Consider the following 52,174-nt stretch of genomic DNA (forward strand, 5'->3'; position numbering starts at 1 on the left):
GCGCTCTAACCAACTGAGCCACGGAGGTCCCCCAGAACAACCGATCGATAGAGCTGCAGTCATCGTCGAAGGAAAAAAAACAAAAAAACAAAAACGAAAAGATTCCATGCCATAGCCATCAGTAAACTTGCGTGTACAACGATCGGCCTAAATCAGCTTGCTTTGGGTACAATAATGTACATATACAGCTTCACGTATGCATTCTCTTTGTTCTTGGAGACCGGTACGATTAATTTTATGATCTTTTTCTATGCGACGAATTAATTTTATGATCTTTTTCTATGCGACGAAGTCTACCCTTCTCCCCAGACATGTATATGCAACAAGCATAGGAGCCGAGGTTACCACAGTCCACATACACATTGAAATAGTAATGATGCAGCGCCCGTTTTCTGTCCTCTAGCGCGTTAGTCTTTATACATCGGGTGTTGGTTCAGTCCCGGCCTTGGGCAGGGAGTTTCCGTACTTCACCCAACTCTCTTAAATCATTATTCCGTCCTATTTCCGTATTTAATATGTTTCCTTAGTTCTTTGATGGTTTGTGTTATACGTCGTTTTGGGAATTGGCCTTGCGATTATAGACCTGGATACGTGGGAAGGTCTGCCAGCAACCTGCGGATGGTCGTGGGTTTCCTCCGGGCTCTGCCTTGTTTCCTCCCACCATAATGCTGGCTGCCGTCGTATAAGTGAAATATTCTTGAGTACGGCGTAAAACACCAATCAAATAAATAAATATATACCTGGAACTTCTTTATTGGTTGACGGCTGGTATATGAATGTCTGTTTTGACGCATAAATGAGGAATTGCTGCACTGTAATGAGCTTTCAACGCTACTGGTGTGGAGGTTTGTGCCGTCTTACAGTATGCTGAATTAAGACGTCAGTTTTCTATACCAGTATGCTGAGGACGTCTGACAGTCACACGAGGAAAAGTTTGTCAGTAACTTGCCAAGTTACGTCAGCTTTATTCCCGGCGCAGACAATCCAGAAAACTGACATCCAACGGCTATATGTAAGACAAGAAATCATGAGTATGGCGTTAACCATCAAATCACACGAGGAAAAGTTTGCCAGTAACTTGCCAAGTTACGTCAGCTTTATTCCCGGCGCAGACAATCCAGAAAAAAGACATCCAACGGCTATATGTAAGTCAAGAAATCTTGAGTATGGCGTTAAGCATCAAATCACACGAGGAAAAGTTTGCCAGTAACTTGCCAAGTTACGTCAGCCTTTTTCCCGGCGCTGACAATCCAGAAAACGGACATCCACCGGCTATATGTAAGTCAAGAAATCTTGAGTATGGCGTTAATCCATCAAATCACACGAGGAAAAGTTTGCCAGTAGCTTGCCAAGTTACGTCAGCCTTTTCCCGGCGCTGACAATCCAGAAAACGGATATCTATCGGCTATATGTGAAGACAAGGAATCTTGAGTATGACGTTAAACCATGAAATAAATATACAAACAAACCATTATGCTAATAAATCAGTAATAAAAGCGACTACAGAGCATAGAGAATAAAACCAGACAACAGTGCATACATGGAATAGTTGGCACGTGGTGACACGTAACCGATGAAACACGGCCTCCAGTCAATTTATTTCCGTGTTTTATTATAACTGTTCACGTAATACCTGTCATACATAATAGGTAAACGCTATATTATATCAAGTCGGGCGACACAGCCTTTCAAAATACTTGTATATTTAACATGTATGGTGTTCAAATAAAACACCAATCAATAATAAAAGTAAATTAACCAAGGAATAATAGTTTCAACCAGGACATGAATGAATAGAGCTAAAACAGACAACCACAAGACAACACTCTTTACATCAAACTTTATTTACAAATTTTTTTTACATGAAATGGTCATGCAAATTTTCGTATGCCATATGTTTTACAACAATGATGCTAGCGTCGAGAAATGATCCTGGTATTATTTTACGGTGAGCTGATACTTCTGCCTGCGAGTTTTTCCCTTTTGAGGCACACATAATGTAGTTTTATTTAAAACTCCTCGTCTTGTGTTTTCATTTAGATTTACACCGCACATATTTAAGGGGGCAATAAATTGATCCGGCAAGAAAGTATATTTCACACAAAGATGAACCCGAACAAACAAGAATTTTAGTTTCAAACGAATTAAGACTCTTTTTACGGAAGAGCAGACGACTGTTGTCGCAGCTCCAAGGGATGTAACAGAGGCTTTGATTAATAACATTAATTTCGCAACGATCTTTTCTTTCTCCTTTATTTGCTTATCACAACACGCCTTCTGTTCAGAAAAAGTCTTTTGCATTTTATCCTGTCTATTCTATAATTAAAATATTAATATTTATTTGTCAGTGTAAACCACATCATATGACTATCATTTTGCAACATGATATTTTCAGGCCTGGTAGTTCTATAGCTGTAAATTACGTAGAAACTGTAAACGCCAAAACCGTAGAATCTTCCAGATGTATGTAGAAGCTGGGTGATGCCTAAATCTCGCATTTCTGATCATTTACAAATTTAGACATTTTCTGAACTTTTACATATAACAAGTTCCATATTCACAGCTCATATTTAGTTCAGATATTTGGGCGAGCGATCACAATAAGTTACATGTTTGGGGCATTACCCTAAAAAAGCGTCCTTTTTGAGGCATGTTTTATATGTCCTAATAACCCTTGTTTCCGTCAATGGTCGTAAATGACGTCATTGATGAGCATAACGGGAAAGCAGGATCAGCTCAGTGCCCCCAGTTCGGGCTATGCCCCCAACAAAGTTGTTTTGACAGGTATCACCGTTGACTTCACCACAGTATTTATTTATTTATTTGATTGGTGTTTTACGCCATACTCAAGAATATTTCACTTATACGACGGCGGCCAGCATTATGATGGGAGGAAATCGGGCATAGCCCGGGGGAAACCCACGACCATCCGCAGGTTACTGTAAGACCTTCCCACGTACAGACGGAGAGGAAACCAGCATGAGCTGGACTTGAACTCACAGCGACCGTATTGGTGAGAAGCTCCCAGGTCATTACGCCGCGCTAGCGCGCTAACCAACTGAGCCACGGAGGCCCCACTTCACCACTGTAAGCAGGCTGCTTAATTTCCGGGCTTGCGTTTGCAATTCTATAATTTAAAGCCAGTTTTTCTCTGTTAAAATCAGACCGAGAATCTTATTACATGTCACGCCACACCGTACATACGCATACTCTGTATTTAAAAAATTTAATTTTTTGATTGGTGTTTTACGCAAGAATATTCCACTTATTATGCCAACATTATGGTGGTAGGAAACCGGGCGGGGCCCGGGGGAAACCCACGACCATCCGCTGGTTGCTGGCAGACCTTCCCACGTACGGCTGGTGAAGAAGCCAGCATGAGATGGACATGAACTCACAGCGACCGCATTGGTGAGAGGCTCCTGGGTCATTACGCTGCGCTAGATGAGCCACTGAGCCCCCTCCCCGCTCAAGCATTTCATGTATGCTTTATGTACACACGGATCCAGGCGCAGACTATTGGATAGTATTCAATGCTTCATCATCGGTTCTTTCATAACGTCATGAAATCTGATATTTAACACTGAAAAAGTATTTTCAAGGACTATCGGATGTGTAAATTGAAGTATTGCAAGGCCTTGGAAATCTTTCAACAGAATTCCAGCTCTTTCAAGAACCATTGGGAATGGCCGACATCTTCAACTTTGAAAACCCTAGTTATATTTTACACGGCTTCTCCCATGAAATCTACAGGAATGGACGTTGTTCCCGTTATATTCAACTTCCCTGTAACTCAAGACCATGTTAGATTTCACTTTCCTAAACGTCCTCTGTAATCTTATCTCAGAAAAGGCATTCACCATTACGATCGTTGGTTTGAGGTTCTTGGGCGATTGAGCCAACGAGGCCATTAGTTTCCTTCCACCATAACGCTGGTCGCCGTCGTTTAAGTGAAATATTCTTGAGTATGGCGTAAAACACCAATCAAATAAACATTAAATCAATCACACATTTTGAAAAAAAAAAATAATAATAAAATGCTTAAATTTGTTCCATGTTTTTCCCCTCAGAGTATGTCCACACAATATGACCACAATTATATGATGGTGTAAGGTACGACACAAACCACACAATTTAGTTTCACACAGTTATGCACATTTTTAATTTCTCCAACTTTTTTTACAGGATTGGAACATGAAATTATGTAGTATATACAAGTATACATCTGGTGGCAGAAATATAACAGAATCCAGTTCTTTGTCCCTAAAAAAAAGGCTATGAACAAAGATTTGACAGACAGCCTTGAACAATGTGCTTACTGTCCATAACCAACATGTTTATCGCAGGCAGCTGTTTTTCACTTCTTTTTCAAATCAATTTAGGGTGACTTTCAGAAAATTAAATTTCCGATTAGGACATTTATGTATTTATAATAAATGCACATTTAATTTGAGAACAGATGATTGAATAAGGCAAATCAGACATCCCCCCCTCCCCCCAACACATCTTCAACTTTTCTTTACTGTTTCAAATGAAAACAGTCAAAAGAACAGATGTACAAACAAAGAGAAAATATACTCTCCCAAATGCATGTACCACCATGTGAAACAAGAGACTTGCACAAAAGTAATAGAAAGCATGAAGCTATCAAGAATATCAAGCCTTCATCATGTGATAAAGAGTATCAAGCGATAAAGCCTAAGATGTGATAAAGCCTATCAAGAAATGAGCCTAACCCCTTACGTTGCACCATCTTGTGGTGGAAAAAGCACTGTCTTATGGGACAAATATCACTATCTTGAGGGAAACCTAAACAGGTATGTTTCATGACAGTACATTACCTGCAATTTTTCACTAACTTCCAGTCAAAAAAGTGGATAAAAGAATCGCTTTTGAGCCCATCACATAAAATTTTATTCTGATTACCTAGTAACAGCCAATCACATCATACTTCGGCTGATTCTTCATCAACTAATCACTTGTACTGTAGTACAGACAGGAAGGAAAATAAGTTGTGTGACAAATTTCATGCAATTATGGTTGATTTTACAGACTGTTTTATTTGATGGCCTCTGGCTACACATCTGTACGGTTTGAATGTCACATGTACAGCTCACAAGAAGCTTTTAAGACATTATATGCCTAATACTTCAGACAATGGTCACAGATCTCAATTACAGTTTCTGAAGACATCATGGCCAGCATTTACTTAAGCACAATCACTTACTTGTACAGACAACTTTTTTTTCTTCTCATCGACAGCATTTGTAAAAAAACAAAACCGTTACACTTCATTTTCATAACATTATTTTTTCAAAACTGCACGGCCTGACTTGGAATGTCACATGACAACCAGAGAAGGTTTTATACCAAAACAATTCAAGCCGATTTACATAAGTACATGTGCTGTAAAAGTACAGAAGTCTTGATACAGGACAGGCTTTTCAAGCAGTAACAATGCACATGTGACTGATAGGGTGTTTTGTTTAAGATGGCCAGAAGCCAGGACACTTAACATGATGAATACAAAGCCAAGTTTTTCACTCTCTGTGCTTTTTTTTATGTTTGTGCTTGTGGCGGAGTGGTGACCTTGACAGGTCTCGGAAATACGGTGACCTTGACCTAGACCTTGACCTCCTTCCACGCTTTGGACTGTAAATGAAAAGGGGGAAAAAGAACTGTAACAGGTGTTTTATTCAAGAAAAAACAAAAGGTGTACAAAAATTAAAAAAAAAAAAGAGTTATATCATTCTGCTTTTGATAATAATACAGTACAATCCATTGATAGGGTAATATACAGTATAAAAAGGATAATAATACAGTACAATCCATAAGGTACATTGATAGGGTGATTAATATACAGTATAAAAAGTGTTTTAATTCTAAAACAGACGTAAACAAACAAAAAAGATGAATTACAATAATAGATTTCGAGTATTAATGCCCCTCAATACTGATTTTCATGTATTTATTTGATTGGTGTTTTATGCCGTACTCAAGAATATTTCACTTATATGATGGTGGCCACACCATTATGGTGGGAGTAAACCTGGCAGATCCTGGAAGAAACCCACAAACATCCGCAGGTTGCGAGCAGACCTTCAAACGTATGGCCGGAGAGGAAGCCAGCATGAGACTGACTTGAACTCACAGCAACTGCATTGGTGAGAGGCTCAAGGATACCGATTTTGATAATCAAACAGTAAATCAATCATGTACATTCAGAGGGTAATATACAGAATCTTAAATACTCCCAGCAATCTGTTGAGCACGACGTTAAAACCCAAGCACTCACTCACTCACTCACTCCCAGCAATCTCACACACTCAATATAAGATATGAGTTCCATTATTCTACTCTGGTTAGTTTTCAAAAGATGAGCAAACATGACCCACTGAACCACATATAAAGCAATTGCTATGTAACCATCTGTCTTCCAGAGGGCTCAAACAAGGAAGGGAAAAGAAATTCACAAGTTTTGAAAATCTTATACACACGTAGTCAGTCCAAATCTAAAAAGGCAGCTTTCAATTAAGAAAAAAAATATTGGGGAACATCCTAATTCTTCTAATTTTTGGGACTGATAACAGTAGTGATGAATGTAAAATATTACATTTCTTCTAATTTTTGGGACTGATAACAGTAGTGATGAATGTAAAATATTACATTTGATAACAGTAGTGATGAATGTAAAATATTACATTTGATAACAGTAGTGATGAATGTAAAATATTACATTTCTTCTAATTTTTGGGACTGATAACAGTAGTGATGAATGTAAAATATTACATTTCTTCTAATTTTTGAGACTGATAACAGTAGTGATGAATGTAAAATATTATATTTCTTCTAATTTTTGGGACTGATAACAGTAGTGATGAATGTAAAATATTACATTTCTTCTAATTTTTAGTAGTGATGAATGTAAAATATTACATTTCTTCTAATTTTGAGACTGATAACAGTAGTGATGAATGTAAAATATTACATTTCTTCTAATTTTTGGGACTGATAACAGTAGTGATGAATGTAAAATATTACATTTCTTCTAATTTTTGAGACTGATAACAGTAGTGATGAATGTAAAATATTACATTTCTTCTAATTTTTGGGACTGATAACAGTAGTGATGAATGTAAAATATTACATTTCTTCTAATTTTTGAGACTGATAACAATAGTGATGAATGTAAAATATTACATTTCTTTCCCAGCCCTTTGGAAAAGTAAAGCTATGAGTACGTTGTTCATTAGATGGTCTAACCATGTGGGAAAATATTCCATATTTCTGCTACAATTGCATATATATTGGCTGAAACAAGCGGATAAAGTGTCCCAAAAATAAGCACAAACAGGCACCTTGTTTCTAACATGGACACCTTACCTTTTGGACCTCTTCGAGCGTTTAGGACTTAATGACCTGTGTGAACTGTAGGACAGTGATGGGGAGGGGGAACGTCGTAACCGGCGACTACGCGGACTACTTTCGCTGTCCTGAAACATCAGAAAATAACACTAGAGTTACACACATACACGTAGATGTATCTAGAGTCATTCACAAGATATCACTGGTATTCCGATTCCCTAATCTTATACCATGTATAAATAGGGATCAGTGCACAAGTATACTACGCATAAACTACCAGGGTAACTGCCACAGAGTTGACGAACTAACATCCTCACCTTCAGACCTGGGCCTACATGTACATGGGAGAGCTTTAGGTTACTTGCCTTTCATGTCAAGCTTGTCTCAATGACTGAGGTCCTATTCTTTTCACCCCAGAGACCCCATAGAGGTGCAGCAATAAAATTTCAAGACTTGCTATCAGAGGCTTATCAGAGTTGCTACCAGAGGCCTACAGAGTTGCCATCAGAGACTTACACAGTAGCTACCACAGACTTACAGAGTAGCTATCAGAGATTCATAGAGTTGCAATCACAGATTTATAAGCTTGCCATCAGAGACTTACAGAGTTGCAATCAGACTTACAGAGGTGCCACCAGAGACTTACAAAGTTGCTATCACAGACTTACAAAGTTGCTATTACAGAACTACAGAGTTAATATCAGAGACTTTCAGAGTTGCTATCAGAGACTTACAGAGTTGATATCAGAGACTTACAGAGTTGCTATCACAAGCTTACGGAGTTGCTCTCAGAGACTTACAGAGTTGCCACCGGAGACTTACAGAGTTGCTATCACAAGCTTACAGAGTTGCTATGAGAGATTTACAGAGTTGCTATCAGAGACTTACAGAGTTGCCACCCGAGATTTACAGAGTTGTCACCCGAGACTTACAGAGTTGCCACCCAAGATTTACAGAGTTGCCACCCGAGACTTACAGAGTTGCTATCAGAGACTTACAGAGTTACTATCAGAGACTTACAGAGTTGCCACCGGAGACTTACAGAGTTGCTATCACAAGCTTACAGAGTTGCTATGAGAGATTTACAGAGTTGCTATCAGAGACTTACAGAGTTGCCACCTGAGACTTACAGAGTTGCTATCAGAGACTTACAGAGTTGCCACCCAAGATTTACAGAGTTGCCACCCGAGACTTACAGAGTTGCTATCAGAGACTTACAGAGTTACTATCAGAGACTTACAGAGTTGCCACCGGAGACTTACAGAGTTGCTATCACAAGCTTACAGAGTTGCTATCACAAGCTTACAGAGTTGCTATCACAAGCTTACAGAGTTGCTATGAGAGATTTACAGAGTTGCTATCAGAGACTTACAGAGTTGCTATCACTTGACTCTGAACGCCCTCTCCGTTCACGGTCCCTTTCTCTTTCCCGTTCACGTTTTCTATCATCTTTATCTCTTCCTTTACTCCTTCCCGAAGATTTCCGGCTTTCCTGTGGTTGAAAGATGACAGAATATTTACTTATTTATTTCACTGGTGTCAAACCCCGATGTATGCCCTTATTTTTTTACCTTGCTAAAGAACATGCTACAGCGACGCCACACAGTATTTATTCAACTACTATCGTGCGTTTCACTGAATAATCAGAAAATAATAGAGACGCAAACACGTAAATGGCTCATTCACAAAGCTATACAAATGTACCATAAAAAAGCATACAGAATATGAAAGACCACAGCATAGAGAGTAAAACCTGGGCAGCGACGACAGTGTGATAGTCGACAAATGGTCACATGTAACCCGTGAAATCTACCCTCTTGTCAGATTTACTTTAGTTAGGGATTCATTCTAACTGTTCATGTAAATGCTTAAATAATAGCAACTTAAATTCCACTTAGCCCCATGGCTTTAATTAGGTCAAAGAGTTGTTAATATCACTTTATTACATGTCACCATTTCTCAAAACGCTATGTCGTTACATTTATTACACACAGATATATAGAAAAAACATAGGTTTCATTTCCATTTTTGTGCAGCTTGCCAATTCACACTTTAATCAATTCTCCATCTTTATCCAATTGTGCCCTTTATAAAGGGAGGTAAATCTTGTATTAAGCTCAACCAGCAGTTCCCTGAGCCTACTTGTACAATACCAGCTATAATTATTCATGATTGCTGGCTGTGCTATTGTAATTGCTTGTATGCTGGGCACTGCAGTTGATAGAGTTTGTTTCCTTTCCTAGAGGGCTGGTGAGCCCCATCACCTGATTACAATGTAATATGACTACAATACATTTTCAGCGGGTGGGAGGAAACCACACAGAACCCAGGGGAAACCCACAACCATCTGCAGGTTTCTGGCAGACCTTCCAATTCACCTTGCAGTTCTGCAAAGCTTTGGGGCTCCAGTGCTGGCACAGTAACTTCACAACAACAACAGCAACATGCTACGAATGTATACTGTTTTCCATTGGTCATCCTGGATTATGTCACTTGGCCATCTGTATTAGATTTGCGTCCTCTTTCTGCAAAGGTAGTTGGCAGAAGGCTAGGGGCCTCTGCTTGAAGAGTACAGCACATAAAATAACATACCTTCTGTAGGAGTTTCCGTCTATAATGCTGAACTTGTTCCGCAATGGTCATCCCGGACTTACGACTTCGCTTCCCATTCTCCAACTCATCCTGGTACTTCACCACTTTTAACTGAGGTAATGAAAAGCAAACAAAGAGTAAAGCATCTCTAAAATGCCTCATTATATATACATGGACTGCTGAAATAAGATTTCCAGCATAAATAATATACTGTAACAGTGCTCAATCCAGCCAGCAAGACCCACAAGTTGAATTACTATAATAACATAATGTAGAGAGTCTTACAACAGCGTGACTGAACCGTGTTTGGAAATACTGAAATGCGTTATGTCTTATTCAAGAATGAACTAAGAATATTTTTAAATAATATGCCTCATTCCAAGGGACTGGAACTACGTGCTGAAATACTGCAATGTACTCAGCTTTCTTCCCCGGTACATTAATGGTGCACGAGTTCAAACCCAGCCTTGGACAGGCTTGTGGGCATTTGGTACAGTCTAGCATTTACCGAAGACCACTTGTGTTCCACCAAACCAGTATGTAATAACTGTGTGTCACATGTAAAAAAGTTTGTCAACCTGGCAAAGGTAGGTTGTTTACTGGACACTGGTGTCCCCCACCTACAAAACTGACCTCACCCTTGTTCTTGAGTATAAGCAGCAAATCAATTAAATAAATAAATAATCACCACAACTGCATTCTTCATTCTTAGGAAATAATTTGAGAAGCATCCACAGTACAACCTAACAATCAGCTGCCAACGTGCCCATTCTTAGCGGCATCTCTCAGCATGTCACTGCATGTACATGTAGGTGCCTATGTACCTCTATTTCCCGTAGCTTGGCTCTCCTCTCTTCTGACAAATACTGTTTGTGAGCAGCCTCCAGCAGACTGTCGTCCCTCAGGGGTGAGCCGTACTGACCCAGGGACTGTAGGGCACCTTCTTGCTCCTCCATGGGTCTGCAAACACACACGGTTACAAGTTATAGCCTAAGCCAATGGAAGACAGGTTAGAGAATGCACGATGGGTTCAACAAAAATACAGATTAGAGTGTAAAAAAGGTTCCACAAAAGTACACATTTATAGAGTGTAGAAAAGGTTCACATGACTGACAGATCAGAGTGTAGAAAAGGTTCAACAAAAATACATATATGAGTGTAACAAAGGCTGAAAAGAAAGAATGAAAGACAGACAGGTAGAGTGTAAAAATTTTTGAAAAGAAAAACAGATTAGAGTGTAAAAAAGGTTGAAAAGACAGATAAGAGTGTTAAAAACGTTGAAATGACAGATAAGAGTGTAAAAAAATGTTGAAAAGAAAGAACGATCAGAGTGTAAATCAAAGAGCTCTCTTGTATGAGACACATGAATGCAAAACTTCACGTAAAAAGAACTGCAATTTGGTAATTTACGCTAATTAATATGCACACAGAGCAGCAGCGATGGCGCATCCCCCTTGCACCACTGTGCTTGATATGCACGTCAAACTTCAGGTCAATACATACAATACTTTTTAAGATACCAACCCTAACATTTTGTTTAACACTGATTCTTATACGCCGCGTCAGGAATTCAGTAATTTACGGTACTTAAAACATACACACTGAAACAACAATGGAATATCACCCTCGTTTGCAAGTGTGCAAATCCTTAGCTCAATACCTGCAGTACTTTCTAAGATACCAACCCTAACATTTTGTTTAACACTGATTCTTATACGCCATGTCAGGAATTCAGTAATTTAGGGTACTTAAAATGTACACACTGAAACAACAATGGAATATCACCCTCGTTTGCAAGTGTGCAAATCCTTAGCTCAATACCTGCAGTACTTTCTAAGATACCATCCCTAACATTTTGTTTAACACTGATTCTTATACGCCATGTCAGGAATTCAGTAATTTAGGGTACTTAAAATGTACACACTGAAACAACAATGGAATATCAACCTCGTCTGCAAGTGTGCAAATCCTTAGCTCAATACCTGCAGTACTTTCTAAGATACCAACCCTAACATTTTGTTTAACACTGATTCTTATACGCCATGTCAGGAATTCAGTAATTTAGGGTACTTAAAATGTACACACTGAAACAACAATGGAATATCACCCTCGTTTGCAAGTGTGCAAATCCTTAGCTCAATACCTGCAGTACTTTCTAAGATACCATCCCTAACATTTTGTTTAACACTGATTCTTATACGCCATGTCAGGAATTCAGTAATTTAGGGTACTTAAAATGTACACACTGAAACAACAATGGAATATCAACCTCGTCTGCAAGTGTGCAAATCCTTAGCTCAATACCTGCAGTACTTTCTAAGACACCATCCCTAACATTTTGTTTAATATTGCTATCTCCGTAACTGGACACCGATGTGGACACTCAGGGTGCGACACTAGCGATGCTACTTTATACAGGCCAGCTACAAAGGTTAAAACCAAAACAAATTAGAGTGTACTAAAGACTGAAAAACAGACAGATTTGAGTGTCGAAGAGTTCAGTAGAAAGAAGTAGGACAGATATGACATATTTAGTGATATGAGAAATAGGGAATAAAGTTATGGACAGAGGTGATCTTCTGTTTTTTTTTTTAAGCCCACTGCTAAAACAGCTCATAAAAAGCAGATAAACTCAGATAGGCTGTTAATCATGTCGACACATGCACATGTTTTTAAAAACATTTCATTGTTTTAACAAACGACAACATGAAACAATCAGACAAGAAATACTTGTTATTAAATGCTACACCCTCGTTCACTTACTGTCCATCCATATCTTCATCTTCTTCCTCCACTCTGTCATCATTGTCAGCTTCTGGGTCCAGCAGGTCCCATTTGGAGGTTGTCACGGCTACAGGAGCATAAAGTACACACAGTCAATCAATAAGTTCTCTTCACATTCAAAACATTCTCAATTAACATTTAGACATCAGGAGTCTCAAACAAAAGCTCAACCCAGCGATTTAATTTAAAACTTCCATATGTTCCGTAGTTTATGGACAAAGAAGTTTGAATTGTTTGCGTGCGTGATTGGGGTTTAACGTTGTACTTAACAATTTTTCAGTCATATGACGATGAAGGAACCCTTGGAGTACATGAAATGTGCCTCCTTGTTGTAGGATGGATTTCCACCGCTCTTTTACCTAGAGCTGTTTCACTAAGTAAGCCGTCCCACCCGGGATATTATAATGATTCGGGTCAACCAGTCGTTGCACTATCCCTTTCATGCTGAACGCCGAGCTACGAAGTTACAACTTCCTAAGGTCTTAGGTGTGACTCAATCCAGGACTGATCTCGAAGTGGACGCTCTACCAACTGTGCTATCGGGGCGGGTCAGTTTGAATCGCAATACATTTATCTTCTCATAACACTTCTTGAGTATCTGTATTCACTAACTCCCTAGATCCCAAAACTTGCACGGTAATCAAATGGTATCTGCCCTGGTGCAGACTCTGACACAATCTAATAATGAGAATACCACCACTGGTTTCTCATAGCTTCTGATTTCATTACAGTCCCATAGAGAACATATGACATTGTTGTAGGGGGCCACCAGAGCTGGGGAGCTTTGCCAGTTAAATGTAGACTCTTTGTATCTGCCCTGGTGCAGACTCTGACACAATCTAATAATGAGAATACCACCACTGGTTTCTCATAGCTTCTGATTTCATTACAGTCCCCCAGAGAACATTTGACAGTGTTGTAGGGGGCTACCAGAGCTGGGGAGCTTTGCCAGTTAAATGCAGACTCTTTGTATCTGCCTTGGTGCACACTCTGACACAATCTAATGATGAGAATACTACCATTGGCTTCTCATAGCTTCTGATTTCATTACAGTCCCACAGAGAACATATGACAGTGTTGTAGGGGGCTACCAGAGCTGGGGAGCCTTGCCAGTTAAATGTAGACTCTTTGTATCTGCCTTGGTGCAGACTCTGACACAATCTAATAATGAGAATACCACCACTGGCTTCTCATAGCTTCTGATTTCATTACAGTCCCACAGAGAACATATGACATTGTTGTAGGGGGCTACCAGAGCTGGGAGCTTTGCCAGTTAAATGTAGACTCTTTGTATCTGCCCTGGTGCATACTCTGACACAATCTAATAATGAGAATACCACCACTGGTTTCTCATAGCTTCTGATTTCATTACAGTCCCATAGAGAACATATGACATTGTTGTAGGGGGCTACCCGAGCTGGGAGCTTTGCCAGTTAAATGCAGACTTTGCACCCATTATGAGGGGTCCAATTTGCCATGTTTGCCCCTAAATCATAAAGATGTTTCCTTGCACCTTTAGCCATGAGATGGACTCTGCACCAGAACCGTAAAGTCACCTCTTTGTTTGATTGATTATGACGCGTGCTCTCTGCACCTTAATCATAAAAAGTTGTTTCCTTGCGCCCTCGGCCATGAGATGGACTGACTGCACCAGAACTGTAGAGTCATCTCTTTGTTTGTTTCATTGATTATGACACGTGCTCTCTGCACCTTAATCATAACGTTGCCTCACTGTGCCTTTGATTATTAGATAGACTTTCCACCTTGATCATGAGGTGGTTTAATAATTGTATCTTCATTTATGGGATGGGACTGCAGATTTAAAACACTGTGTAGTTTCAAGTGACTGCGCTCTACTTTCAGTGATATCACTGGAATCAAACAAAAAGGTTACAACATCACACACCAAATTATTTCGTTATTTTGGGCTTTTGTCTTTAAGGCCAACTCCAGAACAGATTACCTTGAGCCTCGAGCTCTGATTGGTCCACGGTCTCCCACTTGGATTTGGTGAATTTGGTGAGAATGGTCAAAGCTTCATCGTCCATGGGTTTCCCGTCCACATCCTTGTCCACTACAATCAACATCAGCACAATGGAATACAAATACGGAGTACATGTATACCGTACGTAAGTCACTCATTGGTTTACTAAATAATGTATATTTTATTTATTTATTTGTTTGGTGTTTTACGCCGTACTCAAGAATATTTCACTTATATGACGGTAACCAGCATTAAGGTAGGTGGAAACCGGGCACAGCCCACGGGAAACCCACGACCATCCGCAGGTTGCTGACAGACCTTCAATAATAATGTACAATAGTTGTTTCTATCACATACACATAATATCAAATAGTTATTTTTGTATGACAAACACCACATATGCAACAAAATCTAGCAATGAAATAAACCAATAAGTCGCGAAATTTTTACTTCTATGTCACTGGTCAAGTTTATGGGATATAAAGAAAATTTAATTAAAAATTTATCGGGTAAAGTTTATGTAAGATATGTCTCCTGTGACACTTAATTGCTAGCCTAACACTTCTTGATCGCTTGCTTTCATACTATAAAATGCCCTTAAAGGATACATGAAACATTTGGTTTTTATTTCTTAATGCGCGGATTATCATGTGTTATAACATATAACTGTACAAACAAAACTATCAACTTTCACTTTGGAGGGTAAAAATAGCTTCAAAGTACTATTTTCTTAAGGCCCCAGCGGTCAGTCCGGAAGTGAAGTAACTTGCAGTGGGGACGTCAAGGATGATCCCTGTCTGACCGAGTGGGTCTGGCTGAATTTTGCGAGTTGTGGTGAACAGTCCGTGTGAAGAAGAGGCCGAGTGGGATCGGGTGTATTTTTGCACAGAAGGCAGCTAAGTAGCCCAAGCAACTGAGTGCTTGCTGTTCTACTTAACAATTTTTCAGTCATATGACGACGAAGGAGTCCTTAGAGTGCATGTACGCGTAATGTGCGTAATTGTCGCAGGAGGGATTTCCAGCCCTCTTTTATCTAGTGCTGCTTCACTGAGATGACTAACTGAAGGCAAGCAAGCCGTCCCGCCCGAGCCATTATACTGATACGGGTCAACCAGTTGCTGCACTATCCCTTTATGCTCAACGGTAAGGAAAAGAAAAGTACAACTGCCTCTTTTAAAATTTTAGGTGTGACCTGACCTAGACTTGACCCTGGATCTACCGCCCCTGAAATGGACCCTCTACCTACTGCAGAAGCCATGTAGTATCTGTGTTAATGTCAACTTGCCCACACTGTAGCAGCACTGTTCAATGGGCTAAGGGCACTTCAGGGGTGTTCACAGAGTTCTAAGCAAGATCAACAATGACGTAATTTCTGACAAATCTGACCGTTGACGGAAAGAATGCATAATATAGACGGGTGATTAGCGGTTATTTATTTATTTATTTGATTGTTGCTTTATGCCGCACTCAACAATATTTCACTTATACGACGACGGCCAGCATTATGGTGGGTAGACCATCCGCAGGTTGCTAGCAGACCTTCCCACGTACGGCCGGAGAGAAAGCCAGCATGAGATTGACTTAAACCCACAGCGACTGCATTGGTGAGAGGCTTCTGGGTCATTACGCTGCGCTAGCACGCTAACCAACTGAGCCACGGAGACCCATACGATTAACAAGTATGAAAATCCTCACAAAATGAAATCTTTTTATCAAAAACTGCAACGCATACTTTTGTTCATTTGGCATAGAAACATAATCTTTGTTTCATAGTTCCTTTTCATGTATCCTTTAAGCTGCAGAGCAGGAAGCGTCTTAAAATACATAGAAGTACTATTAACTCCTAAGTTATCTTCTTGAGGTATGAAAGTGGCTTTAAGCTGCAATTTTTTTAAGGCCCCAGCAGTCAGTGTGAAAATAAATTAGGCTGCTGTCATCAGTGATAGCTGTGAAAACACCAATACTGTAATTCATTAACCTTTTTGGCATGTTTACAAGGTGTTTATTTAAGCATATTCTGAAGGCACTAGTCTATGTAGATTGATACAATTGTACTTTTTTGTGAAGCCCTGAAATCGACCAACCTCAACCAATGTAGTTTTGTCTCCAAAATAAATGAAGAAGGTGCATAAATTGCACTGAAAGTTGCTCTTTCATGTGCAAAAAGGTTGGGGGAATTAGTGTGCTAATATTTCATGGCATTTACTTGCCTTTAAAAGTGCAAGTTTTTAGGGCAGATTTCTGGCTATTTATTGCAATGAATACTCTATTTCACCTAAGTACAAATGCACTTCCAGAATCACACAAAGGCCATTAAAATGATTTTGGAGTTTCTATGAACAGAAATTAATCAAACTACACAAAAAGTTTTTTGTCAAAGGCAGATGAATTGATCAGAATCAATTAGAATCAAGCAAAATGCATGACTTGAATCTACACTGCAGCTAAACTTTAGGTGGAAAGTAGTAAATAAGAGAACATCTCTGCCACGCTTGGGTTCTAACTCACAAGGTTCCCCGTCCAAATCCTCGCTGATGACATCTCCGTCGTAATCCACAATTGGTTTCCCATCGATTTCGGACACCTTCACCCCCTCGATGGGAGCTCCGTCGAGATCTTCTAAGGGTGCTCCGTCAAGGTCTAGTTCTTTGCTGTCCTCAACTTCAGGCTGTGGAGCGGGAACAAGCTGTGTGATAACAAAATATTTGTGCAATGACTGATTATGGCTTAATACTAATTCAGCAATACCACCTATGTCATGCCGAGAACAAGTTAAAAAACTTAGATGTGGTAGCAAGACTACCAAAGAGCTCGCCTGTAGGAGGCACTTGAATGCCAAACTTCAGCTCAATATATAAAGTACTGAAGTCGTGAATATGGTAATTTATGGTAATTAATACGCACACAGAGCATCAGAGACGGAACATTCACCTTGTGTCAGTGTGCTTTACGCGCATGTCAAATCTTCAGGTCAACATATGCTGTACTTTTTGAGATACCACCCCATACATTCTGTTCAACTTTGATTCTAAAACACGATATACTAAGACAGGAATTTGGAAATTTACGGAATTTAATATGCGCGTGCCATATCAACAATTCAATATCCCCATCGTGTTATTGTGCGGTACATGTGCGCAAACCTTGATCTCGATACCAACGGTACTTCTTAAGATACCACCCCAAACATTTTATTTAACATTGCTTTCCTTGTTATTGGACTCTGACGATAAGGGTACGAGCTAAAAATGGACAAATGATGAAGTGTTTCAGATGAACCATTATGGCTTAACGTCACTTCAGAACAAACACTAGCCATATCAAGGCTAGAACATATTTTAACCAGGAGACAGTCAATGTTTTTTGACGTGATGATAACAGTCATATTTCAAACAAAAACAGACTGACAATCTCTCAAAATAACATAAACCTGGGATGAGGTTCGAAAATCAAATTCACATTTTTAAAACACATGCTCTGGAGTGAATGTATACCCAGGGCCCAATTCCACAAAAGCTGAGCTTAGCCAAGTGTTTTGAAGGGGATTTCATCTCATAATTAAATTCCCTGTTATAATACAAGAATGTGAGACATATGAAATATTTCCACCATTTTTCACTTTACTGCCACATGCATCTTTTAACGTTTTGTCGAAAGGTCACTTTAGAAAACTGAAAGTGAAAATGAAAAAGCATTTCATTTACATTTTTTTCCTCAACACTATTCCATTAACAAGCAGAAATTAACAAGCAGCAACAGCTGAGACATCACCATATAAGATTTCATGTCTTCTTGCACCCAGGACAATTAATAAACGAACAGTCCACATTAAATGACAGGAAATCTACATGTAAGTTGAAATGCAGGATGTCAGAGTGAGTGAGTGCTTCGGGTTTAATGCCGTACTTAACAATTTTTCAGTCATATGACGACAAAGGAATCCTTAGTGTGCATGTGATGTGCCTCCTTGTTGCAGGAAGGATTTCCATTGCTCTTTTATCTAGTGCTGCTTCAATGAGACATTTTACCGAAGGCAAATAAGCCGTCCCACCCCAGCCATTATACTGATACGGGTCAATCAGTTGGTGCACTATCCCCTTCATGCTGAACGCCAAACGAGGAAGTTGCAGCTTCCTCTTTTAAGGTCTTAGGTGTGACTTGACACAGGTTTGACCCTGGATCTACCGCTCCCGAAGCGGATGCTGTACCAGCTGTGCTATCGGGGCTGGTCAGGATGTCAGAAATTTCACCTTCTGACTGACCAACAGATGACTTACAGAGCTTCTTAGTTACAGCTAAAAACCAAGTCTACTGGCATCGCAGAAGTCACTTGCAAAACCACTTTACAGTTCAACAAGTGATGGAATAACATGTGTGTCAAACAACAGCTACTTTTCATCCCTGCCTTCAATATAAACAGAGAGTCAGGAAAAACTCTATAAATTTACACACTGTCTTTACAATATCTACATCTTCTCTTTAGAACACCACCATTTATCACTAGTCCAACTTAGTTAAGTCAGAGTTGTTCAAAAAGCCAATTATAGACATCTAACATTTGACTACAGACACAAAGAATTGTTTCAAACAATATTAAAAACAGAAATAAAGGTGTTGCTAGATATAGTTTTGCAATGTCCGTCAGAGGAAGGGTCATGAAATTAATGTTAAGCCAGCTCTGCTTTAAGTCAAATTAAAAAATACATGGTGACGCTTTTTGGCGTTAGAAATTAAGATTTTGACCACTGAATGTTGTTTTAAGACAAATGTGTCAAAATTTGAACTTCTTTAAACTACACTAGGCCATTTCTGACTGAAGTCAAAATATGAAATATCGTTCAGAGACTTGGCTCTAGAAATTAATATTTTGACTTTTTTTATTTATTTGACTGGTATTTTACACAATACTAATTAAGAATTTAACCACCTCTTAAGTTAAAATTTTAACATAAACCAGTATCATAAACCAAGCATTGTGAGGAGGTTTTACACTGTGACTTAAAGTTAGAAATAGCTTTATGTGGAGTGACGTACAGCTGCAGTAGGCACCAGTCCCAGGAAGACGTTCTGCAGGGTGATGAGGAAATCGTTAGGGTACACAGCCCAGTCTTCCCAGGCTCGGAAACACCCCATCACTTTTTGCTGCAAGACAAAGTATAACATATACATATGTAGCCACAGGTTTTCACAGGGTTTTTATGTTTAGTATAACAACATCAGCTTGAACCCTAAAATATTACTGGGAAACACTTCACTCATTACATTTATGTGATTGTAAATGCGTTACATTTATGTGATTGTAAATGCTGTACTCCACAACATTTCACTAAGACAATGGTGGCCAGCATTAAAAAGCAGGTAGAGCCCACGGCTAACCCACGACCATCCACAGGTTGCTGCCAGACCTTCCAAAGCTCAAAAAAAATCACACTTACAGTATGGAACACTGAGGCATCATAGGGAATTGTCATTAAAACAAAAAACATTCGGGTTGTAGCAATCAAGTTGTATAACTATTAAAGTTTTTTATTTTTATTTTGATTGTTGTTTTACACCAAACTCAAGAATATTTCACTTATACATTATACTTTTAGCATTATAGTGGGTGAAAACCGGGCAGAGCCCAGGGGAAACCCATGACCATCCGCAGGTTGCTGGCAGACGTACGGCCTTCCCATGTACAGCCGGAGAGGAAGCCAGAATGAGCTGGACTTGAACTCACAGCGACCGCATTGGTGAGAGGCTCCTGGGTCATCACACTGCGCTAGCGCGCTAACCAACTGAGCCACGGAGGCCCCACCAAAAACAAAGAACAATGATTACCTTAAACTGTTCTGCTTTTAATCTTCCATCAATCTTCTCGTACGCTTTGTGGACATCTTTGAAAATGTCTCTTAGTTTGGTTTGAAAACTGAAAACGGGAGTAAGAAAGATAATTTAACATTAATTTATCTGAACATGTCGTGAAGTAAAATAGATGCTGATGTTCAGTGATCAAAATAATGAAAATTTCAAAAGTTATTCACTGAAGCACAAAGCTGTGTAAATCGTTAGCAGATGGAACGCAGTCTTGATTTTGATCTTTGGTTTGATGTTTTACACCAACCTTACGCCTTAGAATAACAATTTACCTACCCGGTTGCTGAGAGACCAACTACATACTAAGAAATAAATCATATAGGTTTCATGATTTAATCCTTAAAGCCTTCAGTGCAGGTATTAAGTTTATACATTTGAATAAGCCCAACTCACCATTTTCGAAAGAAGGAAGCATTAGGTACTTTAGCACTGCTGTTGAACAGGATATCTGAGACCAGGAACAACCGAGCAATCTGTAAATCAGACAACAGAATTATTACCAGTTAGGGATTAGTTAGGGATCAAAAGCTTCTATTCTTTGCTAGATATGGCCCTGTGTGAATAACATATTCTGACCTTTTTGGGTATTGGAGTCTCTAAGATGGACAGAGACTCCGTAATACACTCCACAATTTCCTCGGCTGACTCCGCATGATCCAGACACCACACCATCGCGTCCCCGACTTTGGGTCGCTCTGGAGTTAGCTCCCTTAGCATATCCTCAAGTCGATCTCTCTGGCTGTAATTTGCAGAAGAAAGGAAATTGATTTTATTTATTTATCTAATTCATGTTTTGCGCCGTACTCAAGAATATTTCACTTTAAACGACGGTGGCCAGCATCATGGTGGGAGGAAACCGGGCAGAGCCTGGGGGAAACCCATGACCATTCGCAGGTTGCTGCAGACCTTCCCACACAGGAAAAAGAAAGGAAATTGGCATGGTTGAATTAAGCCGATTAGTGAATAATAAAAGATGATAGCAATCTAACAGTACTGCAGTAAAATTTGAACATAATAAATAAATAAAGACAGCACAAGTCCTGATACCTGACATCTAGCAGCTCAACAGGTCTGATGTTTGGAGATTATCTCTGTAGTCTTTGAAATTGACCCCACTGTTCTCTCTACTCCTAATTAATAATTTGATGCTGATCAATAATACATCTGAATACCCTAAATAATTAACACTGTGCGAATACTTCATGGCTGACCTATCTGACAGCTGCCCCTTCTTGGAGTCGTCCTCCCCAACCAGCTCCTCAGGCATGCCCTGGGTGTAAGGGTTCATGGGCGGGGGCTTCCACACTGACCCCCCACGGAACATCTTGAATCCCTCTGTCCTCCAGCGGTATGGGGAATCCCCCTGTACACAAAACCACACCATGTTACTGTAACGCATCAAGTGTACAACAATAACACATCATATATGTGAACGCTCAATAACACTCAAGTGCAATCTACAGCTGATAAACGTTGGTATAAACAGAAATGCAGGGGTCAAAACGTTTGGTCATTCACTCGTTATTAACAGCTCAAAATCAAAGTGATGCAAATATTCCTGCATGTAATTTTAGACTCATAAATGATTGTTATGTTTTCTCCACTTCCGTGTTATTTTACCTTGTTGTAAATAAAATCTAATACGCTTGACACTTTTACTTCACATTCGATGACTGCATTTTTTGATCGAGTCATCAAAAGCTCAAAATACAAAGCATTCTGGGGCCAGTTTCATGAAGCGCACTTAGTTAAGTAAGCCCTTAACTACCATGGCAACGTATATAAAAGAGATATAAAGTGCACTTAGCTAAGGGATACTTAACACTAAGTACGCTTTATGAAACCGGCTCCTGACCCCTGGAAATGTAGAAAGCACTTACAGCTGACGATTCCACATATATGTTTATGTCTGTAAACTGTCAAAAACGATTTTAGAGCTTGTTTTTACACCACAGAAATTAAAACTTTGCCAACCTCATTATCTTATTATGAGTAAGCAATGTGAGGAAGTTTTTTTTTTTTTTTTGTTAAATTTTGACTTAAGTCTGAAATGTCTTAGTGGAAACGGTCTCCAGTCAATATACATGTGCATACCTCAGTGAGTAATACACAAAGTTACAGAAACCATGGTGATCAACTCAATTAAACTCATTTATTTCTTGATCACATAAATACCTGTATATTACTTATATGATGATGGTTTGATAAATAAGTTCATGAATGTATTAAACCCTTGTCGAGGGCCTCCTTGGTTCAGTTGGGTAGCACGCTAGGGCAGTGTAATGACCCAGGAGCCTCTCAGCAAATGCAGGTGCTACGAGTGAAAATCCAGCTCATGCTGGCCTCCTCTCCAGCCGTACGTGGGGAGGTCTTCCAGCAACCTGCAGATGGTTGTAGGTTTCTCCTGGGATCTGTCCGGTTTCCTCCCACCATAATGCTGGCCATCGTCATATAAGTGAAATGTTCTTGAGTATGGCGTAAAACACCAATCAAATAAATAAATGAACTCCTTGTCTAATGTTTTCAAGGCTCAACCAAACCAACACACACAGGATTTGAACATGTAGCCCATGATGTTTTTCAACTGTGCAATTTTGAATACAATGGTTATTCTATATGTACAATGTACCACATTAACCAGTCATGAACACGGACATAAGACAACAATGTCATTCGGTTCCAAATATTTTCTGCATTTGGGTCCAAATACGCAATGTTAGCAGATGGTAGGTTTCCCTGAAAAGTGTGTCATTGTTTGTAACAATGGAAATTTATTTATATATTTGATTGGTATTTTACACCTTATTCAAGAATATTTCATTTATATGACGCCAGCGAGCATTATGGTTGGAGGAAACTGGGCAGCCATCACAACCAACATGGGAAATACTGGAAAAATACACAGAGGAGATGCACTCACTTCATAGACTGGCTATTAAACTGTATTCAATCATGTATTAAAGTAACCCACCTGGAGGATGGTGAAGAGCTTCCATCTGTAGTAAATGTGGGCTGGCGTTTGGTTCTCAAACAGGAACCTACAAACACGAAACATAGGCTGATCCACAAATAGGAAACAGGGGCTTGAACCACAAACAAGAAGCAAAGACTGAAGCACAAATAAGAAGCTGAACCATCATAAGGAAACAAAGGCCGAATCACAAGCAAAAACAAAGAACCACAAAGATGAAACGAAAGGGTGAACACAAAAAGGAAACAAAGGCTGAACCACAGACATGAAACAAAAGGGTGAACACAGGATGGAAACAAAGGGTGAACCACAAAGGTGAATCGAAAGGGTTAACACAAAAAGGAAACAAAGGGTGATCACATAAAGGTGAACACAGAAAGGAAACAAAAGGTGAACACAGAAAGGAAACAAAGGGTGAATCACAAGCAAAACAAAGGGAAAACCATATACCAGAAACAAGGACTGAGCAAGAAACAGGACACAAGGCTGAACCACAAACATGAAACAACAGTGTGAACACAGAAAGGAAACAAAAGCTGAACAACAAACAAAAAACAAAGGCTGAACCACAGAATATGATAGCTACATGTACTGGTACTATTTTCTCTAATACCATAAGTATTTTATTTGACTGGTGTCTGACGTAAACCTTTGCCTATCATCAGGTACTTGTACCTAACAATCCACGGCTTAAACCCTTGGCCGTAGCATTGGTTGGACTCAACTTGTGATCATCGTACTTAACTTAAAGGGAAGACAAAAAATCATTAAATGTGATAAGTGCTTGTAGTGCAGATTTGCCTTGGACATGTGGCCCTCACCAATGTGCTGTTACATGACTCTCTTGGCACTCATATTTGTCATAACCATATTTAAATGTTGAAAAAAAACCCAATAGTTGGTATTTTCACAATGTTTCTTTTCTTTCTTCTTTAGGGTTCTGGTTTGTAGATTTTGTGTTCTCAATGTCTTTCCGTTAAGCAGCTCATACTGATCTTCTGAAAGTCCACGATGATATGACTTCTTAAATTCCCTCAGACTCCGAACATTGCCTCAGGCCAAGAAAACTGAAACAGGCCTACAACAGTTATTTGTTTTGGTTCTTATTTTTCACAGGTCCTGGTGCTCATCACTTTGAAATACTGAAAGACTGACATGACTGAGTGGGGCTCGGGTATGCATTTCTTTATGGTCTTGGCTCTCAGTAGCTGTATGCTGCATGCTCCATGGGCAGGTGCTAGCAGGTGCTCCCTTTATGCAAATAGTGATACCCTCTCTTCTACTTTTAGTCTTGTTTCATGACTGAGCCTGGTCTTTGATGCCGAGGCTATAATCATGTACCTTGAATTTCCCACAAACCCATTAAGCCTGTCGCAATGTGCTTCCAGCAAATGGCCTTTCACTGTAAATGTTTGGTTACTCTCTCTGGATTTCCTCATCTCATGTTTGTCTCAATTGTGAACATGACAGTTATCCAAACATGGCGTCAATATTATACAGTTTCAGGAGGTTGATTAACTTGGAAGGTAAACTCTGTGGACAGCTTTACAGAGACAGCATGGCATGGCATGGCATGACAGACCTGGCATGGTGGGGGTGGATCATTTCACACAGTGATATGGGACATGCTGTCTTTCACTTCATTCGTCTCTTAATACAGGTCCCTTTCAGTCAGAAACCCTAGAAAGGTCCAGCATGGCACGCTTCTGTGAGTGAGTGAGTGAGTGAGTGAGTGCTTGGGTTTTAACGTTGTACTTAACAAAGGGATCCTTAGAGTGCTTGTAATGTGCCTCCTTGTTGCAGGACGCATTTCCACCGCTCTTTTATCAAATCCCGCTTCAAAAGACAAGTAAGCCACCCAACCCGAGCCATTATACTGATATGGGTCAACCTGTTGATGCACTATCCCCTTCATGTTGAACGCCAAGCCAGGAAGTTACAACTTCCTCTTTTAAGGTCTTAGGTGTGACTTGACCCAGGACTGACCCTGGATCTAACGCTCCCAAAGCGGACGTGCTACCAATTGTACTATGGGGGCCAGTGGCATGCTTCTGTAAGCTTTAACAGACATACCTCATGCCTTCATGGCTCTTCAAATAAGTTTGCATATCTGGCCTTAGGCCAAGAACTGTATGGTGGTTTGGGGACAACGAGAAAGTTAACTTCCTGGCCTAAATTTGCTTGATTTAAGCTCTTCACTTCGCGTCAACTGCTTATCACAGGCTTTAGGAATTTATTTTTCCCAATTCTTTACCGATTTGGTGTCTCTTTTAAGCCACAAAAACTTTTGATTTTAGGGTTCTCACAAATCAAATGTCTGCGAATACCAAGCTAATTTCTGAGACGATTTTGGTTTTGAGCAGTGCTATATTGTACAGAACAGCAAACTAACTCATCAGTAAGACCTCTGTTCATTACAGCTGAACAGCTTCCGAATGGTGTGCATTTTTGCAAGTTACAGCATGTCTCTATGGCAACTTGGCATTCATCCATACTATTCAAAAACAGCCATAACTAGTTCACATATACTCCGAGACGCAGAAGAAAAAGACTGCGCAGTAAAGGGTTGTATCCGAGCAGACATGCTGTACATACCCCTGACACTGGGGAAATAAACAGAGAGATGTTTCTATCACATTATCTGAATTGTTTCATAAGTAGATTTATGCATCCGGTCTATCTATTCACGTAGTGTTTCCATGAAATCTGTTACCAATGACAGTTGGCACAATTCGGCATTTCAGTTTATCCGGGATTTAATTCGACACAGCTTTCATGCAATTGTTATGTATACTATGGTTCAAAATGAACCTGCTGATGAAAAACGGACACTGGCTTTAAAGGACTTCATTTGTTCATTTCATATTAACCATGTAACTCTAAAATCACGGGGAAAATGATAGGACTTTTCGTCTCGCTATATTTATGTGATGGATACCAATGTGGAACAAACGTCATTGTAAAAAAGCACTATGTCGACAGATGGGATGGACTTCTAGCCTCAAGGATGAAGGATGTATGTCATAGACTACAGGTGATAGTGCTCTGAATACAGAAGGTCACGTGACAGGGGTACTCACCTGAACATGGGGTTGTTAATCTCTCTATTCATGATCATGGCCTCAAACATGGGACCTTCCCTCACAACAAACTCGATCATTCGGTGAATCAAACACAGCAAATTCCTGAAACGGAACAATTCAGTCACCACCCGCCACGCACACGGAGGTCACGTGACACTCCCTGCCTCATTCTCACACTGTTACCAAGGCAACAAATTACAGCCTGAGAACAGCAATTTACTAACAGCCAAAAGAAAAAAATGCTTTAGTTTTTGCAGCCCCCCCTCCCCCCGCCCCCCAAACCAATTTCTCTGAATCCTATAATTATGAAAACTCCCATGTAAATGATGTTTCCTTTCAGTTTATTCTATGCCTATGAAGAATAAGGGAATTTTTTCAAGAAAAAGAATATCAATGTTTCTATTTGCCAAAAAATATTATTTAGAAGAAGCCCACGTTAGCTAAATATAACTTTCTTTAAATGAAGTCCCTCAAAATAATGTTGTTTTGCTTCTAAATTAATTTGTATATAATGGTTCGTGCCCAAAATTACGCATGAAAAAAGAAATGATGATTCCTAGGCAGGTAATTCACGAACAAATTCACACAAATATCACTCAAAAAATAACTCATAACAGTCTTTAAAACTGACACCTAATGTTATGTACATACATGTCTACTAGAGTATCTCATAGCACAGTCAATTTTTATCCACACAAAGAAAAAACATATAATACATTTCCAATGAAAAAATTTCTTCAGCACTAAAAGAGGCCATTTTCAAAAACTGACCAAAACATTTGCAGATTGATGTTAAAAGAAATTCAGTAAGAGCACAAGTTGTCTCCTTCATTTCACACACTAGGCCTACTATATATGCCGAGCAGCACTAAATCAGGTATTCTTTAAAAAAAATTTAAATACCTTCACAAGAGAGTGTTTCTGTTCGCAATATTCAAAATGCACAATAATCAATACAAACATCATTACCGTCTCGAAAGTAAACAAACCGACACGTTAAGAAATAGCTGTTATGTCCCCTCGATTTGTAATGCATTACAGAGAATGAACAGCTTCTGGAAACTGTTTTCATTTACCCCAAAAAAGAGAGAACTTTCCAATAATACTTTCTAAATGCAAAGAATCACAAGACAATGGACTATGTGGTGAATTGTGTCGGGTATCTAGCAAAGGGTTCTTTTTGCTTTCTCCAGGCTCTACTTTAGTAGTATGCTCCACCAATAAACTGAAGAGTTGCTGTTTCCATGTAAAAGTCTTGAGGATGGTGTAATCAACTGATTACAAACCCAGAGGAGATAACACCATAAATGACAAAGCCTACATTAATTGGTAATCAGGTTCTCTATCTCCAATAATTATTAAGCAAAACCTGACAAGATAAAATACAAAGTATCATCTTTTCACAAAAAATTCTTCTACACACAGAAACACAAAAAAAATTCAGTTTAAGCATAAGAAGAGGAAATCATGACATCTAAACAGACGAACAAAAAAGATATAATGATCAATAGAACATGCCCTTATCTCAACTAACATGGGTGCAAAGCAGGGGCCACTTTTAGAGAACTTGAAAATCCATTTACTTGTGAATGAAACCCCACTTACCACTGAAAATGTGTTGTCAGTGTTAAAACAACCCTGCAAGGCAGAGTGATTTGCAAGAAAAGTTCCAAAAATGAATTCACAAAGTTGAATGTAAAAGGGTGTAAAAGCGACCCCTATGTCTTATACTTTGAACATTAATTTTTGTATGTCTAAGAACCCTTTTTATTTTGCTGATTAGACGTAGTTCCTTAACAAGCTGCTCACATTTTGGCAAAGTTTAAACCATTTTAACCAACAAATTTAGTCAAGTCTGACATAGATTTAAAGACAGCATAGGTAAAGTTTACATATTAAATACAAACAATAAGTTAATTTGAGAAATTTGCATCTTATTCATAAATACATGTACAAAAACAAATGGCCCCCAAGCACTCTGTCCTGTTAGTGTTACGGATTTGAAACTATCATGGTAACCATCAGTTACCACTGGTTATTACCGTGGCGACCACCAGTTACTGCTGGTTATTACCGTGGCGACCACCAGTTACTGCTGGTTATTACCGTGGCAACCACCAGTTACTGCTGGTTATTACCGTGGCAACCACCAGTTACTGCTGGTTATTACCGTGGCGACCACCAGTTACACGATCGTAATGTTAAAAAGACAAGTTGATCCATGTGCCCAGCTTATGATTTTATACCTAGACTTGGTTCTTTTTGCTTGAGCTACTGGAAATGACCTAAAATTTCGCATTTCAATCAGTGCATTTTTTGAGGCAAATAAATGTCATAAAGTATTACTTTAGTTGCTGAAATTTACATTTTTCCCGAGGCGTATCATCATCATACTTTCTAAACTCACCTCAAAAAATCTTTCCATTAACATCAAGAGACTTCTCAGAATTGGACAAAATGTGGAACAAAGTCATTTACGAAATTTGACGTTATTTATCACACTTCTCCCTCAGACACATGCATATACAGCCTAAGTTACAGATTTTAACAGTATCTTATTCAGTGAAGAACAATAACATTTCAGTTTAAAATTTCACGAAGTATACAGCCACAATAATGTTCACAAAATTTACTATAAACTGACAGCAAAATTGAACAATTCACAAAGTATACAAAGACTGACCCACTTAATAATATATAGCATGTGCATGTTGGTGCATGTTTGTGTAAACAAGGCTGTGGAGATGTCTCATCACGCATCATGACAGTATCAGATTGGTAGAATAAATGAATGAATGCTTGGAGCTTAATGTCCTACTGAACAATTTACAGTCATATGACGAGGACGAGTCGTAAGGTGTGTGCACATATACTAGGTCTTCTTGTGGCAGGGTGTGCATGCAGCCAAAGTGCTGCTGAAATGCAAGAATCATATTGAGGACACCAGACATGACACCTCACCCAGTTACATTATACTGACACTGCGCCAACCAGTGATGTTCCCTTGCTCTAACCTCTAAGTGCCAAGCGCCAAGCAAGGCAGCAACAAGTCTCAGATTCTCAGAATGGTGACGGGCAGTAATGACCTTACTAACAGTGTAAATATTGCACTCTAAATAACATCAGTGTATTTTCCTTCCCTTATTCTGACTTAGCCATAGTGTTAAGGTACTTGTAATTTGCTACTATTTAAGCATTTCCACGAAGACTTAAACCTAACGGAGATGGCAGGAGGCAATATTTCACTGGTTACATGTGATCATTTACCAATTTTCACACTCCCTGTTGTCGCTGCTCTGGTTTCATGCTCTTTGCTGTAAGTCTTGTACTATATTCAACATATGTCAATCTATCTGCGTCGTTTTCTAATCTGTTCAAAGATCGTTCGTTGTTCCATTTGTTCTCTGTCTTAAACACACCTGATTCTCTTGAACTACCTTAATTACTCTAATTTATAAGAGAATTCAAACCAGCTACTGACTGATTGATGAAATTACTGCTGTTAAACAAGAATGTGTGTATAAATCCCTTGCATTGGTAGATGTCATTTAGTAAGTTCTTTTTTTAAGTAACAGTATTGTCATTCCTATTTATAGAAATTACACTTTCCACACACATCACTAAGTTTGGCACCAAAAATTGGCTGAGACAACCCAGGTGTTGAACCCACGGTCTCAGCCAATTTTCAGCAGTGGAGTTTGTGCTACATCCAGAAAGAGTTAGTGACTCCTAAAAACAATACTGTAACCCAAAAAACTACGATCTAAATGATTTATTTATTTGACTGGTGTTTTACATCGTTATTATCTAAATGATATCTATCACTTGCAGCTTTTAAATACTGTTAAACACGAAGAATGCCTGTTTCTCCACCTGGCCTGCCACGCTACATGAACATATCATTAAGTGGGCGCCAGTGTACAACCTTTTACAAAAGTAACGGTACCAAAAAATATATTGCTAAAAAATGATATCAAAAAATACATATTTTTCTCCCATTTTTGACCAGTTTTACCGTAATGTGAATGAAAACAAAACAAACTGGACACGCTTTCATGAGGCTCTGTTCACATAATTTTCATAATGTTTGTCAGTAAATCACATCGGGCCATGGCATCGCAGAAACCAAGAAAATATCAGCTACAAAATACATTACGAGACAAAATCTTCTTCCAGTATGCTTTTACTACTAACAACTGTAACTTCTTTACACAGCACGTCTATTCTCTGCCATCGCTATGGTTACTGACACATCTGCAGCTCATCTCTTCTCTCATCTGGCATAACCTCCAATAATTCTCACTCCCAACCATCCAACAGTTTGGCCCCTAAAACACCTTCTAAACGCCCTACTACAACCAGGGGCTAGATCTCCATAGCTAAATATATTAATGAGGACTTATTTTATCCTATTATTTTATTTCATGATACCAACAAAAATTTTCACTTCTGAAACTGTTTAAATGTGGGACATGCAGAGTTATCATAAATAAGGGTTTGATTAAATTACGACTCTGAAATTAACAAATGTATTGCAACCATAATACTTGAACCAATATTCTGTATTTGCCTTTTTATGTTCTGGTTGCTTTTTTGGGGGGGAGGGGTGGATTTTGAGATTTTTTTTTTCAATCAGAAACATTTTTTGAAATTCTTGTCAGCCTAGCCCCTGGTTATTTGCCTTCACACAACAGACAAAAGTACTGCTCCTGTTGTTGTTGTTACGTGATAAGATCACAAGTCGAAGAAGATAAAAACAGAAGATGGAGGTATACCTTTCCGTGGGGATTACCACTTTGACAACAGCGTTGGCTAACGTCTAGAGACGCGATCAAAAAACGACAGAGGGAAGGATTAGAAAAGGGAACAGATTCAAAAAAAAAAAAAATTGCAAGACAAAATCACTGAAAGCTTATTATCTTGTGCACCAAAAAACTGGAAATAAACTTGGAGTGTTTTTTTATTTGTTCACTTTTTCAATGTAGATAGAAGACTTAATTTATTTATGAAAACAATGTATGACCACCCTTTCTTAGAAAATGACCAAAAGTTAGGAAAAGTCAGCTCTTGGTGCACAAGATCCAAAGCTGGCCGTGAAAGTGCTTAATATTCAACTTCATCAACATAAATGACATATGCAATAATCATTAATGAATAAACAATGTGTTCTTCAGTGATCAATTCTTTTTCATAGGGTTGTTCGACAAGACACCAGAGTTACTCCGAGATGTACACCCAACTTGAATTCCTCAACCTTTTCGCATTTCAGGAAGCGACTTTCAGTTCAATCCATGCACATTTTCAGCCTGATTTGAGGGACAAAACTACATTGGTTGGGCTGGCCAATTTCAGGGCTTTGCAAAAAGTATAATTTTATCATTAAACACAGAATATTGCCCTCAAAATATGCTTTACTAAACATCTTACAAACAATGCAAAAACGTTGAAGAATTACTGTTCTTTACTCAGCGCTTGTCCTTCTCAATAGATATTCATGTCACCCTCCTCTCCAGGGTCAGTCAGAAGCCTAAATTATTTCTGGTGCAAGCTGTAAACTCTGATTCATGTTATAATTTCTGATTATCATAACTGGCTTCTATTGGGTTGTTGAAATCAGATGTATTTTGAGTGACAGAAGAGGCGGGACATGAATATTTAATGAGTGGGAAAAAGAGAAGACAAATTTGTTGTATTTATAAATACTTTTATAACCTTGGTATCTTGCAGGACAACTCTACTGATCAAACATCATGTATTTAAACATAAGTGAGACAGTTTGATGTGAAGCTACACAATTTACAATCCTAATGTGACTTAAATGAGGATTTAAGGATTTCTCCAAAACAACTACATGTATTTCTTTTTGCTTCCCTTTCAAAGACCACAACATCGTGGCCTATCCCACAAGAAAATTTAAACAAATTCTTCAGAACATGAGGGGAATGGTAATAACTAGAGATGCAGTAACTATTACTTTAAAAAAGTGAGCTGTCAATGTGAGAAATTTAATTCAAATTTATTTGTCAACTTAGAATGAATGCCAACAATTTAGGTCAGAATCAGTCAACTTGGTTTCACACAACAGCAGAAATTGATGCAAAAATACTGACAGTGAAATCTTACACTGCACCTCCTACAAGAGAAAATCTGCAAATATGGACTTACCTGGAATGAAGGTACAACCAAAACAGAAATCAAGACAAATAAAAACAATCAATATTGTTTCTGATCAAAACTAGCCTAAAGCTGAAGCAGTGAAATTTAGTGGTAAAGTGGACTCATGCTGTTAATCTATCTCAATGAAACCAAAGTGCCACCAGTCTTTCCATAATATATTCTCAATGGGACCAGTCACACTACAATCAGTCACTATGATCATTCAACTGATTATCAAGAGATTATCAACTGGTTGTGTGTCATTATTAATAAACACGTTATCGAACCAGTCAAACTACAACTAGTCTCTATCATCACTCACTCTGAGAAATGAACTGGTTGTGTGTCATTACCATGTTATGGAACCAGTCAAACTACAAGTTGTCTCTATCATCACTCACTCTGAGAGATCAACTGGTTGTGTGTCATTACCACTTTATGGAACCAGTCAAACTACAACTAGTCTCTATCATCACTCACTCTGAGAGGTAAACTGGTTGTGTGTCATTACCACTTCATGGAACCAGTCAAACTACAACTAGTCTCTATAATCACTCACTCTGAGAGGTAAACTGGTTGTGTGCCATTACCACTTTATGGAACCAGTCAAACTACAACTAGTCTCTATCATCACTCACTCTGAGAGATCAACTGGTTGTGTGCCATTACCATGTTATGGAACCAATCAAACTACAAGTAGTCTCTATCATCACTCACTCTGAGAGGTAAACTGGTTGTGTGTCATTAACACGTCATGGAACCAGTCAAACTACAAGTAGTCTCTATCATCACTCACTCTGAGAGATCAACTGGTTGTGTGTCATTACCATGTTATGGAACCAGTCAAACTACAAGTAGTCTCCATCATCACTCACTCTGAGAGATCAACTGGTTGTGTGTCATTACCATGTTATGGAAGCAGTCAAACTACAACTAGTCTCTATCATCACTCACTCTGAGAGGTAAACTGGTTGTGTGCCATTACCACTTTATGGAACCAGTCAAACTACAACTAGTCTCTATCATCACTCACTCTGAGAGATCAACTGGTTGTGTGTCATTACCTTGTTATGGAACCAATCAAACTACAAGTAGTCTCTATCATCACTCACTCTGAGAGATCAACTGGTTGTGTGCCATTACCACTTCATGGAACCAGTCAAACTACAAGTAGTCTCTATCATCACTCACTCTGGTAGGTCAACTGGTTGTGTGTCATTACCTTGTTATAGAACCAGTCAAACTACAACTAGTCTCTATCATCACTCACTCTGGTAGGTCAACTGGTTGTGTGTTATTACCTTGTTATGGAACCAGTCAAACTACAAGTAGTCTCTATCATCACTCACTCTGAGAGATCAACTGGTTGTGTGTCATTACCACGTCATGGAACCAGTCAAAATGCAACCTGTCTGCAACGTGAGGCTTCAGCAGGTTGTCTGTGTTAGAAGTACACAGCAATCCTGGAGACTAATGTTTTTTAGTACATCATTTTCTCAAAGCATGTCTTAAATCTTTAAAGCAGGCGAAACTTCTACAACCTTTCAGTGACCTAGTTTTGGACAAAAAGTGGAACTCTTCAATGCAAAAAGGTCAAATATGTACAACAACAACATCATAAGCTTCGATGAAAGGCGGTGTCGTGTGCGAAAACTTCTCTAGTCCATTTTCTGTAGTGGGTTACTGTTTAGACAGGTGCTTTTTGCTGCGTCTGTGGGCCACATCTGCTGACCTATTTGCAGGTTATTCACTGTTACAACAGACATACAACATCGCATCGTGGGCGCGGAATTTGCAACCTCTTGAGGGCGTAAATTTCTTTTGAGAAACAATGATGTCACAAATTTTTTTAACTTGAGAGTCTACAACTGTCATAAGTCCTTTTTGAGAAACAGCCCCCGATGACCAATATTTGGAAATTGCTGTTCAGTATGCACCAGGGATGGCAAACATACAAAAGGAACTGAAAGTGATACTTCTCCTCCTTGAGATGTAATGGGGTAAATTATTGCTACATTTCTTTTAAAGGACATCTGCTATCAAGGTTTTAAAACATTACTGCAGTGTGAATAAAAAAAGGATCAGTATATACCCTGTCCCACCACAGGAGAATTTCCTGTGACAGTAAGCTAAGCTTTTCTGTCACTAAACCACTGCACTGTCTTCAAAATACCTTAGGCTAGTTTTGATGAAACTGAACTCTTTGTTGAGTGAGGTAAGAAACAAGGTACCTTCTCCAAGTCTTCCTTCTCGTCCCTATTTCTCATACTGCCATACTTCCTCTCCGCCTGGGAGCGGCGATGCGGCTGGGCGTTGAAGGGCAGCCCCGAGGGAGGGGGAGGCATTGTCATCTCCGCTAGAGCAGGAGGAATATAGACAGGGTGGGGCGGGATAGGCACCCCCTTACCCCAGCCAAGTTTCATCTCAAATCCCATCACATCCTTACCTGCTTAGGAAACAGTTAGAAAATTCAAGAGGCATGCGCGATTAGTTTCATTCAAATACCTTCGGCCATGCGTTGGGTATGGAATTGGCTTCAAATTATAGCACGAAAACTTGTTAAGTGCGTTCATTCCACCCACAAAAAAAAAAAGAAGATTAACATGCACAAATACATGTATAAAGTTCGAGATTCTGTCATGAGAAAGACGAGTCCAAAAAGAAAATCCATCGTCATTTTTTAAACTATGTTTCTAAACCCAAAAAAATTTCCTAAGAGGAAAAATCTCACCCCTGATTATAATAAAAAATTTACAAAAGGAAATTGCTCCTATTTTTTTTCTTTCTTTTTTTTTTTTTTAAATGTATAACAGATTAAACTTTCCCCTCATTATTAGGTGCATCCACCAATTCTATAACCTTGATATTAACTATGAACAAAGTTTATTCAAGTAGCAAACTTAAACAAATAATACTTCACTAATATATCACTACTATCAGGTTAAAGGAGGAGGAATCCACAACAGAGTCTTTTGGCCAAGAACCTGCCAAATCTCCTGAAGAATGAAGGGACACAAAAGAACTGGTGGGATTGATTGATTGATTGAGTGATGTATGTTCAATGGCACACTTAAGACTTTTTCACATGTATGTCATCAGTCATGTTTCTGGGTGTAGCAAACCAGAGTAGGGACCTGACAAAACTCATTACTTAAAGCTACGGCTGAAACAGCAAGCAATGGATTTGAACACGCAACCTCACTGGTGGAATCTCAACAGGTAGCCTCATTAATCAAGGGCATGCGACACCTCAACAACCAAGCCACCGAAGACTTTAACCAAAAACTAATGGTTGGGAAACTGACTAAGTGAAGCTCATTGATTTCCCGGAAGATCTCACCTCGCAGGGTATTCATGGCCCTCTCGCCATCTTTACGATTCATGAATGCCACAAAGCCGCAGTTGCGTCCCCTACTGCGTTCTTCATCGGTTCTTGGCCACATTATTTTCACACTGGCCAGTGGTCCGTATTTTCCAAATGCTTCACAGAGTTCTTTCTCTGTCATCTTCATCCAAAACCAGAAATGGACATTAAAATCATGCATCTGAATGAATCATGCTTGACCCCCCCCACCGACCCCACTTAAGATTATTTCACTAAAACAATGTGTGGAAATAAAATACTATACAGAGCCACCCAGATAAATCCAACCAATGGAAAATCTGGTGGGCTATGCAAAGAGGTTCAAATTGCAGTAAGAAGTTATTTTCTAGTGTAACCATAAGGTACTATTAACCAAAGAGCATGGTTTGAATGAAAACGAAGAAATTTTTCATATTTGAGGCATATTTTATATGTCTTAAGAACTTCCATTTTTCCGTCAATCATCTTCAATACACTGTAGCTGAAAGTCATGATGTGCTATAGAAAAGAACAAAAGCTTACATATAATACCACAGTTAATAGCATACCTTTGGGTTTATGTTCCCCACATAAATGTTTGTTGTGTTTTCGTCACCTGGGTCAAACGAGCCTCTTGCGGAGTCGCCTATAAAGCAAACGAAAGTAATAAAGGGTAAGTTCACACCTGCATAATCAACCATCTAAAATTCCATAAAGTATAAAATAAACTCTGTAAAACAACACATCACATTTCATTCTGTTCTTCTAAAATGGAAAATCTTTCCGTTAAATTCCAAAAATCCTCAATCATGATTAGTAAAACATTAATTTAGATGGAACAACATAAAACCTAAGTTTTTGAAGACTATTATGCGCTGTTCAGGTAGGTGCACAAAATAGCCTGCCAAAATCAAAAAACTTTAATATAAAATTTTTCACTGTGTCTTTCAGAAATATATTCAGACTTTCGAGAATCATCACCTTGTCCCTTGGGAAATCCAACATCTGAGAAGAAAGCATCCAATCTTTTCTCGCTTGGGGAGTTAGGGGAGTCATCTATGCCACCATCTCTTATCGATCGCTTTAATTTGTGTCTTTCCTGACGCTCTTCCTGAATTCTACAAAAAAAAAAACAAAAACAAGGTTTTAACTCATACCCTTCTCTGACAGTCCATATACACTTCGGACATCCAACATGACACCAAAGAGAGCATAAGGCTGATTTCTGAAATGTCCATGTACACTTCAGACACCCAACATGACACCCATGCATCAAAAAGTTGACTTCTGCATTGCCCTTACACACTTAAGACACCAAACAGGACACCCCACACAACACATATCACAGATCATTCCCAAATTCTTCAACCTAAAGTCCAGACTTCTGTAATTGCATTTTCCACAAAAATGTGGAAAGATTCAAGGCTAGAGTAGTAAAGGGTTTTCAATTAAGATGTATAACATACTACTCTATAAGCAAGGCATTACATTATTCTGCTCAAAGCATGGTGGGTATCAACTCACTGTTTTAATTCCTCTTTGAACAACTCCAGGTTACTCTTCTTCTTCTCTTCCCTCTTCTTGGCAAACATTCTCTATAAAAGTGGAGATATCGCACATTATATTTATTTGATTGGCGTTTTATGTCGTACTCAAGAATATTTCACTTATATGATGGAGGCCAGTAGGGAAGTAGAGGTGGGAGGAAACCAGGGGAAACCCACATCAGCTGTCAGCTGTACGAATGTATTAAAGAAACTGGCACAACAAGATTGTAGCTACGATTGACTGTAGACCCTACAATTAAGCTTACAACTGATTTGAAAAGTTGCTCCGCTTGCACACAGGAACAGTATTAAAGAGCAATGTTAATTTTCTTAAGAGACAATGGCAATCGTACTCCAAATCGGACTCGTACATAACAGTGGCCGGTGTAAATTGACCGGGCAATAACTTCTTTTGCCTTCATTTTCAAAGATTTCTACATCACAATGATTCAGCAGCTAAGAAAAAGCAATGTGTGAAAAAATGTAACTTCTTTTTGACATGTCTGAGACAGTTAACCTAAGGCAAGCATTTGAACTTAAGGGTTAATTTTGGGGTGACTGTAGACATTTACAACTGGGTTGACCCGATAGTAATTTCACACTGTAAGTGACAAACATCATAACTTACAATTCCTTTAATTTCACACTGTAAGTGACAAACATCATAACTTACAATTCCTTTAATATCACACTGTAAGTGACAAACATCATAACTTACAATTCCTTTAATTTCACACTGTAAGTGACAAACATCATAACTTACAATTCCTTTGCGCAAGAGTGTGTCGATTGTAAGTTAAGGTTTCAACCACGATGGTGGAGATTTACAATCACCTGAGGCTTACAACCCTTAGTTGTAAGCAGCACCTGGACTTGGGTGTTCTCCAACAAGATAGTCTGCAATGCTTTTCGTAATAATAACACAAGATAATACAAGTAAATACAGGCAGTAAACGTAACTCACATTTTTTTCCTCCTCTCTTCTCTGTTCTTCTTTGGTAGACTGGAATGTACTCGCCAACTCGGCCAGTTTGGATGTTGGTTTGTAAAGACGTTCCCTTTGTTCTCTAGGTGAATCTTCTGTAACGATGAAAGGCCACAGAAGAATTGTACATGTAACAGGTTCATGTCTTTCTGAATGAACGCTAGCTCTAACACTTGGAATGCATTAACAGGTGTTATGCACCTTCTTAATTTGATTTTGGACACAGCACTACATTGGTTAGGATGGCCAGTTTGGGGGTTTCACAAACACTATAAATCTATCAATCTCCACGGAATATGTGTGAATAAATACCTTGTAAACATAAAAAAAACTTGAAGAACCATACTAATGATACTATTGTGTTATATGTATTAAGGTGGTAAAACATTACATGAAATTTTTTGTGATTTAAAGGTGGAGAAAACATAATAACGCCAAAGTTCAGATGAAAGAGTGCGAAAAGTTATTCCTAAATGTTGTCTTCAATATTTTTTCTGATTTTTCCTCAAGGAGAAAAAGACACTTGAAAATAATTTTTGTATGGTGGGCACTTGGGACCACCTTTTGGTATTAATAATCTTTGTTTAATAATGTCATAAATGAAGATGTAACACAGGTTTAATAAATATTTTTGGACTAGAATTTGTTCCTTTCAGCTAAAAAAAAATGTATTAAACCTCAATTTGGATCATATTTATATTTTTAATATGTTCATAAATATTATCATAATTTAGGTTAAATGAATGTTTGGATATAAACAACAAATTTACATTCAAATAAATTTATTAGACAAGCATCACATTGATAAATACCAAAAGCTGGTCCCAAATACCCACCATACAAAAATATTTTCAAATACCCTTTTCTGTTGAAAAAAAAAAAAAATAAAAAAAAAAATATTAAAGACCATATTTGCAAATAAGTTTTGATGCTCTTCCATCTGATTTTGGCATCATTTTTAAGTTTTCTTCTCCTTCAAGGTAAATCACAAGATATGCTCCACACGATTTTTCACCAATTAAAAACCCTCCTTTACTGCAATTTGAATCATCAGGTTGACTAGTTGAGAAATATTCCATGCAATTAGAGCTGATTATAAAGTGAAACCAAGACACAGTGAGTCAACCATTTCTGTCCTCAATGATGTGCTATAATCAATGTTGAACTACCTCTCAGGGCAAACATACACAAACAACCAAAACACGGACCAAAACAATAGCAGCTTTCCTAATGAGTCAAAATGATGGTAGCATTCCTAGTGAGACAGAACAGTGGTAGCATTCCCAAGACAGAACAGCGGTAGCATTTCAAACAAGCCAAAACAATAGCAGCATTCCTAAGGAGTTAAAACAGTGGTAACATTCGTAATGAGTCAAAACAGTGGAAACATTCTCAATGAAACAAAACAGTGGTAACAATTCAAAGACGTCAAAACAGTGGCAGCATTGCTAAGAAGCCAAAACAGTGACAGCATTTCTAACCCAAAATAGTGGTTGCATTTCTCATTAGCCAAATCAGTGGTAGCATTCCTAACAAGCCAAAACAGTGACAGCATTTCCAACGAGCCTATACAGTGGTAGCATGTCTAAGAAGCCAAAACAGTGGGAGCATTTCTAACAAGCCAAAACAGTGGCAGCATTGCTAACAAGCCAAAACAGTGACAGCATTTTCAACAAGCCTAAACAGTGGTAGCATGTCTAACAAGCCAAAACAGTGGCAGCATTTGTAACAAGCCAAAACAGTGGCAGCATTGCTAACAAGCCAAAACAATGACAGGATTTTCAACGAATCTAAACAGTGACAGCATTTCTAACAAGCCAAAACAGTGGGAACATATCCAATGAGCCTAAACAGTGGCAGCATTTCTAACAAGCCAAAACAGTGGCAGCATTTCTAACAAGCCAAAACAGTGACAGCATTTCCAATGAGCCTAAACAGTGGTAGCATTTCTAACAAGCCAAAACAGTGACAGCATTGCTAACAAGCCAAAACAGTGGTAGCATTTTAAACAAGCCAAAACAGCGGGAGCATTTTTAACAAGCCAAAACAGTGGTAACATTCCTAACACGCCAAAACAGTGACAGCATTTCCAACAAGCCTAAACAGTGGTAGCATTTCTAACAAGCCAAAACAGTGGCAGCATTTCTAACAAGCCAAAACAGTGACAGCATTTCTAACAAGCCACACAAACACACCTAAGACTGACAGGACTGAGAGATACTTACGTTCACCGGGATCATGAGATGACCTTTTCCATTTATGCTTGCCAGAGTCTACAAGCATAAAAATGGAAGCCATTGTTCAAAGGGGAACAATGATAGGTCACTCTCCACTTGCCACATGTCAGTTTACACAGCTGTTAGACTGAACCAGGGAGCCCAATTCACCAAGCTTTAAATGCCATGGCAAAAGAATGCTTTCAGCACTAGCTCTCGTGGCAATCAAGCCTATGTAAAGCCTTGTTCACAAGATTCAATTTTTGTCTTAAATTACTGGTGGTTCTCAAGTTTTCAGTTTTGTTGTGTTCTCGCTTTTCGACAGTCAGGCCAGGTTTAAAGTGTAAATGTCTTGCCTTGCCTCCCAACAATCCCCTTACGGGTGTACACAGATGTAACTCATGCGGGGGTTGGGTGGACTTCAGCATGAACACCCAATTAACCAGTGCTTGGCCCATATATCTTTTCCTCTTATGATGACCACCCATTGAGGAAGTACATGTTCAAGACTGTCAAGTCCTCAGCATGACCAGAGTTGGGTTTGAACCAGGGAATCCTACCTGACAGCGGGGACATTCTAACAATTCTGACATACCCACAGATAGTGGTAACGCGTGCTGTTTGTACTTACTGCCTTTTTCTGGGTTCACTAATCCCCCCTTGACCCAGGTTTTGCCATGTTTGCCTGAGTCTTCAAAAGATGCCAGGAATTCCTGATAAACTTGGGCTGTGGCTTCTTCATCGGCCTGTTCAAAACAGATAAAACTCTATTTTATGCACATGGATCAATATACTGGACATGAAAGTCGGCACGGATGCGCAAACAAACTGGATAATGATTTTGGCCATGGAAGAAAAGATGTTTTCAATATTCTTGTTAACAGCTACATTGGCAGTATTAATATGTCTTGTATTTCTTTCTCAGTGTGTAGTCGTCGTCACAGGACTGAAAAATTGTTAAGTACGACGTTAAATCCCAAGTACTCACTCACTCTCCGTGTATAAAGATTCTCAAAATTCTAACACCCGCCTCTCAAAAAACATGGCGCAGATTTCAAACTCCCATTTCCTTCCAACTTATGGCAGTCTAACTCATCTCCTCTGCTCATTTACATGTAATTTTACTGTCGGATCTCTGATACTATCCTCACTGATGAAACTAATTAACTCGCTGCGTTGTGGTCACACTGATCAGGTTGACTGCTGGAACCTCACCGTCAACACCCTTTTTTTAGTGTCATGTGATCTACATGTACTTCTGGGTTTGAAAGGCAACTGAGTTTTAGCACTGAAATCCTTGAGAAAACTATGCCAAAAAGGCATAAAATAGAACTCGTATTTTTAGTTCAGAGAAGTTTGGGTGCCGTCAGCGTAAATTTCACTGAGATCGGTCACATCGAGTTGGAGTTCGCAGATCTGTGGCCCTTTGTTTGAGAGGCACTGATGCAATGAAAGTAAGAATTCTGAAATAGCACACAGAGTCCATCTAGATGGACTATAGTGTAAGTGTAACTCATTAGGCATCCACAAGGAAAGCATAACTCAAACATTGCTTGAATAATTGAGGCAAACTTCAGTGACCAAATATTCCCATATTCCCAAGTTTGAGACAAAATTTTACATCAGGCCTTTCCGTTGAAAAAGTTATCACAACAGATTCAAAAGGAGCACTTGTTAACAGGATGTTTGCAAAGGCCACTGACAATAAAATCAAGGCTAAAACTCTCATTTTCCAAAAAATCCAGGCCTTGAACTGACCACTGCTAATTTCCAGGAATTTCCAGGCTTTCAAAGCCGCATGTGAACCTTGTGTACATGTACTGCTTAACATATTAAATGCGTTTGAATTCCACAGTTTTTTTTTTTTTTTCAATAAAATGCTTTTTGCGTACTGGTAAAAGTATGTTTTACTTATTTACATTTCTTTTGAGTTATTTTTGTGTTTTCTGAGACTCACCTTTCTACGGAGGTCCTCTTGTTCTTTCTTTGATAATGCCTTTTTGCCAGCATTCATTGTTCCAATGCTGAATGCTTTCAGTTTACTCTCTGGTATAGACTGAAAGTCAAACAGATGTTGCCAAAATATGTTATCCCGAAAAAAATACAAACATTTTATTCTGTAAAACTAGACAACCTGAAGTATTAATGGCATATGTCTTTCATTTGTAGGAGACTTGTTTGATAAACAGCCAAGACCTTCGTTAAGTACAAAATTAACACTGTTTGCATTGAGACTCCAGCAACGCTAGGCCAGTATAACAGGAGTTGGAGTCTTTCTGGGCTAAATAGGGCCTGAGAGAGATACGAGTAGGGGGGCGCTCATGCGTAAACTGGAAAGTGGGATTAGAAATCATTCCATTCGCCCAGCACTCATGCACGAAGGCTGTGTACCGCCAGGGTCCTAACCCCAACTCCCAGTATATGCGCAAGAGCCCCATGCGGAACTCCCGAGAACTCGTATTTCTCATAGGCCCTATATTGTTCAATGTTGTTCCTAGCCCTATACCATGTATACCTTAATTCCCAAGTGACATGCATCTTTCACTTTGTCATCTGTTTACCACTGATTTATGCAAGTGAAGTGTCCACACGCACACAGCCTTGTGCGAAATTATTAGTGATAACACATGGGAACACCCACCTGGAATTGACAGCTGAGACGACTAAGACTACGGACAAACAAATTATTTGGTGCCCAGTAGTATATTAATTTATTTATTTATTTATTTATTTGATTGGTGTTTTATGCCATACTCAAGAATATTTCACTTATACGACGGCGGCCAGCATTATGGTGGGTGGAAACCGGGCAGAGCCCGGGGGAAACCCACGACCATCCGCATGTTGCTGCAGACCTTCGCACGTACGGCCGGAGAGGAAGCCAGCATAGTAGTAGTGTATTAAAGCCAACAAGGGAAGTACAGAGGTATTCAAGGTAAGCTTATGGAACAAGACAGGTCTGTGATAGTATGCGGAATCACAGCCCTACAGAGCTACTCCCTGCCGGTTTCTTATGTAGTACTATGTAGCCGACTCTCCGAGCAACTGAGGTACGAATTGACCCCCTTTATTCCACAACTACAAATCTTTGCAGCTGGCCATTTTACCCATCATAATTTGTGTTTGAACGTCACTTTGCAGGAAAACTTCATTAAAAAAGAAATTATCCAAGCGACATTGAGTAAAACAGATTTTTAAAAATTAGGTTAAGTCCCTAACGTTGTTGTTGTAACTCAAATGTTCACACCATCACCATAACGAGTGCTAACAAACTGAAATTCAAATCAAACATGAAAAAGATATGCTATCGGCTATGCAGCGTAAGATGAGTAAAGGGATAAAGCTACCTTCATTTTGGGCGAATCAAACATGCTTTTGCCCGGAAAACTCATTTTGGAGGTAAAATTCTGTGCTCTCTCTCTCTCACGCTTAGCCAGCCATATTTCTCTGCGTGTGGAATGAACTCTCCTTGGCAGATGTATCATATGCCTCCTCATAAAAGAAATGAGGGCATCTGCGCAAAGGGCCCCGATTGTTCGAGTATCCCCACTAGATGGCGCTATTTTTCATTCGTCTGCAGACGAAATTTTGTTCAGTGTCAAACTCAAAACGGGAGAGTAATGCGTTGAAATTTGAGTTATCTAAATGAATAAGCCGGATCGGAGCATCTCTTGTGTGATTAAGGACGCAGGGCCGAAGGGTTTGCCTGTTAGCCGTCCTCCGCAGAAATCTGCAGAGGGATAAACCAAGGTAATTTAAAATAGATAGGATGAAAATGTTTTTCAAATTACATGTATTGCATTGCATTTTCACCCTAATACAAATTGTATCATTCTGTGGATTCAAATGGCCAATAAATACATGCACACTAAACATCAAAGTAAGTCCAGTCACCTGCAAAAACACAAAGAAATGCGATACCATTTGACCAGTCATTAATCGATGTTATGCAAATGAGGTGTACAAACAACCAAAAGTCTTAGTGTTGCTTTGGTAGGCCTAATAATTTTAAGATGGGTTAATATAACACATTTCAACTTCAGATTTGCATGAATTCTTTTATTGGTGCTAACACAATACAAGCTGGTGACGACCAAGTAAATGTAAAACAAGAACTATAGATCATCCTCCTGGGCTCTTATTATGCTGAGAGTGATAATCTGGCTTCTCAACATGTATTACATATTTGAAATCGCAGACATCCGGGCATTTGCTGTTTTATGAGCACCAATATTCTCACTTGCTCATCCACAGCAGTGAAAACATTGTCTTGTCTACTGTACAGTGGCTGCCATCTCCAGAACTAACGAACTGCGATGTTATAATTTTTCACGAACAGATGTGATTGCCATGGATGTTTTGGTTCAGCCAGTCTTATATCAAGTCAGTTAACTACAGAGACCACATATGCATGTGAACAGTGGTAAATGTTCTTTACTGTCAAACTGACATACTTGGAACTGGTTTTCCCCCCAGCTCAGCCCAGTTTCCTCCCACTATAATGGTGGCTGCAGTCATATTAAGTGAAACATTCTTGAGTACAGCATAAAGCACAAATAGAATAAATAAATTCAAATCTTAATGTTAAAACCTTTGAATGGTAATAATTCAGATTGTACTTATGTTTTTCAGGCAAGGATGGGAGGTCGGCAGACTCGACCCAGTTTTCAGGATCAGGACTGGGGTGATGCGGATGATGTTGGGTCCCCACAGGCCGTGGATATGGACCGGATACGCACTGCCGCTGACTGGACACAAGTCTACACGTGCGATATCTGCTCCTGGGTCAGTGGCATCTGCTCTATGTTTCATTTTGATCCAGATGTGAATTTCTGCTTACAGTCTAAACCAAGGAACAGAGTCAAGCAAGTTTACATTAGAAACATGCAGCCTCATAGCACACAAGGCTACCAGTTTCTTATTCAACCAGATGTCGATGAAAGACACACCAGAGGCTTCCTTTTTAAACGAACACCATCAGCCAGAAAGCGTATCATGAAATACCGCAAGCAGAGTCGTGGAAAGCTGCTCATCAAGAAGCTGACAGGGCATGGAGAATACATCTTGCCGTTTCGCGTTCCTGAGTGGTATGTGATTGGATTCAGGGATAATACAGCCGTTGTGCAGTTTACAGACATGGGGACTGGGGATATACAGTTTCTGGTGGTGGACGTAGCTACTGGGCGCGTGCGATCGACGTTCAAAGATAGCTTCACTCGGCACCCTTGCCTTTACGAGGCTTACATCAGCCCGGATGCATCTCTGTACTTACTGCGGCCAAATCTTCTTTACGCTGTCCGTGGCTTCGAGGATCCCTTCAGTGAACTTTGCTTGACGAAAGACATACGCGTGATCAGTATAGGCACTGGAGTCAGTCACGTGACACACTTGATCAAAGATATCCACCAGTCAGAATACTGGTACAGCATTGCTTTTGACCCTCGCTACAAGTCAAGCCGCATCGCCTTCGGTAACTACACATCTCAAAGATTCCGAGACTGTATTGCGGTGTACGATCTCAAGACTAAGTCAGTGCTGCATCAAACCAAAGACCGCGTTCACGGCAGCCATCATATAGCATTCAGCCCTGGTGGTGCTGTTTTGGCATCGCTGACAAACGTTTTGATGACGCTCAGGCTGGACTTGATCAGCCCTATGGAGGTTTACCTGTACAACCCGGACTCGTTAGAGGTCCTGCACTGTGTTGTACGCAATGTGTTCATGAACAACTTCTACGCAGGTATCACGCCAATTTTCTCATTCACTGGTCAGTACATGGCTCTGACCGGCCCCTATGGGGCCTCCATTTCTGTGTATAAACTACCACTAGACCAGAGTTTACAGAATCATTGCCGCATCTTGCTAAGAAAGGTTGTGCCACCTGAAGGAATTGCATCTTTGCCACTGCCAAACAGACTGATCAACTACCTTCAGTTTGGTCCAGTGTATGATTGAAATAGAAACGTGTTTTATACTTTAATAAAAAAGGGGGGAAAAAGAAACATTATAACTTAATGGAAATATAGCTTTTTTGTCCACGTGGTCATGTTAGATCTCTAATTAAAGAATTGGTCAGGTGCGCATAAAGAAAAGCACACACCTGGAGTCCACTTTACAAAAAAGTCAAAAGATTTGCCCAGGGTAACTTCCATGACTTCAGATAGTGAACAGATTTGCAACATTGTAGTGTAAATCGTCAACCTTTTCAACCAGCAAAGCACTTTATCAGTGGAATTTGTCCATACAATTACTATGAAACTGATGCAAAAAAGGATTTATTTGTGTCATTATATATAGAGATGGAAGCTTCGTAAAACTGTGCAGATTATTTCTGTACACTCCACAGTTCTCTAAGAATGTTTCAAAATATTGGCTGCAGAGGCAGTTGAAAAGGTTGAAGAATTAGGCTAAGTGTGGTTGACATAGAGTTGTGCCTGCCTTGTAAAATGAGCCACTGGGGAAATGGTGAAATGTTTTTGTTAAAGATTGAGCAGGAATGTAAGTTGTACGAACAATGTATTTATAATGTGATTCCTTGTACTGCCAACAATGGCCCGTGTAATTGAAGTCGATTAATCAAAAAGGGGCTTCGTATATAAATTGCTCTGCCTTGAAGCCCATGGCATGTACACCAATAATTTGTTTAATTTGTTAAATAAGTTTTTCTAGTCATTGCCTTTGATACAAATATTGTAACATAACAAAAGTACCATGTCAAAATGCACAGTACACTAAAGTGCGGTATTCATTTGCACTATTGCTATCATTTATTTAATTTGATAAAAGGCCAGTATAAGTTCTCGTATATGAAATATTTATGTACTACAAGTATACTAATATGTAATTAAGAAAGAAGAGTCCTCCATACATGTAGATACATGCAATGAGAGTGGAACTAGTCATCCAACACAGTCATCACAGCATATTTATAGGTTTCATAATTTGACTCTACTGTATACATACACGTATGTACAATTGTTTCCTGTCAGGTGTATTTTTATGGTTTACATGTAAATGATTATGACTCCTGCTACATGTATCTCTGAGGTCTGTTAGCCTAGAACCATATACAGGTAGATATTCCCCGCTTTAACAAACTGACTTCACATTTCCAATTTTTCTTCTACAAGCCCCAACATCTGACAGCACAATGATGTCAGCAAGGTCACTCGCATCACATCACATTTCATATGTGACAACGCTACGTCCTTTGTGACGTCATCTTGCATTTCAACGCAGTGATTGAATTCAGGCCACAGGTGTTCACATTATTTACCTACATTAATGATGTCGTGTATTGGGTCCGCACAAAATCTGAAGAAGGTCTGCCAACAACCATGGGCTTCCCCCGGGTCTGCCCGGTTTTCTCCCACCATAATGGCGTAAAACACAAATCAAACAAATTAAAAAATATTGCTTCCACATTAACCACTTAGATACGTCAACATTCATTAACATAGTAATAGTATTATAATACATGTATGTCAATTCCTTAAGTTTGAGCTGAAATGGGAAGAATGAAATGAATCTGAGATCTAGCATTTATTTATATTACTATACTCCTTACAGCGCATGTGCCACTTTCAATGCTTGCTCTACATCTCTGCCACCACTAGACAAGCTTGACCTTTGCAGCTGGTCTGACGCAGGTACCAGTAGGCTTAGCCTCGTCACTAATACCCTCACACGGAACTATAATCAGCTTTCGTCAATAAAATTGTTTCAGGTGTTGGTAAGAATCACATTGTGCATATTATAAACATGGAGAATGCATTTGTATCAGGTATTGTCAGAGGCAAATGTTTAATCAGAGCATTCCTTTCTTCCTTCCTCATCACCGTGACAAGTGGTGGCGGAGCCCAACACAGACTGCACCTGTATGTACGTGTAGTGTCCCTACTAATAGGTAGAAATGTCATGTCTCAATAGAACTAGATAACATACATGTATGTACTGGTATACACATTCTAGACCCATAGAAACATTCATTCACTGTGTGTCAGTGTTTTTTTTTTTTTTTTTTCATGCGAAGCTTGTCATTGAGTAACATAGGCAGTGACATTTTGATGATATGCTATATTACAACAGAAATGCAATAATGTTCATGTAGATGCAGGTTTTGAAATCATGGAATAATGGAATTTTTTTTCCAGTGGAGTTAAGTATATAACCGAGGAGAAAGCTTTTATAGGGGTGTGGTCACACAGTGTCAGATACTTGTATAATACATGTAAATAGCTGGGATTTTTCTCTGTCTTCACCAATCAGAAGACTAACATCTATGTGCCACAGCCTTTTTTTCACCCTCATTTTCACTGCTATTTGTAAATTTGGTTGTTCTTTGAATAACATGTAGCTGCTTCTCTGCATGTCTGCAAATTGATTTTCCATCCCCGTCATTTTTGGCAAAACACTCATCTATTCTAAAGTATTCAATACATTTTCCAAAATTATTGGTCTCTTTTTCTTTTTTTTTTATATCTAAAATCCACTGTTTTGCTAGTAGCGTAAAGTAGGGTGTTCATTATTGTTTTTTTCGTTAGATAGGCCCAGAATTACCATAGCATTGCTATTGCGCAAGGCCTTAAAAGCTAGGATTAGTGACTGTGGGCTTTTCTGGCCTCTGCCAGGTTTCCTCTTGCCATAATGCTGGCCACCATTGTATATATGTATGTGAATTACTCTAGAGTAAGCATGGTAAGGCCTCTGCCAGGTTTCCTCTCGTCATAATGCTGGCCACCATTGTATACGTTTATGCGAATTACTCTAGAGTAAGCATGGTAAGGGGAAAAACACCAGTCATATGTAATAAATGAGATAGACCCAAATCCAAGTGTACATTAGACTAGCATTGAGATCTCTGCTGTGAGATTGATCATTCCAAGACCATGTTCCCAGATTTTCTTTCCACGTTTACTGTGAAAGTTCAGAGAAAGAACGAAATACATGTAGAGCTCACACAAATAGTTTTCATTGTCAGATTTGCTAGCAATTGAGGTGTTCATGCACAAATCACACAGGTATATACAGTACTTGCACCTCTACACTGCTTGGAATTAATTCTGTACAGGTGTACATGTATTGTAAGTTGCAACTGAAAGTTGTAATTGCTCAAGATGTTATTCATTTATATACTGAATGTCAGATTCAGGGTAATGCTATTCTATAATGTTGTATTTAAGGTCAATTACTGACAGAGTACACTTAATTCTTCAATCCTCACTTTTACTTGGGTAGGTTTTTGCTCTGTGGCTTTTAGACATTTTTTTACATTACTTTTTGAAAGATAAACCATTGACAATAACATCCAGTGCCCAGGGTATCCTTACAGTTGAAAGCAATAAAGATGATAAAAGAAAGCAAAAAAATTAATAAATCCTCCAGGAAAAGTCCCATGGAAAGAAATTTCTGAACAACCTGCACGCACCTTGCCAGAACTTGGTGAATTCAAAACTTGGAGAATGTTTAGTTGAGTTGTTTGCTTCAGAAGTTTAAATGACTGGATATCTGATACTGGCTTTGATATATCTTCACATCAAATGACTTTGGGAATCAGAGCATGCCAAATATAATGATGAGTTTGGAATTAGTTAACAATAGTGAAATTGTCCGCATGGAAGTGAGATAGACTGAAGCTGTGTTTTAATAGTAGTGCCTCAGCCTAGCTTGGGCTAGTATGCGTTGTCCGTCTGTACATGTGTATTAAATATTCTGCCATTTAGATTCATATGTGTCTAGTATACCAGGCAAAAGCTCTCCAAAGGCAATCCAGGAGTAAGGCACTTGTCAGCTCATAGTTTGTATGTGGTCTTTTGTACAATGATTATTGAACAGTGAGAGCGTGTTACACCTAGCTAGTTACCTCAGTTGCAGACCACAGAAATAATTGTTCATTCTCGCACTGAAAGCTTTTTTATAGTCTTCTTCGAAGTGCTGTGTCCTGTAATGTTAACATGTGGAAACTTACCCTAGGATCATAATTGTCACAGGTATAGCTGTGTTAAATACAATGCATAATGTATCAAATATCTGTATGGGGGTTTTGAAACCTATAAGAAATGTTTTGCGTACGTGATGAAATTTTTACAGAATCATAAGTATGTGTACAGTATGCGTGATCACACTTCCATGTTTAACATGTAGATCACTTTGTAGACATTTCAATAAAATTTGTTATGTTTATACTCTGTGGATAGAAATCTCAGCAGTTTGACCCCTGTTTTGACTATAGTCCGCTTTGTTTTTGTAAACACCAACCAGCCACCCTTTTCGGCGGCATTCTCAGAAGTGTAAATACCTGAGTGTTGGGGAGGGGATATTTTCGAGAGTCTGAAATTCTAGAGTGTCAGAAAATCCAAATGTATTATGGTATATACATGTATTTCGCTGGTTTTCAGTTATTTTTGAATGTTTTTAAATAATTTTAATTGTAAATTTGTGACTTTTTACATCAAACATAATATGTTTATTTCATTTGCTCTATTATGCAATAATGTAAAAAATCTTTTACTGAAGATGGAGGTCAGTCTTGAGGTTGGGAGTTCACCACCGACCTTTGGCAAGATATTGACAAACTTTCCCACATGTGCAGTACAGATGTGCATGGCGTAACGGTAGAAGACAAATAGACGTCAAGTTGCGCCAACAGCCTCACGGGCCAAGTTGATTGCCTTTTTTTTTTTCCACCAGGGCCCATGTACCTTGTACGTCAGTGCATGGACACTTGATACCACTAAGCCATTTCTTGCTTCTCCAATATATGAATATAAACAATGATCGTACAAGGTATTAAACACTGACTGGCTACAACCACAAGCTACATGTAAAGGTGGAGAAAACATAAAAACTGCATAAAGCTGAAAAATTAGTTGTAAATGTGGTCTTCAAAGTGTTTTTTTATTTTTCTTCAGAGAGAAATTGTGCGTATGGTGGGTATTTGGGACCGCCTCTTGGTACATGTTGTTACTAGAAACCTGGATTTAGATCGTATTTATTTTTTTAATATATTCATAAATACTATCACGTAAATTCAGATGAAATGCATGTTTATATAAATGACAAATTTACATTAAAAAAAAATTATGGGCCATGCATGACATCCTTATTTAAGCCATTATTATGCAAAGGTTATATATACCAAAACGTTTCCTTCCACCATAAGGCTTGCCGCCATCATATAAGTGAAATATTCTTCAGTATGGTGTAAAACACCAATCAAATAAATAAATATATACCAAAGGTGGTCCCAAATATATGTACCTTCTATACAAAAGTTTTTTCAAATTATTG

At 39.0% G+C, this 52,174-nt stretch overlaps 2 protein-coding genes across 3 annotated transcripts; one reads left to right on the plus strand and one right to left on the minus strand.

Moving 5' to 3' along the window:
* Window positions 1–4,139: 4,139 nt before the first annotated feature.
* Window positions 4,140–44,327, minus strand: LOC135479678 (U2 snRNP-associated SURP motif-containing protein-like). Of its 2 annotated transcripts, XM_064759580.1 has the most exons (26): window positions 44,233–44,327; window positions 42,843–42,941; window positions 41,517–41,631; window positions 40,895–40,942; window positions 38,649–38,764; window positions 37,662–37,732; window positions 37,119–37,255; window positions 36,707–36,783; window positions 36,135–36,300; window positions 35,026–35,240; window positions 31,414–31,457; window positions 26,636–26,740; window positions 23,556–23,622; window positions 21,796–21,947; window positions 21,161–21,323; window positions 20,978–21,057; window positions 20,549–20,636; window positions 19,760–19,867; window positions 17,234–17,411; window positions 14,705–14,815; window positions 12,721–12,808; window positions 10,782–10,917; window positions 9,958–10,068; window positions 8,738–8,857; window positions 7,384–7,493; window positions 4,140–5,652 (listed from the first exon to the last, which is right to left on the minus strand). In XM_064759580.1, the coding sequence occupies exons 1-26, from the start codon at window positions 44,275–44,277 to the stop codon at window positions 5,541–5,543; spliced, it is 2,862 nt and encodes a 953-aa protein (XP_064615650.1). In that variant the 5' UTR covers window positions 44,278–44,327; the 3' UTR covers window positions 4,140–5,540. The 2 variants fall into 2 exon arrangements, with proteins under 2 accessions (XP_064615650.1, XP_064615652.1); XM_064759582.1 differs by lacking the exon at window positions 40,895–40,942.
* A 146-nt stretch (window positions 44,328–44,473) lies between these two features.
* LOC135479622 (uncharacterized) lies at window positions 44,474–47,091 on the plus strand. The gene is made up of 2 exons (XM_064759512.1): window positions 44,474–44,635; window positions 45,518–47,091. The coding sequence occupies exon 2, from the start codon at window positions 45,524–45,526 to the stop codon at window positions 46,838–46,840; it is 1,317 nt and encodes a 438-aa protein (XP_064615582.1). The 5' UTR covers window positions 44,474–44,635; window positions 45,518–45,523; the 3' UTR covers window positions 46,841–47,091.
* Window positions 47,092–52,174: the final 5,083 nt, after the last annotated feature.

Source organism: Liolophura sinensis, chromosome 12 (genome assembly GCF_032854445.1).
Source record: "Liolophura sinensis isolate JHLJ2023 chromosome 12, CUHK_Ljap_v2, whole genome shotgun sequence".
Lineage (NCBI taxonomy): Eukaryota > Metazoa > Mollusca > Polyplacophora > Chitonida > Chitonidae > Liolophura > Liolophura sinensis.

Excerpts from the sequence above, each read along its gene's own strand:
- LOC135479678 (XM_064759580.1), bottom strand. The coding sequence starts at position 44,277 with ATGAGTTTTCCGGGCAAAAGCATGTTTGATTCGCCCAAAATGAAG. Across the intron at positions 36,784-37,118 it reads TGGATTTCCCAAGGGACAAG|GCGACTCCGCAAGAGGCTCG; the intron begins GTGATGATTCTC and ends TTTGCTTTATAG. Across the intron at positions 35,241-36,134 it reads GGCCATGAATACCCTGCGAG|GTAAGGATGTGATGGGATTT; the intron begins GTGAGATCTTCC and ends TTTCCTAAGCAG.
- LOC135479622 (XM_064759512.1), top strand. The coding sequence starts at position 45,524 with ATGGGAGGTCGGCAGACTCGACCCAGTTTTCAGGATCAGGACTGGGGT.